At 33.3% G+C, this 72,089-nt stretch overlaps 1 protein-coding gene across 1 annotated transcript; it reads right to left on the bottom strand.

Moving 5' to 3' along the window:
• Positions 1-15,781: 15,781 nt before the first annotated feature.
• LOC107872470 (transcriptional regulator STERILE APETALA) lies at positions 15,782-28,593 on the bottom strand. Its single transcript, XM_016719159.2, has 3 exons — positions 27,900-28,593; positions 23,979-24,525; positions 15,782-16,672 (listed from the first exon to the last, which is right to left on the bottom strand). Exons 1-3 carry the CDS (start codon positions 28,080-28,082, stop codon positions 16,092-16,094), a joined length of 1,311 nt encoding a protein of 436 aa, XP_016574645.1. The 5' UTR covers positions 28,083-28,593; the 3' UTR covers positions 15,782-16,091.
• Positions 28,594-72,089: the final 43,496 nt, after the last annotated feature.

The raw sequence follows: 72,089 nt of genomic DNA, 5'->3' as shown, positions 1-72,089 counted from the left end.
AATCTTATCGTTTTTGATGTTTTACTTGTGATATTACAGTAAAAGGCTGAAGAAATAAAAATAAACAACAATGGAACAAAAGGAGTGAAAACTGAGCAAAAAGAGAAGAAAATATGGCTGACGACATTCGTGATACATCGTCAGCCTTGTGATAGGCTATCAAAAGTGGTATCATCCTTAACTAGGGATTTACAGTTTGAGGAGCAGTTTTGACGACGCTGGTGACATGGCATCAAAATGGTGATAAGTCATCAAGAATATTGGCAACCTTAACCAGAGAAGTAGAACTTGAAAAATAATTCTAACGACATTTGTGATACACCGTCAGAATCCTGATGCGGCGTCAGCTACATCATCAGTCTTAACCAGGGAGTTGCAGTGTGAAAAGCAGTTCTGACGATGTAAGTGATGTGGCATCAAAGTCATGATAAGGCATTAAGAATGGCGTCAGCCTTAAGCAGAAAGTTAACATGGGAAGAGGATATCTGACGACGTTGGTGATATGTCGTCATATCCCTGACGTGGCGTCAGCCACATCGTCAGCCTAAGACAGAACTTGAAGACAACTAGAGAAAATCTGATGCCATCCGTGATACACCGTTAGATCCTTGACACGGCGTCAGCTACATTGTCACCTGTCTGAGAAAAATAATTATTTTGTTATTTTATTTCCATAGTTAGGCTGAAGTAAATAATTAATTTTGAATTTGTCTTAAATCAGGGTTATAAATAGCAACTTTTAGGATTTCATTGAGAGGAGGCCTGGAGAGGTCAGGAATCACTTTTCTTTCTCTAGTTTTCGGCTCTCTTAACTTAGAATTCAATTTTTAATCCATTGATTTAGTTGTGGGAATTTCTTATTGTATTTGGAGGAGAATCAACTTTGGATTTTATCTTCTGTAAGTTTAATTACTTTAATTTATGAATTCAATCTTTGTCGTTTCTTTCTATCTTATAAGCAACTAAAACCCACAACTAGGGTTGTGGGATCTATGATTATTATTTCATTGATTTAATAGTTGGATTAAGGTTTGAGTCATTATGGAAATGTCTTGAAATTCTATTATTTTAACTTGAATCTATTGGGTGCAAACATTAGGTTATGCCTTAGGTTTTATTTGCTTCTAACAGAGAAATAGACTAGAGGACGTGAATTATCAACAGGGACTCGGAAGCTACAAACCTTCTGTTTAATGATTGATGCTGTAACTGGATTAATCTACCTGAGATAACATCCTTATGGAAATAGATATGTTATCTAAGTTTGAGAGAATTAGATAATAAATTATCTGGTAAGGTTAAAATATAAGTCAGATTGTATTGTCGTCAGGGAGATTCTGTTGTTCCTATCTTCCATGAGAATCTTGAACAATTATTATTCAATGGAGATTAATAGTCATAGTGATCACAACCCTAGTTTCTCTATATCATTGATTCAAAATATTGAACTCTAAGTTTTGAGTTCTAAAATAAGTTGAAATGTTAGTATTTGTTTGATTGATAACAATACCCATTTTGTCTTTTCTTATTATTTGTTTGAATTTAACTTGTAGCTATCATTTCGAACTAGTTTAATCGTCACTCACATTGTTCCCTATGGATTCGACCCCGACTTCGAAGATGGATAAATATATTGACAACGACCGTCTTACCCTAATCTGAGGAGTAAGTTGAGCATTATCAAAAATGTCACCGTTGCCGGGGAATAATTTGGCGTATTGAGTTAATTTGGAATTTTATCCTACTTGCTTGAATTCAAACTTGCAAATATTTGTTTTTAGTTTTATTTTATTTCTGGTGTTAGGTAGATTTTTATTCTAATTTACTTATTACTATGTCATCTTGGAATGAACATGAGTTTGGTGGTTGGAAATCGTATCTTGATGATCCATGTCCACATTGTGATGGACCTCACTTTTGGCAAGATTATAAATATGCTCCTCGAAGAGAGATATATGCACCATCTCTAGCCTACTGGAAGTATAATTGTTCTTTATGTGGTAGTCAAGATGGACATTGGAGTGATTGCCTAAACACCCCTTCCCCCTATTGTGCTAACCCAGGTTCTAGTTTTTCTTATGAGTATGACCGGTCTTATGGTCAAGAAAAGAAAGAACGAAGCACTGGAAAGAGTGGCATTGAAGATATGCTTCAACTAATGTTGGATCATACAGACACAATGAATAATACCATATGTGACATACGTCAAGACATTAGGGAATTTAACGAGGAAAGAGAAAGGATAGAAGAGATGGATATCGAGGTTAATCATCCAAAACACTTTTCTACATTGTGGATAGATGATATCTTGTCTGTGGAATCATTTAACATAATGGATGAGTGTGAAGGTGAGGAGCAAGAACCCTATATCGATGTTGTGCTTGATGTTGAGCAGACCTTAGAGATTTCCCAACCAACCGAACCAACCATGAGGGATGATGCCAAGATTGAGGAAATGGTGCTAGAGGCAAAAGAAGAAAACAAGCGAATCTCTTATGAAGACTCTATCCTAATTCAAAGTGAAAATGTTGAGAAGATAAATAAAAGTGAGTGTGTAGATGATAGTGTAAATTTTGACGTAGGATTTGTTGGGCCACACTCGAAGCATTTTTTCATATTATGTTTAGATGATATCTTATCTGTGGAATCATCTAAACTAGTGGAAGACTGTGATGATGAGGAACAAGAATCCTATATTCTTTATTTTACACTTGATAAACAACATAAAAATACACCTCACTTTAAGGTTGAGTTATTTACCATGCATCATTCATTACTCGGCTTCTTAATCTTTGTACCACCTCTCAATGAGCGAGGCAAGAAGATGGACTCTAAGTTGGGGGTGAAATTCATATCCTCAAGGTGGAGGAAAAAGCTGAGTTGGGTCATGCCGCAATATTAAACTAGGTGCTTCTTGGGAGGCAACCCAAGGTATTTTATTATTTGTATTCGTATTATGTGATTGAATCAGATCTTTGCACCCATGGGGCCACAGGTATGTTTTTAACTCTCTTATTTTGATTTGACGTGTTGGGAACAATGCATGATATTAAGTTGAGGGTGGGGCTACTTGTGGGTGTTAATGTCCTCCTGGGGTTTTTGTTGTCGTGCCTCTTTTCCCTGGAGTCGTGTTCCTAGTAGATCCGGCATGTTTAGGCGTAATGTGTTTTTTTATGTGTTATGGTTAATTGGGAGAAAAATAAGTATCTAGGATAGTTGACATATTGTTGTTGATTTTTGAGGCTGATAAACACCTCTTCGTTGGTCTATTTTATAACTGTGTGATATATATTTATGTGTGACCACTGTGCATCTTGTTATGGCATTAAATAATCGCATGAACCGGATAGGTAGTAGCTTGTGATGTACCTTTGTGCTATGTGTGTGTGAGATACTACTTAGTTTTCTTTGTGTGATAAATTCAGAACTTGCCCGGTTAGTCTTACTTTGGTTTAAAGATAGGGGTTAGGAAAGGATCATAGGCCGTTGTTGATGTTAGTCCACTTTTAGCCTAAATGACCTTCCCTGTTATGCATGATTTCTCTTGATCCCTATTTTGAGCCTGAATTGACCATTTTTTTCTGTGACACCTATCACCTTCCTATTTATATCATAATAAACCTTTTTTGGCCCTGGTCCTCCTTAGACACTGTGCACCTTGATTTAGGCAAACAGCCTAAGTTGAGGGTGGCTATCATAGGGGTGCATGATGTAAAATGAGTATAAAAAATGGTAGAATTAAATAAAAAAAAATAAAAAGTAGGGTGCTAGGAAAAAAGAAAAAGAAAAGAATAGTTGTAAAAAAATGAATAAGAAGAACTGCAACTATTCTCAATGTGTGTGATCAAGAGAAGAGAAGAATTAAGAAAAAGGTTAATAAGTGAGGCCCCAAACGTTAAGGTAGTTCCAAGGAGGCTTAGTCACTCTAAATGCCATTGGATATCATACCATCCCTTAGCATACATTACAAGCCGAAGAAAAGACCTATAGTGATCCTAACTTACTTATCTGGACACCTTGGTAATGAAAATAAGGGCAAGTTTATGGTATTTGGCATACATTGACCGGAATTTCTTTCTGAGAGTGAGTTCTCTTGACTGTCCCCGCATTAACATGCTTGAGTTCATATATGAGTGAGAAGGGACTTCTTTGTTGTGAGGGCACACTGGTTATGTTGCTAGTTGCTAACTTGTTTGGATAAGTGTAATATTGATATATGTATGGTTGTTGTTGGTGAATTGATGCCATATCTTGATTATTTTGGGTCACATTATTGATCTTCATTTATATACACAGTTGGATTTATAAATAATTGAACTTTGAGAGTGGCATGTGATTTGAGCTAAACTTAATAATCAACTGTCATAGGTATCTTATGTTTCTTTTGGTTAAGCATCGAAGTGTTATGTTATGTAGTTGCTTGAGGACAAGCAATTGTTTTAAGTTGAGGGTGCTGATGTGCTAGATTTCTGTAGCACATTTAATGCTTTTTAACTAGAAATTATTGTGAATTCTTAAGCAAATCTTGTCATTTTTAATGTTTTACTTATGATATTACAGTAAAAGGCTGAAGGAATAAAAATAAACAACAATGAAGAAAAATGAGTGAAAACTGAGCAAAAAGAGAAGAAAACATGGTTGACGACATTCGTGATACGTCGTAAGCCTTGTGATAAGCTATCAGAAGTGGCGTCATCCTTAACCAAGGAGTTGCAATTTGAGGAACAGTTCTGACGATGCCGGTGACATGGCGTCGAAATGGTGATAAGGCGTCAAGAATATCGTCAGCCTTAACCAGAAAAGCAGAACTTGAAGAAGAATTCTGACTACATCTGTGATACACCGTCAGAATCCTGACGCGGCATGAGCTACATCATCAACCTTAACCAGGGAGTTGGAGTTTGAGGAGCAGTTCTAACGACGTTGATGATGTGGCATTAAAGTCGTGATAAGGCATCATCCTTAAGTAGAAAGTTAGCATCAGAAGAAGATATCTGACGACGTTGGTGATACGCCGTCATATCCCTGACGCGGCGTCAGGCACATCGTTAGCCTAAGACAAAACTTGAAGACAACTAGATCAAATCTGACGCCATCCGTGATACGCCATCAGATCCTTGACACAGCGTCAGCTACATCGTCACTTGTCCGAGAAAAATAATTATTTTGTTATTTTATTTCCATAGTTAGGCTGAAGTATTTAAGGCATAGTTAAGGGTTTTTTTAATTAATTTCGAATTTTTCTTAAAGCAGGGTTATAAATAGCAACTTTTAGGGTTTCATTGAGGGGAGGCCTGGAGAGTCCAAGAATCACTTTTCTTTCTCTAGTTTTCGGCTCTCTTAACTTAGAATTTAATTTTCAATCCTTTGATTTAGTTGTGGGAATTTCTTATTGTATTTGGAGGAGAATCAACTTTGGATTTCATCTTTTGTAAGTTTAATTACTTTAATTTATGAATTCAATCTTTGTCTTCTCTTTCTATCTTATGAGCAACAAAAACCTAGAACTAGGGTTGTGGGATCTATGATTATTATTTCATTGATTTAATAGTTGGATTAGGGTTTGAGTGATTGTGGGAACGTCTTGAAATTCTGTTGTTTTAACTTGAATCTATTAGTTGCAAACATTAGGTTATGCCTTAGGTTTTATTTGCTTCTAACGGAGAAATAGACTAGAGGACATGAATTATCAACAGGGACTCGGAAGCTACCAACCTTCTGTTTAATGATTGATGTCGTAACTGGATTAATCTACCTAAGATAACATCTTTATGGAAATAGATATGTTAACTAGGTTTTAGAGAATTAGATAATAAATTGTCTGGTGAGGTCGAAAGATAACTCAAATAGTATCATCGTCGGGGATATTCTGTTGTTCCTATCTTCCACGAGAATCTTGAATAATTATTATTCAATGGAGATTAATAGTCAAAGTGATCACAACCCTAGTTTCTCTATATCATTGATTCAAAATATTGAACTCTAAGTTTTGATTTCTAAAATAAGTTGAAACGTTAGTATTTGTTTGATTGATAAAAACCCTCATTTTGTATTTTTTTATTATTTGTTTGAATTTAACTTGTAGCTATCGTTTCGAACTAGTTTAATCACCACTCACATTGTTCCCTGTGGATTAGACCTCGACTCCGAAGTTGGGTAAATATATTGACAACAACCACCTTACCCTAATTTGAGGAGTAAGTTAAGCGTTATCACGGGTCTAAATGAAAGTTTACGATGCGGGGAGGAATATATATATATACGGATCAAGTGACTAAAAGACCTCCTTTAATGCATTCGCTCAACCCCTTCTACCCAAAAATTTTCAAATTATCCACCTTATTTTCCTTCAAATCATTTCCCATATTTCCGTACCTTTTTTATTAGCATTAGCAAACAAATTAAAACCACCATTTTTCTTTCTTCATGTCTTTGACTTTTTCAAGAGACTTTCTAACTTTAAGCTTTTTTTAGCCCCCCTCCCATTTGTCTCATTTCTCTTCACATTCTGTGGATTAGGCTATACAACTATACCATCAATTATGTCTCTTGTCTCTTAAGCACATGATTTGACAATCTTACGTACACCTTTCTGGGTTCATTTGACATATCACATGTATCCCCATAAACTTGGAGTTTGAACTGCCCTTACATTATTTTCCAAACTACACAAACCTCCCAAACTTAGGCTTTCGCCTATATTTCACTGCTTAGGATCATGTGAACTATCAAAGTAGGTTAAGTGCTAAAATATAAATTTTCAAAAGGTTTAGGTGTCATACTATGGCTATCATCACAATAACAATGAAATATGGGCAATAAGGGTCAAATGGGTTAACTAGGAAACAATGCTAAGGTGGGAATTTGGCAATATGACGAGTTAAAAATGGCCTTAGGCCATCCTCCAAACCAAGCTTGACTAGAATTTCACTTTGAACACACTTGAGACAAATTCTAGACTACATATATGTACAAGAACTAATAAAAAATCTCACCACACATGGCATCGTACTCATAGAGCAAAAAGTTAGTCCTCCAACCAACTTAAGCTTCATAAGTTATCCCAAGTCAAAGGCTAATCCTTGTTAAGGGAGAGCCAAAAATTGGATTTAATGGTCTCACTCAAAAGAAAGTTTAAAAACATCCTTGGTCTTTTTCAAAACGAAAACTATACTTTTGGTTGTTCTCAAAATCATTTCATTTCTTTCCAATGACATTTTAAAAGTATTTTCAAACTTTTATTTCTTCCTAAACAATTAGATAAAAACTTAGGTGGAGGCAAGGCAACTTTATCATTACACCCCATGGGGTTTGTTCCTCATAACTTCATATATAGCCCATTTAGCTCATAAAATATCCATTGCACCAATAGAAACACAAAAGACCATATACCCTTAAGAATGGAATCACCTAATCTATCATAGGACAAGGCAAGAATTCATATCTCTTGGGTTACTTAGACTTCACTAGGGGATGCTATGATAAGCACATCAATCGATCAAACCTGGATGCAACATTCATCAACCACCGGTTATACAATATTTAAGACCAATTGGACTCAAAACTATGATCTAAAAATGATCACATAACATCCCAAGAAAGTTCATATTAACCTTTATAAGAAAGCTCATATTAACCTTTATAAGCACATAATGCATTCTTATTTTATCGACATTTTAACAAACACATGGTGCGCATGAAAGGTAAGAGTTTGAAAACTAGAATAACAACACATGTGAACAAGCTCAATGCACTAAATCATCACCAAACACATCATTTGTAATCATAGTAATCCAATTAAATCACCCACCACTCAATTAAGCAAACAAATCTCAAGTGGGTCTAGTGTATAGAAACAATAGTTTGCAATTGAGCATGTAAAACAAGGCACACATTCAAAATATTTCATCCCAATAACCACATTCTACCAAATTAGCTCAAACGAATTTAATTCAAACCAAAAGAAATCATGGAACGTGATATCATTTGTATTTTTTAAAGAGAATTTCACAAAAGATCATACCTTGTAAGCCTACTTAAGAGAGGAAAATGATAAAATGAAAGTCCAATAGAAGGATTTCATTCTTGAGATACCCTTTTTAACTTATGCTATCACTTGCAAACACCCAAAAACAAGCTAAAATTGAATAAAAAATATTAGAAAAAATTAAGAAAACTTCCTTGGTTACCTCTAAAGAAGTGCCTAAGTTAAAGTCATGGCACGATATCTTTTGACTATCATTTATGTCTCCATTGAGAAGATTTGAATCTTTTACCCAACTTTTGATCAACACATCTTTGAGGTACTTTGGGTAAAAGTAAGGGTACAATGATACATATTCTTTCTCGCCACTTTGAAGACTTGAACCTTTTACCCAACTTCACATCAATCTTCTGAATAGGTTCATTGGGTATTGGTGAGAACATTAAAAAATAACTTGTCAGACATTGGATTTTACACTTATCGGCCTTCAAGTGAGGGACGTCATTTCGCCCTTTTAGATTGAAAAACTCCAAAATACAAAAATCTTGCTCCTCATCTCCAACGTTCATTATTTTCTCGAGTGGTTTGACTTTCATCAAATCTACCAAGCATAATGTCGAAAAGTGATTAGAATAAGGTTGTTTTCCCAATTCAGGAGTCATATTCTTCTTGATATTCTCACCCCAAAATGAACTAGAGACTTTACAAAGGATTTTCTTGACTTTTTCTTTCAACTCTAGTATTGGTTCTTCAATTTTGGCCTCCTTCACTATTTTTAGTTCGGTTGGTTGGAAAATCACCAAGAATTCTTTCATATCAAGCCACCATCAACCACATGGCTTGATACATTTTCCTTATCAAACTCATTTTGAAGATTGGGAATATCTATGGCACTTGAAAGATTGACCTCCTTACCCACTTGTTCTTCTTTTTACCTCTCTGTTCCAAATGCCTCCATGAATTAATGCAAGTGATGGACGTCCTCCTCCATTTTAGTCACCCGATCTAAGAGAGTTAGAAGAATTACTTCAACACCATTGTATCTGGCATGTTGTTCTTCCTTTATCACATCATGAGACCTATCAAACTCGTAAGAAGAACTAGCTGTTTTATTAGCATAACTAGAGGAGGAGTCATTTGGACAATCACTCCAATGTCCATCTCGACCACCACATAAAGAACAATCATACTCCCAATAGGATCTAGATGGTGCACACACCTCTTTTCGAGAGCATATTTATAATTTTGCCAACTATGGGTTCCACCACAATATGGGTATGGATCATCAAGATAAGATTTGTAACCACCAAAATTATATTCATTCCAAGATCTTGGGGTTATGCCATTCTAGGTGTGACTTCATACATGTGTAATTGAGAATTTATCCAAATTTAGCTAGGATTCGTGGGTAGGCTAGATTTAAAGTATTAGCGTTAGTCTTTCAGCAAAACACTAAATTACACTTATGGATTCTTTCAATACCTCATGAGCATGCCAAACTTACCAATCCAAAACCTCAACTTAGCATCCCTATTACTAGGATGATGCCCATCAAGATAGCTAAATCACATAACATCCTGATTTCTAAGATAATACTAAGGAAACAACTAGTATCAAATAGTTGTTCACAATTACTCATCACTCACATCCCTCTTACAAGGATGATGTTGGATCCAAGTCCCTTTGGAGTTTTCACCCATAAACCTCATTCACTTTGGGGCTTTCACCCACAAATCTCAATTCAAACATAGAGTAATAACAAAACTCAAAACAAATAGCTAATTAGGTAGATAAATAAATAACACCCATACATAAATCACAACCTATCCAAGCATAACCCCAAGAGAAAGAATTAGCTACTCATAAAGATGGAAAGTAAAGATATACCAAAATTTTCACCAAATTAATCCATGAAAGATAAAGAGAATGCAACTCCAAACTTTAAATTTCAATAAATCTTCAATGAAAATTGATAATCCTTCACTTAGGAATTACTCTAATGTCTTCTTAGCTCAAGAGTAGTACAACAATGTTCCCTAAAGATGATAAATTGATTATGGGTAAAAAAAAGTGGTGAAAATAAGCTAAAAACCCCTATTTGAGTCTCAATTCCACATTTGTCAAATATTATAAAAATGCCCTTGAAACTTTTCTACTCTACTGTGGTCGCCATCTCCTGACCGCGTTTGCGACTCCCGCAATCGTGGTAGTCATATCGCGATTGCCATCTCTTGACCGCGTTCGTGATTCCCGCAATCGTGGTAGTCATATCGCAATCACCCTCCAATTGACTGATTGTGATCACGACCCTCAGGCCACGATCGCGGTACCTGAGGGTCGACTCCTGGGCTTGCATTTCAACTTTTGTTCTTTTTGCTCACATTTCGTCTCTTTCACCTTTTCCTCTGCTCATTTTTATCAAGTTTCCTTGCTCATCTTCTCATTGCAAATTTTACCTACACAAAGAGCATTGAGTAAAAAATTAACAACAAATCACATGATAATTTAGGCTTAAAAGGTGCTAGTAAGTTTTCAAATTTATGACTTATCAACCATAACATATTCTACACAAACTTAAGGAAAAGAAACGAAATTTTTTTTAAAGGGAGAATAAAACCCTAAAATTGTTAGTTCAGCAGTTACAACCGTATCTTCTAGATCCAGCTGTATCTCTATATTATAAGAGAGAGAGAGAGTAGTGTATTTATATCAGAATTCTAATTATGGTTATTTTTCTAAATATTAGAATTGCAATTAAACAATAATTAGTTGAAGGAAATAGTAAAAAGAAAATTTTTTCTGTTGTGTAGACTTTAATGAAGGACAAAAAGTTCATACAACATTTATAAAGACCTTCACACTTTTAATATAACAGAGATTAATATACTCAGTATTACTTTTATATGTATATGTCTGAAACTATTTTCCCCTATTAAATTTATAAAAATAATAGTCTTAATCTATAGATATTTTTCAAACAGTGCAAAAGTGAATAATGTTATTAGTATATTCTAAGTTGTAACAAACATCTTAAGAGTGTGAGTAAGAGTTGAGCTAAAATAATTCCTTGTTCTTAAGTTTATTTTGGTCCTTCAAAAATAACTTGAGCATATTTAATCTCTTAACTTTGCTAATGTAAAACACTTTTGGTCTCCCTAGTATAACAATGTTAAAAACTTACCGGGGGAGGGAGAGGGACAATTTTCCAAATGGTGCAAATTTGACAATGTCATATTTTTTTTAACACGATTAATAAAGTAGTAGTACTATTTATGTTAGAAGACAATACTTTAGAACACAACAATCTATGCACTCGAAAATAGTAATCATTTTTCCTTAAAGGCAATAACAATATGGCCTTAAGGTTATTAGCGGAGTAAGGAATTTGACAAAGGGTGTGTATATTTTCTTCTCAGTTGCATATCATTAACGTAGCTGAGAAGAAAAGTTGCACATCGTTCGTCAAATTTCTAGGTCTGTCAATTATTATTATTTTTAAGTGAACAGATTGTTGTGTTCTAAAATATTGTCTTCTTAAATAAATAGCAACTATTATATTAATTCAAAAAAATGACAAAAACAAGAAAAAATAAACTATGCATCAATCAAGAAAGACATAGCACTATCAAATTTGTATGATTAGAAAAAGTGTCCCTTTCATTAGTTTTTAATATTGTTATGCTAGAGAGACCAAAATGCTCGACTTCAACCAAGTTAAGAGATTAAGAGCCCGTTTGGTCATGAATTTTTTTTAATTTTTCCTAAAAAAAAATTTCAGAGTTGGAAATTGTGGTGTTTGACCATGAAAATTCAGAAAATAATTTCGAAAAATTTTTCTGAAAAGGAAAAATAGGTTTTTGGTGTTTTCAGAATTTTTCAACTCCAATTCCAACTTTTATTATTATTACATATAACCTCAATCTTTTAAATTTTTACATAAAACTCTCCTTATAACTGTAACTAACTACCAACAAACAAATAAAAATAAATGGTAAGTGTAGCACTTGTAGCACTTGTATTCTATTCTCATTCATTTGCAGTGTACATACAAGCTTATTTCCAAGTCTGTACCAGCTTTTGTCTTAGGTTTGTACAGCACACGATGGTTTCTCCCAGTTGAAGCTGTCTTTTTGATACCCCAAACAGCTTATCCTTCTGTTTTGGTTTGCTTAATGAGATTGTATTATACAATTGTAATATGGGAAAATACATCATTTCCACCCCAAACTATATCCGAAAAGTCGAAGTCACACCTAAACTATACTAGTGACATATTACACACCTAAACTATAAAAAAGTGAAACTATTTACACCCTCTCAGGCTACCACCACTTGCATGTGGTGTAGTGTTTTACACGCGCTGTCACGCCAGCACCACGTCAGTAAAAAGTATCATTTTTTTATAATTAAGGTGTGTAATAGGTCACTTATATAGTTTAGATATGGATTCGACTTTTCGACTATAGTTTGGGGTGGAAACGATGTCTTTTTTCTTAATATTTTTAGCCATTTACTTTTATTATTTAATAGGCTGGACGCGCCTAAAATAAGTGTAACACACGCGCCTTAGAATGGGGGTCGCGGGGAGGTAATAATATCACTTTTATATAGTTAATGTGTGTAATAGGTCACTTATATAATTTAGATGTGGCTTACACTTTTCTTATATAGTATGGGGTAGAAATGATGCATTTTCCCATTGAATGGACATGCTTAGTGGCAAGAGTATGTGTATAGTGGCAAGACTATCTCAACTCTTTGTTCAGCATAATGGACTGTTATGATGCTACACACTTTTAAGCAATGGGACAAATTAGCTTGTTTCATGACATTTTTGACAATCATTTTTATATTTGTTTTCGAGTGTTATTTTCTTCGTTAATGCAAACTTGGTTCGAGAAATGAAAGTGTCTCTATATATAAGAATCACTTGTATGTTAGTAGGTAAATTTTAGTTGGGTGATTTTGATAGTTTGTAAAAGTTGGAGCATAAAATCATATTTAAAAAAGTTTTTTCAAAAGTAAAAAAAAAAAATTCAAAAAAGACATGGCCAAACAAAACTTCAACTCCAACTTCAACTCCAACTCCGAAAAATTTTAATTTTCATGGTGAAACGACTACTAAATATGCTTAAGTTTTTAGCCCAAAAATTGCCAGAGTAACAACATTCCTATATTTAGAGGTGTCATTTGTGTTTTGTATCCTGCTTCTTTGTATCCTTCTATATGCAATATATACAATCAGAAGGCTCCGTTTGCCAAATTAAGCATTAGATTCTTTAAAAAAAAAAAAAACAACTTTGGAAAGCAATAGTTCAATTCAAAAGTTTAGATTGCTTTCTGTCTGTCATGAAAAAATATTTGCATATTCTTTTAGAGATTTTGAGAAAGTCCCTACGTCTTCTCTAACCGAAAATCAATTCAGTGGCTGAAGGGTGCATATATTTATTTTGGCTTAAATAGGGAAAAAGGTGAAGGATCAAATGATATCATAATTCCTCATGAGGGGATGAATCGAGAGAAACCAATAATTTTGAATTGAACTATTCCTGATTTCTCAAAACCAACAAGATTGAAGAGGCCCAGAAACTCCAAGACTTGTCAGCAGCCAAGAAATCAACATAGTTATACAAAAGATTGTTGTTTTTAATTTTTGGCAAAGGATATGAGATTTTTGTTTAATGGGGCATGGCTCAATCTTTATTTGGCTAGTTTATTTGTATAGAAGGCGTTTACACAGAAAAACCCTTGACCCTATTTCCTGAATGCGATGAAATTATCACTAGTAAAAATGGTCATGACTCATGTCGATAATCATGTTCATATTGAAATCTCAAGAAAAATTCCCAATTATTATTTCTACTAGAATTTGTGCTGCTTTTTCCTTTTCGAAGTGCTTGTGTATGCCTAATGCCAAGTCAGATCCAAAATATATAATAATTACATAGGCACTCAGCACTCTGCTGTTTTTCCCTTTCGAATTGCTTGTGTATGCCTAATGCCAAGTATTATATACTGTATTAATTACATAGGCATTGTACGTCCAGAAAAGGTAAACTAAAACTATATATTATTATCAGTTTTAATTAGTTACTACTTTCTCGAGAAAATTTAAATTTCATTCATAATCACTTAACTTTGTGTTTATTATATAAAATTTAATTCTTTTTTTCATTACATCAGAGTCATTTTAGTTTGCTCCGATTGCCGCAAAAGTCACTTTGACTGAATTTTATAATAATCCCACCTAGAAAATGATGTAGTAACCTAAATTAATACATTTGCTTAATTAAATAAAGTTAATATACAAAACTAATACTGTACATAATTAAATAACTATTTAATTTTTTTCAATACATTAATTTTTATAAATGTCACAAATATGTGTATAAGTTTTCATGAAAATTTTAATTATGTTTAGTGGGCTAATTAACTTTACACCTTAAACTCATTTTTACAAGAAAGTTATGAATCCAAACTTATTATTCAGAAAAAATAACTATGAGATTTACCTATATATCCTTTTTTACCTTTTTATTAACTTTATTCACTTAATTAAATTAAGCCTATAAACAATTTTAAGGCATTTTTTTCACAATTCAAGAAAATTATAGCCACTCTACTAATATGTTGATAACAAACTACAAGTTAATAATGTTGAAATATATTTTTTACTTGTAACAAAAAAATAAGATAGGAAAATACTATTATTTTCTTAAAATTAAAAAAACTTCAATCCAAATTATTATTAGCCTATGATGGATATGAATTATATTTGATTTTAACAATTATTTTAACTAAGGGAGGATCTAACCGAACTATGAACACCTCTAATAAAAACAAATATTGCATGTGAGTTTTAATATTAATTAATTTAAATAATTATATAGTTAAAATACATTGCTAAATTACCAAACTTAATTATTGTTGCTAAATATTTTACTTGTTTTTTATAATTTCTTTTCGTATATTGAACTAAGTAATACTTGACAATTATCCTTTATAACATTATTTTTCTTGAAAAGAGTAACTTTGTTCTATTTTATTAGATACATATAATATGTATGTCTTTATAATTCCTTTTTTATAGCAGATTTTTAATCATAATTGCTACTTCATTTATTTATACTTATATTATTTATAAACAAAAGGTTAAAAGGAAAAAGATATGGAGGGTTATAAAACAAAAAAAAAAGGATGCAACAAGGTCAAGTTATTGGGTTGGGCAAGTATAAAATAGGTTAAGATGTGATAATATATAACATTTTCTTAAACTAAAATTAAGATGATTGTCACATTATTTTTTAGATGAAATTATAATTTCGATTAAAGTGGCTTTTAGATGATTAAAGTAAAGTAACTATTCAGGGACATGGGATGATATTAGAAAAGTGGTAGCACGAGAAAGTTACTTTGCACTGATAATTAAAGTTAGAAATTAAGTAGAAGAGTACTAGTACCCTTCTCCGGAAATCGAAACAAATACTAAATTTAGTACTCCCTCGTCTCAAATTACATGTTTCAAATTTTCTAATTTGATTTTCTGTTTTGTCTTTTTTCATTAATCAAGAAGAGACAAAAAAAAAAATTTCATGTTTACTCTTGCATTAATTATTTTTTCTTCAAATTAAAATGTAAAATATCATTTAATAAGCTATTATAGTAAACTAGGTATGTTATTAATTATTTTTTTTAATCAATGAGTCATCTCAATTTAGGACGGGGAGTAATTTCTTCTCATAACTACATCACCCACTTGAACTTGTCATATCTAAAAATTGGAAGGAAGGGAAAGATAAACCCAAAGGTAGTTAATTTATTTACAACAAAATCCAGATTCTGAAGAAAAAAAAAAAAAAAAACTTGGATCTAATTGAAGGGAAGGCAAAGGCACAGTGAAACTAGCTAAGATACTTTGCATTGCATAGAAAAGCATATGATTGGTAGATTCTTGGTACAACAGAATATATTCCTCAGAATGTTGTTTGTTTTCTGCTCTTTTTCTATTTATCCATGCTAGCTCTACTGTACCTAAAAACCTTAGTCCTTCTGGTTACCCCCCTAAATTCCCACCAAGAATACCACAGAAAAAGCAAGCTACATGCTATTATTGTGCACCAAAGTCCCACAAATGGATAGTAGCATCACTGGAACAAGCTGCCACATACCTTTCATCTGCAATTATGGCATTGTTATTTCCTATTCTCTCCCTAAGACTGTACAGACAGGCTCCATGTTCAATATCCCATACCCTAATGACACTCCCTATCCACATTAATGCATATCCTCCATTCATGCACCCAACAACTCCCCTTTGATTGTCACCTCTAACATTAAATCTGCATATCTCCTCCAAATCATCCGCCCTACGCACGCTGGCCATGCCCCGGCTATCAACAGCCACCAGTGTCTCATTCCGGGCATCGAATGATGCCACGATGAGCCCCCTTCGGGATGGTTGAGCTCTTATTATTATGCCTTGGTTTCGCAAGTCGATTGCCATGAGCTGCAGACTGGTGCACGCCACGGCAGTCTCTCGGGTTGTCACTCTGATTCGACCAACCATCTCCGTCAACTCGGTCAGTATGTGCCAACCCATTAACGCTTCTGGATCTGTTAATTCACCACCAACGAAGACTAGTTCTTCTGTCTCCCTATTCCAAATTTGAAATGCCCGCCCTGGAACACCTGAAAAACTGCAAGTTCAGCTTCAACGAATCTTACAGTAACTAATTCGTGCACTAGTGCCGCCAAGTGAAATTCTATCAATGGACACATAAAACACACTTCACATTTCTAGAAGCAGCGGAAAATGTTCTAGTATTTAATACTATTACCAACAATAACCTTTGAAAATATTTAACACTTAGGGGCCGTTTGGTGTGATGTATTAAAACAAACAATATAGGGAATGAAGTTTCTGTTGCCTTATTTGGTTGTCTTGTTCAGGATAACTTATCACGGGATTATCACGGGATTAACAAATAGTATCGGAATAAGTTATCACACCCTTTGGGCGGTATAAAAAATCCCAACATTATCCCTAATTTAAATTTTAATTACTCTATAAATTTTCATCTATTTTGGTAAATTTAAACAATTATATGAGTTTATTAAATGTTATAAAAGTGATGAGTCATGAAAAAATGATAGTGACACCATAAAAACTATTTATACAATCAAATTCAAAATTAATCGAAAAATTTATTGCATTTCTATTTTGTAGAAATGTTTATTAATCTTACTTTAAATTTTCATTTTTCCTAACAAATTTATTATGGACAAGTAATTAAAGTAGCTTGACATTCCCTTTCTAACTTAGTACATACTTAATTATAAAATAATTTATTTTTTTTATATATAGCTAAAAATGTTTGAAATATTTTTTTTTAAATACAATTTAAATTTTCAAATATTAATGATAATAAATAATGAAAAATGAGAGTAATTTTTTTCACATTTTTTGATAATGAATTTTTTAACAAAAAATGAAATTATAAACATTTTATAGAATTTAAGACAAAATAAAGAATTTAACATGAAATATTAAAGTTTCATACACATACATGTTTAAAAAATATCAACACATATTTCTTAACATGTATTTTTAGAAAAAATAAATTTCTTTTATATTTAATATGAAGGAAAATAATTAAGCTAAATAAGGTGAAGAGTATTTTTTTAAACAAACTATCTATTTTTAAAAAGAATGTAAAACATATTATTTTTAATATCATAAATCAAACAATTACTAAAAAATAATATAAAGATTACTAATTTTAAAATAACTAATCTCAGTATAACTTGTTTCTCAACCAGACGACCCCTTAACTTTCTTGAATGCCTATCGCCACATTATGTAATTTAAAAAGGAATCATGCTTGTGCAGTTAAATTATGCAGTTAAATTGTTCACTTGGATTGGTCAAGTATGGCCGTTTGATAGAATATATAAGATAATACTGAATATGATGTATTAATAATATTAAAATTGATAGAATTTATGTGATAATACTGAATAGGGTGTATTAATAATATTAAAATTAATAGTATTAAAATTAATAATGTTGAGATTATTTTTTGTGTAGTGATTAGTTTGATGTATTTAAAATGATATATATTATTGTATTTTAAAAATAATATAATTTATTTATAAAAATATCGTCGACTTACTATAACTCAACATATTTTCTTTGCAAGGATTTATTATTTTTTATAAAAATAAAAAACTAACAATAAAATTAATAACTTACTTGGAATTTTAAAATTTAATCATTCATTTGCAAGATTTTTTTTTATTATCTTTTCTTTATTTGTTCATCATTTGTTTGTTATTTCCACTTTGTGGTGTTCTTAAGTTGGAAAGAGGTACGTGTAACTTTTGAATGAAACAATAGAATCGTTGTTAACATAAAATTGTGTTCTGTAGAGTGTTAAAACTAAGAAAAAATTATTTTTATTTGTGATATATCACATTTATAAAATTAAAGCTTCATGCAATTTGTTTTCAAGTTTTGACCAATAAACATTTTTAAGTTAATGAAGTTTTTTTTTTTTAATGACTAATATTATTTGGAGATATATTATCATCTTGATAAATTGAAAAGAAATAGACATTGAATAAATTGAAAAAGATTTAGAAAAGATTTAAAAAAATTTAAGAATATTTTTATCTTTACTCATATTTATCTATGAATTGTAATTCATGTATTACCAATCCATCAAATTGGGTGTATTAGTTATACACCCTATAATATTATGTAGGGTGTATTACTAATTCATGTAATAATTATACATTGCTCTAAATTTGATATTAAATAATGTATTAAATAGTATCACACTTTAATACATAAATTATCAAAATAATATATCCCATCAAACGGCTCCTAAAAGGATTGGGCTAATCTTTTCCAATATCAAAATGAAAAAAAAAAAAAAAAAAAAAAAGAAGAAGAAGAAAAATGACCGCACACAAATTAAGAGATTACGATCCTTAGTTATCCTTTGTATAATTACATGAAAAAACAAATCAAGAACTCATCCCTAGAATATTCAATAATCAAAACCTTAAGCCCCTCTTTTAACACTATCCACAAGTAAAAACAACTCTTCCCTAGAATATTCAATGAGGGAAAATCTTTTTGATCATAAAAATTTGTTAAAAATCTTATTTACACTATAAAGTAGTTAGTTTTTAGATATTTTTACCCATTTTATTTTAAATTTAAATTTCTAACATTACTTTATTCAATAACTATTTTTTAATAAATTAAAAACTATCCCAATACATGAGAATGGACAATTTATGTATTCTATTTCAATTATTTAATTTTTTTAATTGCCATTTACATAACTAAATAATTATCAAATATAGTAGTATGTAGTTAAGAAAATAAAAAATAATTAGTACAAATTTATTTATTAATTGTTAGTTATTTTTTTTCTTTTTACGTTTGAAGTTTTTTAATTTTAATTCAACTTTTAATTATGTATGATTTATATTTTTACATATTTTGAAAATTTTAATTGAGTTGTTTTATTTATTTTTTTATCTAGTTCAATTTTATGATTTTTTTTTTTAATGAATATGAAAATTAATGTATGAAAATAGAGTTTTAAAAGTGACCCAAATTTTAAATATCACCTTAAATAGTCACTCAAGTTTTAAAAATTTCCTTCAAATATCACTTATTTTCATTTAAGATCACAATATAACTCAACTGTCACTTTTTTTCCTCAAAAAATAATAAACACCTCAAAAGTCTTCTTCTCTCTTAGTTGTCATGTCATGTTATTAAAAAAAAAATTTTAAAAAAAATACTAAACCTATTTAACTCATTTAATCAAACTATAATTCTATTTTTTTAAAAAAAAATACATTAGTTTATTAAAAAAAAAATTTATACTTATAAAACTTTATTATTACTAAAACTTGACATAGGTTATTTTTCTGAATGGTCACTCATATATTTTAGAATTCAAAATTATTTTATCTTTTTAGAGATAATAATATGACTCAACTATCATTATTATCCTAAAAAAAAATCTCATATGTCTCTTTCTCTTCTAATTGGCAGGTTATGTTATTAAATTATTTTTTTAATAATGAACCTATTTAAATAATCAAACTTATTTAGTCAATATTATATTCTTATTCTTTTCTTTAAAGAAAAATATTAATTCATTAAGAAGAAATTTTCATGCTTAGAAATCGCTTATCATTACTTACACTTTCAGGTTTTTCTAAAGTTATTTCTTGAATTTTTATGAATGTTTCTGGAGTCTCTTATAAAAATCACTTTTTGTTTTTGCTAAGACAATAATGTCACTCAGTTATTAATATTTTTCTCAAAAAATCACTAAATACCTCAAAAGTTTCCTCCTCTTCTAATTAGCATGTCATCCCAGTAAACCATCATTTTTAAAAAAATAATAAACATATTAACTCAGCAAACTCATTCAATCAAAATAATAATTTTATTTACAAAAAAAATATTAATTGCCTAGATGATCATTCAAATTTTATATATAATTGCCTACAAAAATCAGTTGTTTTTTAAAGAAAATAATATCACTAAAGTAAATAAGTTATTTAGAGATTTTAATTTGCATGTAAAATAATATGGTAAAGATTAAATTTTGGTAAAGAATTTCTAAACAGGGAAATTAAACTAATGCATTTTTTTTTAAATTTTTTTTATATAATTTTGACTAAATGAGTTTGATGAATTAAATGATTCATTATTTAAAAAATGTGATTTTAAAGGTATGGCACGCCAACTAAGAAAAATAATACTTTTGTGGTGTTTAGTATTTTTTTTTTTTTAGGAAAGGAGTGATAACTGAGTAATATTGTGGTCCTAAATAAAATATAAATGATATTTGAAAGAAATTCTCAAAATTTAAGAGACTATTTAGGGAATCAACTCAAAGTTTTAATAATAACATGTTTTGACATACTTAAAATTTTGTTATTTTACATTTTTCTATAGATAAATATACTAACAAAATACGTCGTAGTTAAATATAGAAAATATTTTGCTAAATAATCTAAACACAATATTTTTTTCATAACATTGTAGAAATAAGTGTGGGTAAAATTTATTTACACATTTTATATGATTCATGACTAATAATTTGTAATTATTGCTACAAAATTTTATTATGGTGCAAACTGTAGTTATAAAGAAAATTTTATTTTACAAGATATATATATATATATATATATATATATATATATATATATATATATATATATATATATAGTAAGTGATTTTATCCACGACAAATAATTTGTATCTATCTTCATATAATTAGCGAGAATTTGTACAATTTTATTTAGATTAAGTATATTAATTAATAAAATATTTAGATATAATATCTTATTTATTCAAATCATATTTAAAAAAACTTATAAATAAAGCCAAATAATAAACACCTCCAATCCAATGATAATTCTTAAAACACTTGATCATGACGAAGCTTGAGTGAAACATATTAAATTTTTTTTTTTAAATTCTTTATAATTAGTTAATTGAAGTTAAGATAATTATTTATTTTTTAAAAAATTATATTTGAAACTTACAAGTTATAAAATTGAATCACATCATTAACAACGCTAATTACACTAGACCGATAAAGATATTATTTTGATGAAACAAGTCTAAAGTAAAATTTAGTAAAGTTAATTTGTTTAAATTTGTTATAATTAGTTAATAAAAATTAACTAAATTTAATCACTTATTTATTTAGATATAAATTACTAAAAAAATACACTTTTGTGATAATTATGTCCAATTATTAATCATTTGTTCAATTAATTATAACTACATTTATAATAATTATTAATTAATAATTTAGTAGTAGACCATAAAAACATTGTTCAGAAAGATGAAGTTCGAGACTTGAAATAAAATAACAACTGTCATAACATTTGATCAAGGTAAAACTTGAGTGAGACATGATAATTTTTTTTTATATTGTTATAAATAGCAAATTGAAAGTAATACATTATAATTACTTATTTATTTAATTATATCTCAAATTTACTAGTAAGACTTGTTAAGCCAGAATAAAATCAAATTATATTTAATCACTTATTTATCTAAACTATATTTCAAATATACTAGTAAAATTTGATTTTATAATAAACATTATCCAGTCACTATTTAGTCAAGATATAATATCTCTCTTTCAAATGTAACCTTTTCTAGTTTAGTGTTTGCTACAAAAAATTTTCATTCATGCTAAAAAATGATTGCTAGCTATAAAATTCTGTCAAAATTCATTTCTCCATAACAAATAGTTATGGAACTTGAAGCAAAAACTTAATAATTACCATAATTTTTTAGAATTTAAAACAAAATGTACTCATTTAGTTACAATATTTTGCTTGAGGTAATATATTGTACCTAAAATTTTAGTATTGTTGCAGTAATTTTATTATGTCAGAGACATGTCAAGTTATACTTATGCGAGAACATTCTTTTACTGACAAAAAGATAAGAGCTGATTTCACTTCTCAAGTAGTTAAAGATTCACATATATAATTTTTCTCTACCACTTTTCTTCCTCCTATGTCTTTTTTTAAAAATTATTATGAAATTAAATCAATATTTTTGACGAGCAGTGAATTCTTTTTTTTTTTCATAATTTTTAAAAAAATAATTAAGGTATGTGAAAATTATGGAACTACACTGGACATGTTGTAGGTGAAAATTAGAATAATTGAAAAATTAAATAACTAAAATCAAAGATAGGTCAAATTTATTAGTGATCACCTAACATTTAGTCTATCATACAAAAATATTGATTTCAATTTTTTAAACATGAAAGTCATTTAACTTTAAAAATTGATGTGCAAAAAATACTTTTCTATTTTGTGACATAAAAGTATCCTAGCTTTAAAATTTAGTACAAATTATTTTATTTATTTTTTTAAAAGGTGTTTAAAAAATTTACTATACAAATACATATATTAGTGCGAAGAATAGTCAAATTACATTTTCTTCAATATTACTAAAATTATATTAAAATTATTATAAAGAAATAAAAATAAGGAAAGCAAGTATAATATTGTATACCCCCAACAAGTTATGCGTTAAAAAGTAAAATATAAGAGATGTTTCTAATATTATCCTAAATGTAATTAATTTATTTTGGACCCCGGTCATATTTCTATATGATAAATCTAAATTCAGATGAGATTTACTTCTTAATTAACTTGATCAAAGTTGAATGACTTTTAAGTGATAAGAAATTAAGGAAAAAATACTTTTATGTTAAAAATTTTTAAATTTGAATGACTTCTATAAAACAAATTAAAAGAATAATAATAAAAAATATAAATTTTATAATTGACAGAAGTGTACATAATAATTAAAAAAATTATATTATAAATTTAAAATTAGATAACTAAATTAAAAACATCTTAATGAATTATTATTTTTTTATATAATAAAGTTAGCCTTACAATTTGATAAAAACAAATGAAAACGAACGAGCTAAAAATAAAAAATAAATAAAAATAGTTAGTTGAGGAGAAAGAGAAGAATGTGAAGTGGAATGATATGGTGAAATTCACTTTATAAAATCAATTAAATACTTTCTTGCATAGTAATAACTATGATTCATAAATATAAATTTTTGACTTTTAAGTTTAGAAAATAACAAAACTTTAACTCCCTTTGATTATTATTTTTTAAAACAAATTATTTTATTTTGAAAAAGAAAGGCTATGAAAATTTTTTCACAATTGTAACCAAATTTAAACAAAAAAATTATGGTCATATAACACTTCCCTTTTCAATAATCAAAACTTTAAGCATAAGAACTCTTCCGAAGAATATTTAATAATCAAAACTTTAAGCCCCTCTTTTAACACATCCACAAGTAAATTACTGTGTTGTCATCAAAAGGATCAAAATCCACTTGCAGCACCCTAACACGCTTAAACACATTTTTTAAAATTAGACAATTTAGAAAAAGAATAATACCTGCATAGAGGCCAACCCACCACTGGTCAGAGCCAGTGAAATCCACCAAAGCACCATCATTCACCACATCACCGAAGTGAGCCCTTCTAGGTAGTGCAGCATCACCAATGGCCACCACATGAATATCACCGTCTAGAGAAGCAAACACAAGTTGAACATCAGATAAAATAATCCCAGAAACAGCTCTAGAAAATCGGCCTAGGCGATCACGGTGATGAGGGTGGAACGTAGACAAATGTAGTCTCCTTGGTAGGAAAAATAACTGAACTGAGCCATCTGAAAAACCAACAGCTAGATGGTAGTCAGACAATTGTAAACGGCGACAAGAGAGACTATTGTTGTTCTCGTCGTCTTCGTTGTTTTCTGGCATGAAATGGAGGGTGTTATATATGTATCTATGGTGAAGGAAGTTATTGGCCGTTTGGTGCCAATATATGTACTCCTCCCTCCATGTTTGCCGGAGAAGCTCGTGGCGATTCCATATCTGCCTGGTTAGATTCTGCCAGAGCAGATCCGAGTGTGACACTGCTTGCCATGTTGAACAAACCTGAATATTGTAGCCATGACAAAGTCATTGAACAACATTATCTTAAAAGCTTCGCATAAATTAATGAAATGTATAATTATCCTTTTCTCATTTAGGAGTATGCAACCACAAAAGTCAAATCATTCCTAAAAATCACATTATTGGGATCCCTGATTATTGACGGTCTTGATTAATTAGTCTCTAAGACAAGATCTGTGTCAATTCCAAAATCCAAGAGTTCTGAAGAAGAGGCAAAGACATATACATACATTTTGGAGCCATGTCATTGAAATCGCCCTTATTTCCAATTAAGAAGCAAATTAATAACAGCTCGGTGCACTAAAAATATGCATGAAATTCCAAAAAAAATCGGTCCATAAAGATCTATTTGTCCACAGCCTTATCTTGCATTTATATCAAAAGTTACTTGCATAACTTGAATTCATAATCTTCTAATCGCATGACAATAACTTTAATAGTTATTCCGCTTCACTTCTATCACGAAGAAAATAAATCCGCTTCACTTCTATCATGAAGAAAATAAATTAAAACCTAATGAAAGAAGATGTAAGCAGAAGAGAAGTGGGATTTGGGAAGATGGAGGGAGCCAGAAAGAAGTCAGGAAGTAGGGTAGGGAGGCAGAGAAAGGTAAACATGGTAGTCAGTCTTAGGGTACAAGCTAGATTTCATCAGGCGAAGAAGAAAAACTGACATTTCCTTCCTTTTAACGACACCCCAACAGGCTTACAAACACAAGGTACTGTTAACACACAGTAACACCCTTCAATGCCAAATTTATTCGCCATTCTGTTGTACCAATCTCTTCATAATTCTTGATGATCAATTAGTTTATTCCACTGACACGAAATTTATATATTTGACATATATCAATTTTTGTTATTTAAAAAAACATGTTACGAAAAGAATAAAATATTTTAAGTTAAAAACTTAAACAATATCATTTCTTTACTATATACTTCCTTCCTTCGTTTCAAAATAAGTGAATTGTTGAAGTAATTTTAGTGTTTTAAAATAAGTGAATGGTTCACAATTCAAGATAAATGTTAAAAAAAAAAATTTCAAATTTATCCTCCATTAAATGTGCATTGAGAGTGATGTATTATGTGTCTTTACTTTTTGAAAAGGATAAAAATGAAAAAACATGATAAATTTATATCTTTGCTTTTTTTCTTTACATGTGTGTCAAAATTCAACAATTAACTTATGGAGTAATATACTAGGAGAGAGGAGAATATGATTGAAATAATATAAAATCGAACTGAGAAAGTGTAAAGGTGGAGAAAACATCTTTATTAAATAAATATTTCACTTCTGGTCTATCTTAAAAGCTTATAAAGAATTGAAATTTTATTATTACTTGGAAAGATGTGATTTCCCAACCCAAAGTATTTTAGAGCAATGAATAAAGAGAATAGAAAAGTGACAAAAGCAGTCTTAAAGGGTCAAAACTGACATAAGAAAAGAGATTGACTTCCAGCTTGAGAGAGAGAGCAAAATCCAAACAGATACAAAAACTTGAACAGGACAGAAAACTAGTTTCTTGTGCAGTTTTGTGGTCCACAACATACCCGAATACCATAAGGCACGACCCATATCAATCTCCTGAGAAATCTTTTACATATATTAACCTCGGATTGACGTTATAAGTGTTGCTTTTCAATATAGAGAAGAGACACCACATGACCCCTATCCTCTCTTTCATTTCCAAGAAAGGTAGCCTAATGGCCTTTCTCGTTTGAAGCAAAGAATCTTTGTACTCTTTTTGCAATTTGCACTTGCAACTTCTTCATGTTTCTTTGACCATGACATCTAATTAAACATAGCTCATCTTTTATACACTTAAAATCAACAAGAAGGTAAATTAAAGGCACACTATGCCTTCACTAGTTTTACTCTTAGGTGTCGTTTGGTTTGAAAATGATTATCCCAAAACAATTAATATCGAGATTAATTATCTCGAATAACTTATTCCATCATGTATATGAGATAAGTTATCCTGGAACTAAGAAAAAAATGGTGAGATAAGTTATCCCGGGTTGGATTAATCCCCCCAACCAAACAAAGAAAAATATGTTCTTTTATTTTATCCCGAGATAAATAGTTAACCCGGGATAACTATTTTCAAACCAAACTACCCCTTAGGCCTTAGCCTAATGGTACTATGGTTTATAGAAGCTTAACCTTCCAAATTGCAATATTCTAACTTAATACTAATAGTCAATATAGTCTCTAGCTGCGCCCCTTGCATTTTAAAATCTGTAATTGGAGAATTGAATAAATAGAGATTGATTGAACAACTTTTATGATACCGAAAAATAGGGAATTATTCACTCCATATAACAAAAAAAAAAAATGGAATATACATGAGGCTTAAATCCAGATTGGTGCATGTTCAGATACTGTGTGACATTTTTTCATTGTCCTTTAGCTGCAACTTTTACCCGAGATGAGAATGTGCGGAACAGGAAAACATAAATTAATTACCCAAAGGATTAAGAGGAAAGGGAGCGATCATCAATTTTATTTTATTTTTTGTCCCTATGAATGAAAATAAGCCATAAAGAAAAGATCCTTTTATTTTTTACTCCCGTCTCCATATATGGTTTACCTGAATCATATTAACCAGGCATGTTGGAAAATTAAAGAACAAAAGTAAAACCTAAAAAAAAAAAGACAGGAGAGAGAGAGAGAGGAGTGTGTGTACCTCATGCATAGTGAAAACGATTTGAGGAAACCAAATAGTGAAAAAGGGTTTCAGTTTCCCACATCTCTAACTAAATATAAACATTCTGTTGGCAGTGCTTACTAGAGCTTGAAAAGGATCATGCAATGAAAAGGAAAGGAATTTCAAGAGAAACCAAAAGAACCCTTTTTCCTTTATATACTAAAAATGGTTAACCTAAAGGGTGAAAATGACGGCTGCCTTACTCTATATTCCCTTCAACAAGCACAAAAAGAGAATTAAATTGATCCAAGAGCAAGGAAAAAAATTCAATATGACGTTAACAAGTCTGATTCACCAGTACAACCTTCATAGTTTTGATCCTGCAGACTCATACAGCTACTTGTCTAGCTATTTTGACACATATACATCATCCAGTACTTGCAAATTTTCCTTTATGCATCGATGATTTCTTTACTTTTTCAGAAAATCTTAAATGCAAATCTGCATCTTGATATATAATGCAACTACACAGCCTATAATCAATTCGCAGGGTGTTTGGTCAAAGATACGCAACTATATCCTACAAACCCCCATTAGTTTAAAACAAAAAATAATTATGGGAAAATGACTACAAGATTTACATCTCCATCTAAAAATACCCATATTTAATTATAATATTATTTGATATCAAATTAATTAACAAGGATACCTGAAAAATAAGGGTTAGGGCTTGGGCAGCAGCCAAGCGACCAACGGAACGTGAAGCATCAATGGCAACTAGCATAGCCAAATCCTCCACGAATGGCTCTGGCCAAACATCATTTCCAGCACGTCTTCGGCTCCTAGAGGAAGAAGGTCCTTCTCCTCTTCCTAAAGATGACGACGAAGACATATCTTATATATGACTGATGATTAAGAACGACAATTTTTTTTTTTGCCACTTTGTAACAAGGGTACCGACATCTAGCTAGTAAACCAATTAGAAGGTCCAAGAATATGAGTGTTGTGAGAAATAAAGTTCCTCCTAACTGCTATTTATATACTGATGAGAAGAGAAGGAAGAGAAGAAGAAGTACAAAGAGACATAGGGTTCTTGAAGTTTAGTAATGATGCCAATGAATGAACAAATATTGTGTGTGTATGGTTTGTATATAAAACAAAAAGAAAGGTAGACGTTTTCTTGATTAGTCACCACTTGGCGTCGTTCTGCTAAGACGGCGGAGAAGAGCATGCTTTGGACCTCTATGAAAAATTACAGCTATAACGGAAGGAAGAAGAAGAAAAGAAACTGACGGTTTTCCATTTATTATACTCCCGTCCACTCGTTGTTCCTTCTTCCTCATAAAAGATTTAACTTTTTTACTCCTTTCATCAATCGATTCTCTTTACTTTCTTTTTCACTTAATTGTTTTTTGTACTTTCAGTCGATATATGTGGGCGTTAGAAAGTAGGGGGTGAGTGATCAGGGGTCAGATGGGGGAGTTGAGTATTTTTTTTCCTATGTTAGTTTCTCCGCTGTTTCAGAATAAGTGAATTATTGAAATTATTTAATGATGTTTTAAAATATGTAAATTTTTTTTTTCTTAAATTTAATCTTATAATTGACAATAATTAACTTTTGAAAAGTTATTACAAAATTAATTTTTTCTTTTTTTTGATAAAAATAAAAAATTATGTTAAATTTATGTATTTAATGTTTATTCCTTAATCAGTGTGTCAAAATCTAACAATTCATGGAGGGAGTATTGTCTAGTCCTGGAAAATCCAATTTTTTTCTCTTTTCGGTTGTTTTTTCTCCAAGTTTATTGTTTGCTTATGGTGTTCATGTAACCATTAATTCATAAAAAGAAACTCCTATCCCTCTTCCAATTACATGAATTGTGAAGCATGCTACTTTCTACTGCCGTAAGTAAATACTTTTCTCTTTATAAACTGAAATAAAGTTTACAATACATTTCAAGTAAATAAAAATTAAAATTAAGGTAAAACTAAATATTTGTTCATTCCAATAATAAGCACATCCTATTTTTTCAAATTTAACAAATACAAATTTTATACTTATAAAAGAAAGCGTTATGGCAGTGTATTCTATGTAACACGCGTTAGTGACCACCGGTGAAGTTACTAAAACACAAGTATTAATTTTTCAGCATCTTCTCAATATAAATGCCCAAATTAGTGATAAAATTACTTATTCTTATTTATCTGTTTTATTTGATTCTGGGTCTACTTATTTTTATTTATCTATTTAGTTTGTGATGGGTCTGAATTTGGTTTGTGATGTACTTGATTATCCTATTTATGTGTCTTGAGTCTGTGGTAATAATCCATGTTTATCATTCCTGTTTTGTGTTGTTTCTGAATTTTCAGACTTGGACAGACTTAATTATTCTAGATATGTTGGACTTTGATGTAATTCTAGGTATGACTAGTTATCTCCATATCATGTTATTTTAAACTGTAATGCTAAGACAGTGACTCTTGCTATGCCGAGAATGGATAAACTAGAGTGAGTAGGGGTAGATGTTCGATTTTTCGGTTCGGGTTCGGTTCTTTTATTTCTGATTTTTCGGGTGTTGGTTATGAAATTAGGCGCACCGAAAATCGAATCGAATTAATTCAGTTCGATTTATGTGAATTTCGATTTGGTTTTATTTCGGTTTAATAATTTCAATTTTTCGATTTTGGGCTTGTTTAAGAGGCTAAATTATATTTGTCAATTGGACTATTTTTAATGTTAACCATTTCTTTTAACAATCACTTGTACAAAAAAGAAGCACACTATAAGCTTTTGAAACTGTAAAGTGTAAACATTATATTTCAAGAAAAATAAACACCAACAGAAATACAACAATAACAAACCATTATAATAATAAGTTATATTATATTACTGGTGCTTTCTTCATGTACGATACTATTACTGGTGCCTTTTCGACATAAGAATTCTTTGACAGATGAGCCTGCTTCTAAAAAAAGTAGCCATAGACATAACATCCCCATCCTAGTGAAAGTCCAATGATACAACATGCAATACTGTACACAAATTACACCAACGAAACTACACTAATATCATTGTAAAGTCTGCAACCAGACAAAACCTTGACAATCACCTGAGAAGCCATTTGACATATCTGGCAAGGCAAAACGAGAAGGAGGGAAGGGGAGAATATGGCTTCCCCAGTATGTTAGTAAGTGAAAGGAAACATATCCTGGAAATTCAAAAAATACCAAAACTGACTCTATAGAAGGGAACCCCGCACTCAGATCCTGGAGATGAGCTAAAAACATTGAACACCCCTTCCTCCACTAATCTTACGATCGAAAAAATGATATAATTTTCATTGATTGGGATTATACACTCACTCTCACTCTTAGGGATGGGCATAAATATTGAAAAATCAAAATACTGAACCGAACCAAATTATTTTAGTTTTTTTATTTCAATTTCTTGGTTAGGTTTTGATTTTTTTTTTATAAATTTGGTATTTCGATTTGGGTTTTGGTATTTTGGTTTGGGTTTCGACTTTTAGGTTGACATAATTTATTTTTTTGGTTTACATAAAAAATTTTAATATACTTTTCTTTAATTAATATGTATATTAATTTTTTTCTCTAGGCATCGTGTTTACTGATGATATTCTAGTCTACTCCAAGAGTAAGGAGTAGCATACATGTCATATTCACATAGTTTTAGAGATTCTAAAGGTGAATCGGCTATTTCCCAAGTTTTTAAAATGTGAATTTTAGTTATCTTGAATTGCCTTCGTGGCGGGAAATATATGTTAATTAGTAATTTTTTGCACAACATTCTTATCTACTTAGTCTTTGTTATTGTCCCCCTCCCCAAGTGTGTAGTCCATGACTTGCATAGAGTGTTTGAAAGGTTCTTATGGATTTTTAAGAATGAAGGGATGAATAAATATTGGGTAGCTTGGTCTTATGTCTATTTCCCTAAAATAGAAGGTGGTCTAGGCTTTTGGTCTTTGTTTGATGTTCCTAAGGCCATATTTGCTGAGTTATGATGGAATTTCATGATAAAAAGAACCTCTTTGGAAAAATTTTATGTAGATTAAATATTGTATTTGAACGAAAAGGGAAGACATAAACATGAAAATACATGTTTGAAGCAAGAGATTTCTTTGATCAAGAAATCTATTGGGAACCAAAGTGTGGCAATGCTAGCACATGGTATGATAATTGGACACAATTAGGTATTTTGAATGATGTTCTATCTATTACTCATGAAATGTAGGTTGTAATTGAAGATTAATGAGTTGGCAAATTGCGATTTATTTGCCCCAAAAATAGGGAGAAAAATATGTCCTCAATGCTAAATTAAAGCATTTTAATGTTGATTTGGTTTCATTTCAGGGTGAAGACCTTGAAGTAATCAAAATAGCAAAAAAGGATTAAAAAGAAGAAAAAATATGAAAGATTGAAGCAAAAATTGCACAAAGACATAAAAGAGACACTTTGACATATCCCGAAAGTGATCGATCGATCTCCGAACATGTGTCTCCACGCCAATTCTAATGGAAAAGGGCCAAGTAAAAGAGAAGCACAACGACGACAGAATGAACAATTTGGTAAATCATCGAACAAATCGGTGAACCAAGCCTTGCACCACCAAAAGAAATAGAATCCAACCTATGGAGCCTAATATTATGACAAATCATTGATCCATGTATAATTTGATGCATTATCGACTTGTTCGGCAATGGGCTTTGCTCAGCAGAATTGTTAAGAGGTGGCATTTCTAAAACTATGTGGACCATTTTTTTATGCTATTTAAGCCTTTTTGGTCATTAAAAATTCTATACTTTATCAATTTTCCTTATGCTTAAGCTTGTAATCAAGACTTAATAATGGAATTTACTACTTTTACTTGTGAAACATTTGAATTTTGTGGGGAATATAGATGAAGAATTTGGTATAATTTCTTCTTTTATTATGAATAGCTAAATTTCTATATTTGGAGTTATGCATTATTGAGTATTGATTGTGTGTGAGTAGTGCTTATTTATCTTTGCATTAGATTGTGTGTTATGATTTTAGCTAAATCTCTATGTTTTAATTTATGCCCCAAGGTTACAAACTTAGTCTAAGCTAGGATCTTTTTTATTGCCTTAAAAGGGGTACAACAGTGATGAGATTTAGCTAATGAAACTTGAGTTGCACTTATTTAAGTGGTAATGCTAGTGATAAATTATTCATCTCGAGGATAATGGTTATTTGGTAGTGTAGACATTTGGGTGTTCGAGAGAAACCCATATGAAATTTGGTTATGGATTGAAAGATTATGATCAATATTTAAAACCATGCAAATCCTAGCTAGCAATCGAATCTTAGGTGTAGTTTCACTTACCCATGCATGAAATCATTATCAAGAAGGCATAACCCCAACTGTTTTAACTTATTTGATAAAAACTTTGTTGTATTTTGCTTTGGCATACCAATTGTTGATACCATTAAAATGACACTAAGAATTATTTAAACACCTCTTTCCCAATTTACTTTCATGTTTAATTTTAACATTGCATGCAAATAGAGAGTTGGTTGTGACACTTGAGAGTGAAGTTATAGCTCTCACTCCTTGTGGATACAACTCTGGCTCTTTTTGGGTAAAAATATATTGACAATGATCACTTACATTTTTATGGTATAATTTCAGCGTATCAAAAATAGCATCGTTGACGGAAAATAAAATGTAGCGTTTATTCTTTTAGAGCTTTTCTTTTGAAGCGTCTTAGTTCGTAGCTGCCGAAGTGTAGCATTGAGGTAAGGAGCGCGCTGCAGAACACGAACCTATTTCCGCTATTTTGGGTTCTTATTGAGAAGTTACTTTGAGTTAACCGTAGTATTTACTTTACATTATTTTTTATTTTTGTGTCATACAAGGGAAAACATGAGTCAAAATGGTAGTGAGTCCACTACTTTTGATGGGCATCTCGAGGATTAGGACCACCTAGGAGGTGTCGAATGAGCTAGTGTAATTTGGATACCGTCGATGGAGGGGAATGGTGTATTTTACGTTATTAGCGTAATGCTTCATTTACTTTAGATGAAGGGATTGGGGGTCAAGCCCATGAAGATGCCAACCTTCATTTGAAGAATTTTATTGACATATGTATTCCATTTGATATCGATCACATATCTCTCTAGTCAATCTGATTGTAACTTTTTGCATTTTTATTGATGGGAGAAGTGATATTATGGTTGTGAGAGTTGCCAATGGATTGAATTGATGGAAGCTTTTTTGGATCAATTCTTTCAACCATCACAGTTGTTACAATTAAGAGATAAAATCAATGAATTTTACCAATTAAATGGTGAGCCATTACATGAGGTTTGACAAAGGTTTAACAAAAAGTTGTTGCATTGCCTTAATCATGAGGCCCGAACAAAATGCTCCTTCAAATATTTTATCGATCCTTGGATTACTTGAACAAAATAGTAGCGGATAATGTGGCCGATGGATCTATAGTGAAACAAACTTATAGTGTTGTAGCGGCATTATTAAATGAAGTAACCAAGCAAAGTCGAGGATGGCATATAAGAGATACTGAGGTGGCCGTGGGGTCTCTCTCAGCATCTCTTATGATCCAAGAACAAAGGAAAAAGGACGAGGAGAAAGATGAGAATATGGCTAAGGTTATGACATAATTGGATTTCCTTACCAATATGTTATGGGCTCGGCCCCAAAAGCAATCAATGTCGTGGCTTCTAAGGGTACTAAAGTATATGATAATGATAAAGAAGAGGCTCTTGATGAAGAAATTTGATTCATGTCAAATCAAATGGGGGTTTCTAGACCTACCTATTAAATGCAAGGTGGGAATCAAGGTTGATAAAAAAGGGACCATGATTTAAAATATTATGATCGAGATAGAGATTGGAGGGATAAGGAAAAAGATTCAGACTATTATTAGAGAGATAAAAATCATTACCATGATAGGTAAGTTCCTTCATACGATAAGGTGAAAGGTAAAGACTCAACCTCTATTGATCTGAAAAAGTATAAAAGTAAAGATTTGCTTGCACACATCCTTATAGGGGTTGACGAAAGTGATAAAATGCTAAGAGAGATAAAAGGCAACTTTTAGTAACTCAATCAAACCTTCACATTGCACTCAACTTTGATCAAACAACTCGAGACCCAATTGGGTCAAATTTCTTTTTATTTGAATACAAGGCAAAAGGGAGGACCTCCGAGTGATATGGTAGCAAATATGAAGAAAAATTCTCATGTCATGACAATTGTCACTAGGAGTGGAAAGACTCTACGTAATGATCTTGGGAATATCGGTCAAGATCCTAATGAAAATAGAGTCGATGAACAAGTAAGTAGAAATATAAAGTGGCTTGATACATCGAATGAAAAGGTCACTATGCCAAAAGAGCCCAGAGTTAAGAAGCCTAGAATGTAGGGGTGTTCATGGGTCGGTTATTAGTCAAAACCATAACCAAATCAACTTAGTCAATTTTTAAATTTCTAAAACCAAACCAAACCAAATAAAAAATTAACCGTCAGTTTGATTCTTGTCAGTTTTTGGTTCGGTTTATAGCTTTAGCTAATGATAAATGTTGAAAATTTTAAAAAACAAATCCAATCTAACATATGAGATATCAACCGAGTGTTGTATCTCAACCTTGAAACTAAGATGTCAACTGAGTGTTATACTTTGGCAAAGCCATGAACAACACCATATGACTGCTTTTAAAAAATATTTTAAAACTACATTTAACAAAATGATATGATAAGCCCCCAAAACATGAACACATAAACTTCTTTCTAAACAAGGTTCAAAGAGAAAGTTAAAATTAGTGATTGTCTATAGTATAATGAATCTTAGCTGTAAATTTCAGTATACAACAAGATATTATTTTCACAATTAGTATCATTTGTCATTCAAAGTGCAAAATTCATTTAGAATCTCATAAGGCACTGTCAATTGAATGAAGACCTATGAATGAATGTGTTACCACTAAAGTTAAATCATGATTAAAATATAAAATGTAACAAATATTTATATTGTATTTATGAATAATATATAAATAATTATAATATATATATATATATATATATATACCGATTCAATTTAGTTATTTTGTCAATTATTTTAGAGTAAAACCAAACCAAACCAAATTAGTATCGATTTTTTAAAATTTAAAACCAAATGAAACCAAACCTAACCAAATATCGTATTTTTTAATCGGTTTGGTTTGGATCGCGGTTCAGTTTGGTTAAAAACCAAACCATCAACACCTCTACTAGAATGGTAGAAAAGAAGAGTGAAAATAAAGAAACACCACAATTGACTGATGATAATGTTCCAAAATCGGATGAAATACTAATTATCTCAAAGCCAGAAATAAAAACTCTCCTCTATTTCTTCAAAGGATCAAGAAGAAAGAAGATGATTCAAAATTCAATAAGTTCCTTGCTTAATTTAGTAACCTTTTTGTTAACACAATATTATTGGAAACCTTGCAAGAAATGCTCGAGTAAGAAAAATTTATAAAGGACTTGGTGACAAAAAAGAGGGTTATGGATTTCAAAACAATTGAGGTGACACACAATTTTAGTGTGATAATGACTAGCACCATGATTGTGAATAAAGAGGATTTTGGTTCATTCACTATTTCATGAACCATTGAAGAGTACAAATTCAAAAAATTGTTATGTGATCTTGCAGCGAGTATTGATTTGGTGTTGTTGGTCGTGTTTAGAAAGCTAGACTTGGATAATCCCAAGCCCACTACTATGAGGCTTCTCATGGTCGATCGTTCTACAAATAAGCATGCGAGTGTGTTGTCATGCCCTGTCTTTATCAAGGTTAAACAAAACATGACTTATGGATTTTTAAAAGAATGCAAATTTGTACAGAGTTGCCACCTAATTTTTAAGGAAAATAAGGAAACCTATTTATTTACTAACATGTGTGACTTATGTTTTAGTCTGCAAAAAATAAATTTAAGATTCTAGGTAAGGATTCAAGTTATTTCGAAGGAAAGGGGTTAGGCATCCTTTAGAATCCACAAATATGGTACCTGACTAGACTAAATTTATCAAAGAGAGAGGAGGTGAAAAATATTTTTTTTTTGAAAAATATAAATATATAAAATAGTGCAAAAAATGTATGTATATTAAGTATATGAGTAAAGCTTATTGTTATGAAAATATGTAAAGAACATGTATAAAAATGTGCAAATTTCATGTGCAAAAAAGTATTTTGTGACTTGTGGAAAGAAAGGATCGTTTATATACTATAAGAAGAAAAGTAGTTTTTTTTACAAATAATACTATCTACTTGACCGAAATTACAGAGAGACAATTAAAGATTTTACTTAAAAAGAAAGACTATACAATGTTTATGATGTAAATGTGTGAATTAATTGGTTGATTTTATTTGTTTGTTTAAAATTAACAGCCTAAGTTTTGCCTAAATACGTGATGAATACTATATAAGTAAAAAAGTTTTCGCCCAACACCCCAAAAGTAAATTTTTTACTATATTGTTATCTTCTTGTACAATTATATAGATGAGAAATAAAATACAAACACAAAACTCGAAACTCCCTTTCAAAAACACTTCGGGATGTATTACCGAGAACATGTATAAATGTTTGATAGAAGTATTAAAAATGAACAAATAATCACTAAAATAAATAAAATTATATGTACACGTATGCATCTGTTGATGTATAAAGAATAGAATTTTATTACAAAGTGGACTCGGATTAAGTTTTAGATTCACCATGGCTACGAAGTGGTTGCTTGATTTATCGGTCATCCTAAATCGTCTTATCAAGATTCGAATCATAAAACCCTTTGTGTTGTCATGATATCGTAAATATTTCGTCATCAACCGTTATTAATTTATTTTTCTTACATATTTGTATATGTAATGTTCGTCTTTAATTTGAAGAGGCCTCGAAAATCAATGGGAATTTCTTCATCTTCTATATATTGGTACTTGATAGAAAATAAGTAAATTTGAGAAAATAAAATCCATCTTTTGTTATGAGGTGGCCTCAAAAATACGACGAAGAGATATTATCATTGGCCAAGTGTGGCATTTGTTCTTTATCAGTTTAAATAAAATATAAAATATAGTAAAAAATCAAAAATATGAAGAAAGAAAAAAAGTCAGTCCACAAGCAGCAATAGCCAAATGATAACAAAACGACCAAAAATTAGTAGTTTGGTAGCAGCAGTAATTGACAAGATCCAAACCAAGTCTTTGTCATAATGGGCATCCTAAGTCCAACAAGGACCGGAGACCACCCCCGATTCCCAATCCAACCTTCAACCACATACCCCGAGTTGGATGAATTCCGAACATATAACAAGATAAAGTAATTATAAACTCAAAGACTTTGGGATAGGTGCATGACCAAGGCCAACCCGAACAAGTCTAGCCATCTAATGCCAACCAACAACCATAACCAAACAAAAATAGTAACCAAGTCCATATTTATACCATAATAAAATGAAACAATCACAAATCAAATAAAGTCATATGGTATCTTCTCCAATACCAATACCAATACCAAGGATGACACTACTACCGGTACCGCCAATACCAACCCATAGTAGTCTCACAAAGCCTCTATCTGAAATTAAAACAACATCCGATCAGTACATGCCCCCAACCATAGCCAAAACCAATGTCCAAGGCTAACCAATGAAACATAAGAAACTATAACCAAAAATGAAGCCTTCCGAAGTATGGAAGTTCACCACTTCAAGTCCACACAAACTGTTCCTAAAGTTTGATCACTGAGTAGGAGGTGTAGTATAACTAACATCTGCATCGCGTGGGGATACAACATCGAAGATGGTTAGTAGTTGGAGCACTAGAATGTAACTCAAGAATAAGGATAAAATAGTGCCAATAGTTTAAAACAAATCAATCAATGAATATACTAATGCTATATATATATATATATAAATATATATACAGACACACACACATACATACAATACTGGGATAGGGAACAAGTTTAACATAAACTTTGAAATCATTAACCTGAGTTAAGTAACATGACCGTCATAGAACAAGGCACCCACGGGCTATATGGGCCCAACTCTCCCCTAGTTGGAAGGGCCCCAGTACGTGTAGCCATGCGAAATAGAGAATTTTCATATCCGTATATGCCTTTATGGGGGACTCGAACCTCCCGGTATAATCAAGGTGACTTAAGCACCAATACATGTAGTAAGGGGGACTCAAACCTCCCTTTCATATGTTAATTTGGTGGACTCGATCCACCCACCCTGGCTAGTGTGGTTTCCAGTGTTAGTCCTTTGAACTCCATATTCATGGCCCATCTACACACCTCGCTTTAAAGTCTAATCTAAAACCATCATTCCTTATACACAACTATTAAGTCATTTACTTACCAAAGATATTTCTTTGGTATCGTCATACCAACACTACTTGCAAGTATACCATATGCCATTACCATTATCAATCAACCATTCATTCAATTGACTTTGCGACTCGAACCCATCGTCTATTAAAGACACTTGTTCAATTTAAAGTTTAGGGACTCGAACCCATCGTCTAACAAAGACATTCATCAAGTTAGTGTTTAGGGACTCAAACCTATTTAACCAATAAACCACCAAGGTTACCATTTAAATCATTACATGGACAATAATAGAAGAGATTGATGAAAATAGAAGAGATGGGTGGCTAATTTAAATAAGAGAGAAAAGAAACCGAAGAGTCTTTATAGTCCTCAGAGAAATGAATTTAATTTGAAGAGAATGAATGTCCAGGAGTTTTAAATGTTTTGGGAGTTAAAGAGACAAGATCATGCATGTAACTGGTTCACTTTATCCATTTAAAACAACTTTAAGTCGGTTCAAATACCTATTTGGGCTCAACTTGCACCGACCTATTTATTTTTATGCCCAAAGTTTATGTGACGACCTAAGTGATGGTCCGTCAGGTGACTGATGGTTTGTCAGTAAAGCCATCACAACTTACCAGAACCATGTTCTAATCGACTCACTTTGATGGTTCAAATGATGGCCCGTCGCTGATATGACGGTCTATCACACTTACCGTCATACTTTATCTAGAATGCTTGATTTTGGAACATTTTTGACAATCCAAATGACGGTCCATCATTAGTGTGAAGATCCATATTTTTTGCCATCAAGCCTTATCCAGAATGACTGTTCTTTGCCATGGATTTGACGGCTTTTGTGACGGCACGTCGGGTGACTGATGGTCCGTCAGTCTTTTCGCCACAACTTGTGATTTTGTTTACTTCTTCTTCCTGAAGCACAATTTCTACACACTTAAAAACCTAATTAATTGTACAAGAAAAATAAATAATCTTAACTAAATGCTAATACAACACATTATGGGTTGCCTCCCACTAGCACGTAATTTAATATCACAGCATGACGTAGTTTTCTTGATTATTCAGACTTCATCAGGATAAAATGTATTAAACCATTTCACCGATTCCATCGGACCAATGTACTGCTTGACTTATTTCCCATTCACTTTAAAAACACTTCCATATTTATTATCCAACTCACCTACTCTAGATGAGTAGACTTGAGTAATTTTGAAAGGCCCAGACAATTTCAATTCCAGCTTACTAGGGAAGAGCTTAATCCTCGAGTTGAAGAGCAACACCCAATCACCAACCTGAAAGTACCTCTTCTCGATTCTTTGGTCATGGTATTTCTTCATTCTTTCCTTGTATAAATCAACTCTTTCATATGTACCGAGACGAAACTCATCCATCTCATTCAGCTGCTCTAATCTCAAGTCCACTACCTTCTTCCAATCCATGTTCAACCTTTTAAGCACCCACAAAGCTTTGTGTTCAAGCTCAATTGGTAGATGACAAGGGTTTCCAAAAATAAGCTGATATGGTGACATTCCTATAGGTATTTTGAAAGTCGTTCGGTATACCTAAAAAATGATCAAGTTCTGTGACCAGTCACTTCTATTTGCATTCACAGTCTTGGCCAAGATCTCCTTTATTTCTCTGGTTGAAACCTCCACTTGCCCACTAGTTTGTGGGTGATATAGAGTGGCTATTTTGTGTTGTTTCACACCGTACTTCAATATGGTAGATGGAAAAACCTTGTTGTAGAAATGTGATCCTCCATCACTTATGATTGTTTGTGGGACTCCAAATTGTGAGAAAATGTTCTTCTTTAAGAATTCACCACCTTTTTCCTTCATTATCTGCTAAGGCAATAGATTCAACCTATTTGGACACGTAGTCTACAATAACCAAGATATATTTGTGGCCATAGAAGCTTACAAATGGCCCTATGAAATCTATGTCCCATACATCGAATAATTCCACCTCTAACATCTTCATCATTGGTATTTCATGATGCTTGGAGATTGAACCTTACCTTTAACATTGATCACATTTCTTAACAAAGTCATAAGAATACTTATGTAGTGACGTCCAAGAATAACTACTTTGTAGAAATTTCCTAGCAGTGCAATCTCCTGCATGGTGTACCCTAACTGGGGAAGCATGGCAAGCTTCCAAAATATTCTGTATGTCAACCTCTGGTATGCATCTTCTAATAATGTTGTTTGTACACTATCTAAACAGGTAGGGATTATCCCAAAAATACCTAATAGCATCATTGAGAAACTTTTTCTTCTGATGGAATGACATGTTATCTGGAATAATGTCGCTAATGAAAAAATTAGCAAAATCAGCATACCAAGGTATCAAATCAAGAGCTACAACTAGAATATGCTCATCTGAAAAAGAATCATCAATCTCTGGCTTCTCCATAGTAGACTGGTCATTCTCTAACCTGGACAAGTGGTTCGCTACCTAATTTTCACAACCCTTTCGGTTTTTGACTTCGAAGTTAAACTCTTTCAGCAACAACACCCATCTGATAAGTCTCGATTTGGCATTTTTCTTCGACATTAAGTATCTTAGTATTGCATGGTCAGTGTGGACCATTACTTTGGTTTTTAACTAATATGCACAAAACTTCTCGAATGCTTAAACTACAGCTAAGAGTCCTTGTTCTGTGAAATTGCAGTTTTTCTGTGCCCTATTTAATGCCTTACTAGTATAATGGATGGGATGAAATAACTTCTTCTTCTTCTTCCCCAGAACAGTCCCAAGTGTTACTCCACTTGCATCACATATTATTTCAAATGACTTAGATCAATCTTTAGCAATAATGACAGGTGCAACAACCAGCTTCTCTTTAAGGCATTGAAATGTCTTCATACAGCTATCATCAAACTCAAACTTTCTCTCCTTTTCTAACAACTTGCAAAGTAGGTTTGCAATATTGGAAAAATCTATAATGAACCTTCGGTAGAACCCAACACAACCAAGAAAACTATGAACTCATTTAAATGAGATAGGATAAGGTATCTTTTCAATAACTTCTATCTTAGCTCTATCAAACTTAAATCCTTTTGCTGAGATTTTGTGTCCTAACACTATGCCTTCCTTCACCATGAAGTGAAACTTCTCCCAATTAAGGACTAGGTTAAATTCTTCACATCACTACAAATCCTTCCTCAAATTCACCAAACACAAATTAAAGGAATCACCTACCACAAAAAAGTCATCCATGAGTACTTTCAAAGTGTTCTCCACCATATCTAAAATGATCGACATTATACACCTTTGGAACGTAGCAGGTGCATTACAAAATCCTAACGGCATTCATTTGAATGTGAAAGTTCCATAGGGGCATGTAAAAGTTATTTTCTCTTGATCCTCGAGAGCAATCAATATTTGATTGTATCCTGAGTAACCATCGAGGAATTATACCAACCCCTTACTGCCAACCGATCAAGCATTTAGTCCATGAAGGGCATTTGGGAAATGATCTTTCTACATCCAGGAATTTAGCTTCCTGTAATCCATACAGACTCACCAACTAGTCACCGGTCTGAGTGGAATTAGTTCATTCCTCTCATTTTCTACAACCATCATGCCTCCTTTCTTAGGCACGCACTGCACAAGGCTCACCCATTTACTGTCAGAGATTGGGTACACCACCTTAGTGTTCAGCCACTTTATTATCTCCTTCTTTATCACTTCTTGCATTGGTGGGTTCAACCTTTACTGATGTTCAATCGTAAGAGTGAATTTTTCTTCCTACTGGATCTTATGTGTGCAAATACCCGGTGGATTGCCTATGATGTCGGCAATAGTATACCCAATAGCTCGCTTATAACACCTCAGTACAGAAATAAGAGACTCAACATAATGCTTTACCAAATTTACTACAATAATAGTTGGTAAATCATCTACATCACCCAAAAACACATACCGCAAATGGCCTGACAACTCCTTCAGTTCCAACACTAGTGGTTCTTCAATCGAAGTCTTAGCAGGTGGTGTTGGGCAATTTTTAAGTCCAAATCCAGCTTCTTGGGATCATAAGAGTACGACCCTATTCTGGCCAATGCACATATAGTCTCATCATACTCATCAATTCCTTCGCTGTCAAAGTTCATCAACACTGCAGCTAAAGTCTCTACTGTAAATCTTTTCTCAATTAAAACATCTTGATCATCTTCATTGAACATATCAATTACTGAAACAACACTCATCTACTTTTGTTGCTTCATAGATTCACACACATCAAAGCTAGCCACTCCGTCATTAAGCCTAAATTTAAGCTCATTGAACTCCAAATCAATTAGTATTATCTCAGTTGCAAAGAATGGGATACCCAAGATTATGGGTACTTTGAAATCCATATTACAATCCAGAATCACAAATTTTGCTGGGAATATAAAGCTGGCAACCTTAACAAGAACATCATAAAGAATTCCCACCGATTTTTTCACGAACCTATCAGCCATCAGAAGTCGCATCTTAGTAGCTGTAGGATCTCCTAAGCCCAACTATTTAAAAACTGCCAACAACGTGAGGTTAATTCTTTCTCCAATATTGTAAAGGGCTTTCATGAAGTTAAATAATCCGATAGTACATAGAATAGTAAATGCTAGCGGGTCAGCTTTTTTTTTACACTAGTGATATCATAACAACAGTTCTACAATAATAAAGATTATCCACCAGTTCATAGCTCACTATCCTTTTATTTATCATAAGGTCTTTCATGAACTTGGCATAACCTGGAATCTGCTCTAGTGCATCAATTAAGGGCACATTCATTGTTAATTGCTTCAACATATCCATGAATTTGGTGAACTTCGTCTTATCTGACTTCTTCTGCAATCTAAGTGTAATAGAAAAGGAAACTTTGGTATTATTGTCGTAGTGGCCTCTACCTCTTTTTCTTTGTCTTTCTCAACAATATCAGCTTACTTCTATTTAGATGGATCTTACATATTTTTAGCTTTTCGGACTCCACTGGATGTTCATTATCTACTTTCTGTTCTAACTCCACCACATCACCTATAATGGTGTTCTTAAGAAAGGGCCAACTAACATTTTACCACTTCTAGTGGTAATACCCATACACAAACTATCATTTCTTGGGTTTTACACTGTATAACTTGGCATTGTCCCGCTTTTCCATTGATTGAATGCTGCCGACAATTGGTTCATCTGTTGCTCTAATTTCAGAATGGATGTAGAGTGTGAATCAACTAATTAAATCATGGATGACAAATCACTCTTCATCTCCCTTACTCCACACCTTTCAATAACTTAGCAATCATATTCTCCATTGACATCTTCCTAGAATTGTTTGAGGCATTGCCACAACTCCTAGGTGGTATATACAACCCACTCTTATCGGTCTTGTTCTTATACCACCTTGGTAACGATCTCTATAACTAGCTTTGTTGTAATAATTCCGACCTTAATTTTCTTGTCCATTACCTCAGAAACCCCCTGATTATTCAAGTAGTTTGCCTCCTCCTCAGAATGTAATTCAGCTTCCTTACTATGTGACCCCACAACTTTTACCTTTTCTACCTTTCCTGATATCAAATATTTTGTAAGCAAATCTATCTGGGTCTTCATGTGAGACATATCCTGATCATACTCCTCTTCTCTCCTAAGTTGTTCTACCGATATCCTACTAGAATAAGTATTGCTTGATAACTCAGAATCCTTGGTGTGCCAAGCTCTGCTTGTTTTAGTCATCTTCTCTTGCATCTCTGAAGCTTTAGCAAAAGTAAGATCCATAAAATCTCCCCCCGTTGCATTATCCACAGTTGGCTTTGTAATTGAATTCAAAGCTCTATAGAATGTTTCCATCAAGTGTTCTTTAGTCAACTTATGATTAGGACACTATGTCAACTCTTTTTTGAACCTTACCCATGTTTCATGAAGGGCTTCATTCTGTAGCTGCCTAAAGTTACTAATCTCATCCCTCAACTGTAACATTTTGGAAGGCGGCAAGAACCTTTCTAGGAAAACTCCTTTTAGTCGCCTCCAGTTTGTTATAGAATCGGGTGCTAGCTCATTCAACCACTTAGTTGCCTCCCAAGACAGAGACAACAGGAATAACCTTAGATAAATTGCATTTTCCCCACTCCAGGGTTATCAAAGGACATGCAGATATTGATAAAGTTCACCAAGTGAATATTAAGATCATTCCTTGGCAGTCTACCAAATAGATCTTTGAGATTTATCAATTAAATCATTATGCTCATGATGTTAACTTCACTTCTGGCACTAATGGTGGTGGAATAATTTCTCCTGTAGCACCAGTTTCATCCAAATCAGCATTATCATCATCATCCAAATTAAATTGCATAGTAGGCTAATGATTTGCTCTTCTTCTAACTGGCCGATTTTGATTTGCTGGAACAGCTACATTCTCTGCACATCTTCTGTTCATAGGATCAATCAAGTAATCATCTCCCAGGTCATCATCCTCTACATTATCCACACGACCAGGGTTATTTGCATTTTGTCGATTGACTTGTGCATTAGCCAAAACGGCTAATATTTTATCTTCTTTTTGTTCAGCCATGCTCCTAATTTGTTGCGATTTTGGGTTGAAATGTAATAATGGCCTTCCTGACCTTATGGTTTATGGCATACACAACAAAGATCCTGTAATGGTCAAAAATAACAAATAAAGTAAAATTAGGAAACTTGACCAAAAGCTAATTAATGCTTGTATACTTAATTGACAACCGTATTCCCCGACAGCGACGCCAAAATTTGATACGCCTAAATTACAACTCTCCTAAAAGAGTGTAAGCAGTCGTTGTCAAATATATAACCCAACTAGGTTGGGGTCGAATCCACAGTGAATATGGTGTTAACTAAGTCTTATGATTATTAATTAACTATTAGTCAAAGTTTCCAAAAATAAAAGGGGTATCTATTGTTAACAAAGATTGTTTAGAGTTTACTCAGTGATGAGCTAGTGATTAGTTTACAAAGTTAGAATCATTGAGAGACAGTAAACTAGGATTACGGTCACCAAGGTGTTTAAACATTAAGGGTTGTGGTTCATCTAAAATCCATATTTAACAAATCCAATTACAAGGCTAATTGTGTGATAATGTCCATCTAATTATTTCTCAACCCTTAAAATGGTTACAGTTTGATTCTTTGAACTTAAAGAGCAGATTGGATTAATCATTTAAATCCTCAAGGAGTTGATCCTTTTAAGGCATAAACCATAAAACCAAAGGTTAATTTATTTGATTTTCTTGTAACTCTTCTATTTTCCTAACACTAACTCTTCTACTCAAATAAGTGGTGTCTATAGGCACATCCTTTAAGTTTTCAACCAAGAAGAATCATTAAGCTGAAGATAAGGTTATGCAAGTGGATTAATCTAAAGGATTTGATCATTCCCACAACCCTAACAATGAATCACACCAAGGCTCCCATAACCCTAGTTATGGGAGTTTTTGCCACACATAATTAAAGAAAAGGATTCCATTGTAAATTTCATAAACAATTCAAAAATACTTACAAAAGATACTAGATATTGTTCCAAATCTTAGATAGATGGTGAAATAAACTAAAATCCAAAGATATCAACTTGTTTCTCAGTGAATTCTACGTTACAATTGTGTTTCAATTTCCAAAGATACTAATCTAACCCAAAACTGGTTATTATTGGCTCCCAAAAAAGTGGTAGTATAAAATTCAACTAAAAGCTTCCGTGTTGTAAGTTGATGGCTAAGCTGACGGTCCGTCGGTCAGGCTATCACTTTATCTTGAGTTTGAGCAGATTCTATTTACGCAACCTGACAGCTAGGGTGGCGGTCCGTCGCAAGCTTGAAAGTCCATCATCCAATTTATCAATGGGATCCCTAATGACTTCTATTCTACTTTAGACTAATAGACGCAGCGATGGTTCATCGCGAGTCTGACGGACCATTAGTTGGCCCGTCGTTGCCTTTCAATATATACATCATTTTGCTTGAGGTTAACAGCTAGAATGATGGTCCGTTGATAGACTCACGGTCCGTCAATGAAACTTTCACATGCTATTAGTGCCCATTTTCCTAAGTTGTTCTTCCTTCTGAGTCAATATCCTTAGAACAAGTAAAACCCAACATCAAATACTTCAATAGTTGCTTAAAACATACAATTATTCCTTCTAAAAGGTGTAAAATGTTATGTCAAATGCTGGAATATCAGACCTCCATACTGACCAACATACGACCATACAAGGACCAACTGGTATCTTAACATACGACAAGTACCCTCTAACCTGTACCTTACATAGAATGCACTAGGCTTAGTTTAGGGCATCATATGACCTCACCCTGTACACCTCATACCCTAACAAGCGAGAGGTAAGATGTCCATTCATACCTTGGAGAGAAACCAACAAAACCACACTAATTTACATATAAGAGGAGGGACCTAAAGCGTATCTTAACATACGACAAATATGCTCTAATCACATGATGTCTAGAGAACAATAACTCAGGAATTTTCTATGGGTTAAAAGCCAAGGTGTTTCAATTCTCCCCCACTTAGATCATTCGTTCTCAAATGATGGGTAAGGCAGGCACAAGCATAAGTTAGTAAACCATTACATATCCAAATAACCTTTAACTAAGTTAAAAAACCAGGATGCACGAAAATCAACCTTTTATGTAAAGAAGTTTGAAAACAAGAGTATGATGAAAAACACATACCTTCCACATGAATTCTGGATGCAAAAAAGAGGAATAGATACTTGGACTTCATGTCCTCTTCCGCTTCCCAGGTAGCCTCTCAAACCTTATAATTCCTCCAAAGGACCTTTACCAAAGCTACATCCTTTGTTCACAACAGATGAACTTGATGATCCAAGATCTCAACCGGGACCACCTCAAAAGATAAGGAATTTGAAATACACAACCCTTCTAAAGGAACAACCAATGAATGATCACCCGTATACTTTCTCAACATAGAGTCGTAGACAACCAAATGAATGAAACTCAAACTAGAAGGCAACTCTAATTCATAGGCAATATTGCCAACCCTCTTCAAAATCAAAGAAGGACCAATATACCGAGGACTTAACTTTCCCTTCTTAGTAAACCGCATCACTCCCTTCATGGGAGATATTTTCAAAAATACCCAATCGCTGACATTAAACTCCAAATCCTTATGTCTTACCTCCACATAGGACTTTTGGCAACTTTAAGAGGCTATCAATCTATCAAAAATCACCTTCACCTTTTCCAAGGCTTGGTGAACTAAATCAGGGCCAAATAACTTACCCTCACCAACTTCATACCACCCAATAGGAGAATGACATCTCCTACCATACAATGCCTTAAAAGGAGCCATACCAATGCTAGAGTGATAACAATTATTATAAACATATTCAATCAATGAAAAATAGTCAAACCAACTATCGCCATAGTTGATCACGCAAGAACAGAGCATATCTTCCAATATTTGAATGGACCTCTTCGCTTGTCCATCTGACTGCGGGTGGAAAGCTGTACTAAGGCATACCTTAGTTCCCAAACCTTTCTGAAATGACTTTAAAAAATTAGATGAGAATGGAGTACCATGATCCAAAATGATAGAAATTGGAGCACCATGTAAATTCACAATCTCCGTAAGGTATAACTTAGCATAATCCTCTACCGAATAACTAGTCCTCACTGGTAAAAAGTGAGCAAACTTAGTCATCCTATCCACAATGACCCAAATTGAATCACATTGATTTCGAGACCGAGGCAGACCAATAACAAAATCCATGTTAATCACTTCCCACTTCTATTCAGGCAACTCAATCTCCTAGAATAAACCACTGGATCTCATGTTCTTAACTTTCACTTGTTGATATACCATACACTTAGCTACGTAGCTAGTCATGTCTCGCTTCATGTTTTTTCACCAATAGAACTCCTTAAGATCATGATACATCTTTCTAAAACTAGGATGAATAGTATAACAAGATCCATGGGCCTTATCCAAAATCCTTTGCCTCAACCCATTGACATCGGGAACACATAACCTACCTTGGTACCTCTGGATACTATCACCACCATCACAAAGTCAACAACCTTTTGCTTACCCATATTACTCTTAATCTTCATCAAATATGGATCTAAAATTTTATTTTCCCCTTATCTTAACAATAAGAGATGACTGCGATACCAGATGTACAAATACATCACCATCCTCAAAGTCCGTGAGAAGAACTTCAAGACTAGCTAAATGGTGGATGTCCTTCACCAACTCCCGCTTATCTTCATCTACATGAGCCAGACTACCCTTAAATAACCTGCTAAGAGCATCAACAACTATGTTAGCCTTACTTGGATGGTAGTGAAGACTAATATCATAGTGTTTCAGTAACTCAAGTCATCTCTTTTGCTTGAGATTTAATTCTTTTTGGGTAAACACATACTGCAGGTTCTTATGATCAAAAAAGATGTCAGCATAAACCCCATAGTGATAGTAATGCCAAATCTTCAGCACAAATATTACTGCTAACAACTATAAGTCATGAGTAGGGTAGTTATTCTCAAGAACTTTCAGCTGCCTAGAAGCATAAGCCACCACCCTACCATGCTACATCAACACATAACCCAATCTAACATGAGAAGCATTACAATATACTATGACACCATCATTACCCTCGGGCAAGGTAAAAACAGAAGCTGAAGTCAGCTTATTCTTTAACTTATCAAAACTACCCTCACACACATCCGACTATAAGAACTTGACCTTCTTATGGGTCAACTAAGTAAATGGGGCAGCTATAGTAAAAAAGTTTCCACAAATCTCCCATAGTAACTGGCTAAACCCAAGAATCTCTGAATATAGATTGGAGTCGCAGGTCTAGGCCACCTCTTAACTACCAAAACCTTGTATTGATCCACTATGATCCCTTCTCTAGAGATAACATGACCAAGAAAAGTCACTGCCTTTAACCAAAACTCATACTTGGATAACTTGGCATACAAACGCTGATCCTTCAAGGTCTGCAACACCGCACGAAGGTGGTCGACATGATCCACCTCACTCTTAGAATAGACCAAGATGTAATCAATGAAGACAATGAAAAATTAATCCAAAAACTGATTAAATACCCTATTCTCAGACCCATAAATTCTATCAGAGCATTGGTCAACCCAAAAAAAATAACTAAGAACTCATCGTGACCATACTGGGTCCTTAAGGAAGTGTTAGATATATCCATTTCCCTAATCTTAAGCTGATGATAACCCGTCCTTAGATCAATCTTATAAAAACACTTCGCATCTTAAAGATGATCAAACAAATCATCAATCCTAGGAAGAGGATACTTATTCTTTATGGTCACCTTATTCAACTGACGATAGTCAATGCATATCGAAAGTGAACCATCTTTATTATGCACAAATAACACAGGGTTACCCTAAGGAGACAGACTAGGATTGTTCCTTAAGATCCTTCAACTCAACCAGAGCCATTATATAAGGGGGGATAGAAATTGGACTAGTGTTCGAAACAAGATCAATCCCAAAATCAATTTCCCTATCGGGAGGTACACCAGGAAGATCATCAGGAAAAACCTTGGTAATCTTATTATTCACAAGAACAGATTCTATATAAGGACCTTCCGAGTTATAATCTTTAACCCGGACCAAATGATACAAACACCCTTTAGAAATCAACTTTTGGGCTCTAAGATATAATATGAACCTCCCCTTGGGCACTAAAGAACCCCCTTCCCATACAATGACCGGCTCATTAGGGAATTTGAACATAACCCTACGGGTCCGACAATCTAGGAAAGCATAACACGATATCAACCAATCCATCCCTAATATGACATTAAAGTCAACCATTTCTTACTCTATCAAATCCATAAGTGTTTCTCTACCACTAACAGATACCACATACCCTAATAGACACTTTTAGTAATCAAAGAGTCACCAAATGGGGTGTAACGCCCCAAGATCCCATCCCGAGATGTCACACGATTCTTATGACTCGAAGGACCACAACTAACCCTTTACTGATATCTGTACGTGTATACTATATAATATTGGAAATAAATATGGAAACTAGCCATAAGGTTCAATACATCTATGAATACTCAAAATACAGAAAATTGAATACTAATACGTTTATCTTAAAAACCTCTAAACTATCTGAACTGTGAGTTGATAGGACATGTCCCCAACTAACTTCGTCAACTGAAAATAAACAAAGTCTGAAACAATAATAGTAAGCTAAGACTCGTCCTTAAAAGAAGAGGACTCACTGCTACTGCTACTGACTGGGACTGAATTGCTAAGGATACGTTGGATCCTCTGCCTCTGAACCTATGGTGTCAAATAAAACACCATAGCGCAAATGCATCAGTACAGAAATGTACTAAGTATGTAGACGGGGTAGGTAATGCAAGGGTTCATGCATGCACAATATCTAAACTGAATAATCATGAAAATGCCGCATAAGAACACATACATGAATGCACAGAACATGAGCACAATCATCGTAACTCTAGATACTAAAACCCGAATACCACTTTACTGTAGATTGAACTTACTACTAATACTGAGACACTGAATCACTGACTCATCTGATATTGGTAACTGAGGATCTGGAAGTGCTTATATCAAGGCCTGAACTCTGAGCGTACTGCTTTTGACTGACAGAATTAGAGATCAACTTTGCTAACAGATTATTCCAGAAGCGATTATCAATGATAAGAAGTATGATCATGTCCGAATCTGACAACAAGAATACTTAATAGAATAAAGGATCTGAGATGGATATCAAGCCTATCTGATGGGAGATCTCTAGATATGATAATACGAATACTCAACATGGTCTGAGACTGAGATCAAGCCTATATGATGGGAGATCTCTAGATATGATAATAAGCATCTATATATGAGACCAAGCCTATCTAACAAAATGGTCCATGAATTAATAGAACTATCTGAGTTCTTTATAGCGATGGATGACCGTGTCTGACAGTCCTGATTTCTGAAGATAGATACTAAAACTACAACTATGGGAAGTAGTTACTTAACTGACATGCCCTAACCTACCACAGGTAGGGTCCAACCTGTGACCCCATCTAGAAGGGTGTCAATACTGTGCCACGGGTAAAAACCTCTCTGGTCAAGCCTCTCTAACGGGATGACCCTCGCAAGAAGTCGGCTTGAGATAGTATAATAGTCAAGCCTCTCTGACGTGACAGCCTCTACTGATAGGAGACTCCTGCATCCTGCGCTGCTATACAGTTCTGGAGATTAGGGATTGATCCTAATGACTCAGCCTCTCTAATGGGAGAGCTGCCATCTCTTCCCTCGCTCGGTGCTCGCTTCTACTCCCAACTGAAAGACTCTGAGCTAAAATCTTGACTGAACATAACTGAACTAAATATAATACTGATCATATTTCTCAAAAGATCTGACTGACAATGCAAAGCTTGAATAGATTACTTGAATTGCTTCTAAGATTATAATTGAATCACTTGAATACTATTAGATCTGAGCTGATTATAGGACTGAGGCTAGATTACTAGCGATACAAAGATTATTGAGATAATTGAGATTACTGAGCTTTCTTAAGTTCTGCACTTATCTGAAGATACAGAGTTATATAGTTCACTGAGTTCTAAGAATCATGGCTCGACTGGAGTTATCAAGAAACTGACACGAGCTCTCGACAACAGCTCTATTGTCAGGTAAAAATACCCCCAGGACTCAATATCGTAAAATTAAAGCATAATCATTCATTCATCATCACAATCATTCATGTATTATCATAATCATTCATGCATTATCACAAGCGTTCATTAAGACATCACCTCAAGCATTTAAGGATCCCAAACCTTTGTTCGTCACCACAATTACTATAGAGTCACTTCAAGCATTTAGAAATCATCAACATATACTAGCGCAGAGAAAATATGCTATTAGATTATTCCCCCCAATCAAGAAGGTCTTACATCAAGTACTTCATACCTATATCAGTCTTGACACCTATTTAGGTATCACATGGCTTGGAGAAACTTCAAACTATCATGTCACAACTTACTTACTAACCACTTAACTGTATTAAAACTTAGCATATATCAAAGAGCACATAATCGGGGAATTTACTACCATCATATCTCTACTTGTTCACTAGGGTCTTTCAAAAACTACTAGACATGACCGATTTTTACACCTACTTGGGGATTTCATGCTATCTTGACACATTTCACTCACTAAGGCATTTTATCAAACACTAGGCATGCATGGACTAGCTCATAATTTGGAGTTTCACATTCAACATACTATAATGGCTCTTATGTTTCACCTAAGATCTTTATCAAACCTATAGGGAACATTCATCACTTATTCAACCATTTCTATACCCAAAAGTCATAAACACATCACATGAAAAAATAACTTCAAGAGGGTCTATCACAAACATCACATGAATTCCATATACTAGAGTCAAAGCTCATAAATTTTGTAGGCACACATAAATCAAAACTCAACAACACATTAAACACCAATTTCAACTCATACAAATCATTAACAACTCATAAACATAAAAATCTTTTAGTTTTAAAAAGGGTTCTTGAGCTTCTTGGATGAAAAGGACCCAAGAATCAACGTCTACATACCTTAACCTTGGAAATTGGATGAATCCTAATATTTGAGACTCTATCCGCACTTGTAATAAATAATCCTTGAATCCCACACTATGAGGAACTTGATTCTTGAAGAAACCTTGAAGAATTTATGGATGATTTTTTAAAGGATTAAGGTTCTTGATAAAACCCTAGATAGATATTCTTGAGAGAATTGGAAGAGAAAAATGATGAATTTAGGGTTTGAATGAGGGTTCTAATATTTATAGAGGCTCACAAAAGGTGGGAAATGACCAAAATATCCTTTTAAAAATGTCTCTAAATTGCTGAAAAAAATAGCTGACGACATCCGTGACAGGCCGTCAGACCCGTGATAGGCCATTACAAAATATCATAAAAAAAGGTTGAATTTTTTATTTTATACCTAAGGATGACGACGTCATCAAAAATGTCATCAGAAATGTGACAGGCCATCAGAAACGTCGTCACGCTTTCCTAGATTGACATGCTAGAGTAAAATGGGCATAACTCTTTGCCCCAATAACGATTTTTGATGAAATTGGTAACGTTGGAAAGATAATTCAAAAAGATTTCATTTGATATATAGTAGGTCCTCTAATTCGATATATACAGAGAGTAATGGTTGATTGAAGTTGACCCTAATTTTGACGGTCACGAAAACTTGAATGATAGGAAACTTTTCTAATTGACCATGAGTTAGGGGACTTCTATAATCTTAATTCATTGTCAAATAGATTACCATACGATTCAAAGTATTTTATACTTGGTAAGATATTTCTGAAACATTTTGACTCAAATTTTTGCTTTACCAAAATGCTCTAAGACTCAGAATGGAAGAGGATTTTGCGGGGCATTACATGGGGTAGATATAGAAAAAGGATTAGAATTAAAGTCAGGACCAAAACCAAAATGCATAGAAACAAATGGGGTTACATAAGAAAGACTGGACCTTGGATCAAGTAAACAATACACATCACGGGAGAAAAGTTTCAACATACCGGTGACAACATCGGGGGATGCCTAAGAATCTTGGTGAGATACAAGAGCATATAAACAATTCTGCTCAGTGCTGGTACCAGAAGTAGAAGCAGATGCAGAAGAAACACCCTTTGGTACAGGAGAAGAAGAAGATCTAACAGGAACCTTGTTAGCCCCAGAAGCCATCCTAACACGGCAGCCATGCTGCATATGACCAATCTGACCATAAATAAAAATACTTATTCTTCCCTTCCTCACAAAGCCCATGGTGTGACCGCCTACAAAATCTACAAGGAGGGTGGGATGGAGCTGACTGAGCCCCAGTAGTCTGAGATTAGGCACCTTATGCCTGGGACCCATCATCATGCTGAGATCCACAATAACCCGATGACTTCGTTTAAGGAGAACTAGTTATAGAGAAAGAAATAGAACTCCCTCACTTCATCTTTGGCCACTTACCACCATCTGTATCACTTTGCTCAGAAGGCCTAAATTTCTTTCTTTGCCTCTCACTTAACTCAACCTATTTCTTCTTCTACTGTTCTACTTGTTGCATATAAATAATAAACCTAGAGATATCCATATCCTTGATTATCAAGGCAACCTTACTTTTAAGGATCAACTCACAAGATAGTCCTGAAGCAAACTTCCTCATTCGTTCCCTCATATCAGAAACCATCCCTGGAGCATACGAAGACAAATGGTGAAATTTTAAGGCATATTCCTTGACCGACATCTTCCCTTGTTTCAGATTAACAAACTCTTCTACTTTTTCTTCCCTCAACTCCTAAGGAAAGAAGCGGTCCAGAAATGCATTAGAGAAATTCTCCCATGGAGATGACTTATCATCATCACCCCTTTTCTGGTCCCACTCTTCGTACCATTGGTACACCATATCATTTAGTTGGTGGGTAGAAAACTCTACCCCTTCCCTATTTATGGCATGCATAACCTTGAAAATCTTTTCCATCTCATCTATAAAACCCTGAGGATCCCCCCCACCTTAACACCTATAAAAGTTGAAGGATTCAATCTCATAAAATAGCCAACATTTGTAGCCTCAAAAGATAGAGCAACAAATGCACCATGATTGACCTGAGAAACCACCAACTAAGTAATCATATGAATCAATTAATGAAACTCAACATTCATCACAATAGCCTGAGGAGGACTAAAGGAAATCGATGAAACTCCTGATAAATTATAAACTGGACACCTAGATCGAGTATAAATCCTATGAGTAGAGCGTGTTTCGTCAACATTATTCTCAGTTGGGATAGAGGGGTTTTGTTGAACTTTAGATCATTGAGCCATGATCTGAAAGACAAATAAATAAAAATTAGAAGAATCCAAGTCCTTAGACTATATAGCTCAAAATAAGACAACAAGAAAGTTAAATATTTCTAAATGCCTTTATGCCTCTCTCTTATGAGTGTGGCACGCTACACACCCTTAAAAGAGACTCTACTTAACACAAATTTGTGGACTCCTAATCGATCATGACCCTAAACTTTGATACGAACTTGACACAACCCAAATCAGGAATTCATCGTAATAGGCATCCTCAGTCCAACAAGAATCAGCGACCACCCTTGATATCCAATCCAACCTCTAATCATATACCCTGAGTTAGATGAATTTTGAACATATAACAAGATAAAGTAATTATCAACTCAAAGACTTTGGGATAGATCCATGACCATGCCAACCCGAACAAGTCTAACCATCTAATGCCAACCAACAATCATAACCAAATTAAAATAGTAACTAAGTCCATATTCCTACTATAATAAAATGGAACAACCATAAATCAAATAAAGTCATGATATCATCCCCAATACCAATGCAAAGGCTAACACCACTACCAACACTGCCCATACCAACCCATAGTAGTCTTACAAAAACTCTATTCGAAATCAACCATATTCAGTCAAGACATGCTCCAGACCATAGCCAAAACCAATGTGTAAGGCTAACTAATAAATTATCAGAAAATAAAACTAAAAACAGAGCCTTCTAAAGTATGAAAGCTCCCCACTTCAAGTCAGCATAAGTTGTTCCCGAAGTTTAATCACTAAGTAAAAGGTGTAGTATAACCAATACCTGTATCACATGGGGATATAATGTCAAAGATGATTAGCGGTTGGAGCGCAAGTATGTAACTCAAGGATAAGGATAAAATAGTGCCAATAGTTCAAAATCAATAAATTAATGCATATGACAATGCAATATATATATATATATATATATAATTACCATGCCGGGATAGGGAATAAGATTAACATGAACTTAAAATCATTAACCAGGGTTGTGTAGCATGACTGTCATAGACCCAATGCATTTAGCTGCAAGAACTAGAGAATTTCTATATTCGTATATTCCTTTATAGGGAACTTAAACCTCCCAACATAATTAAGGTGACTTAATCACAAATACATGTAGTAAGGGGGACTCAAACCTCTTTTTTATATGTTCATTTGGGGGACTCTAACCATTCTTTCATGAGACACCCGCATCGGCTAGTGCGGTTTCCAGTGTTAGTCCTTGAATTCCACTTTCATGGCTCAACTACATATCCTGCTTTAAATCCCAATTTAAAATCATCACTCCACATACATAACCATTATGTTAATTACTTACCAAAGACACTTCGTTGGTATCATTATAACAATAATACTTGAAAGTATACCACATGCCATTACCATAATCAATCAACTATTCAATCAATTGACTTTGGGACTCGAATGCATCATCTAACAAATACACTGGTTCAATTTAAAGTTTAGGGACTCGAACCCATTTAACCAATTAAACAACCAAGGTTACCATTCAAATTATTACATGGACAAATCTACCAGATCTGTGATAAATAGGGAAATGGAATGTTTCTTATATAGTGAATACCAAAAATATAACTACCAACTAGATTTGCAAAATAGTAATAAAAAATAAAACATAGAAAAAGAGAGTGAAGGGGAATAATGCAGTGGCGGAAATGGTGCATTCGAGCTCGCTCGTCGATGACCAAATCCTGTAAGGTGTGGTATAAATGTAAAAAAAGAAAAATGGAAGAGGTGGCAGCACAGGTTGGATATTGAACCTCACCGATCACTACCTCCAGCGACGTTGTAGTGGGAAAGAGAAGGACAGAGGGATGATGATGGTTAGTTTGTATACATTAGTACGTGTATTTATTTTGAGTGGATGTGTGTGTGGTTTGGAGAGAAAATAGAGAAAAGGAATAAAAATATGTGGGTTATTGTTGTGTGTATGTATTTATGTTAAAGTGTGTATTTTTTATTTTTTGTGTGTATGTGTGAGAAAAGGAAAGAGGAGAAACTATGTGTATGCATTTATTATATAAAAAAATCACCCTTCCAACCCTATTTTTACTTAAATTGCGCACCTCTTATTATCCAAAAGAGAAAAGAGTGTGCTCCTTTTTTACTATAGGACATCTTTTGGTCCTTAAGGTATTGACCAAAGGAATTTTATCCTTTTGACCAACAGACAAAGTTATTTTCAAAAGGATTATGTCATTGAGTTTTCATTGTCATATGCGACAAGTTATTATTGTGTGGTCATTTTTGGATGTGACAAGAGATTATTGTGTGGTTATTATCAGATGTAACAAGACACCAAATTATTATACTGTATATTGATATAACTGATTCGACTTAGCTTTTATGGGTTTTAATAAATATGCAAAATATAGGTATTGATATGCAATTACAAAAAAGTTGTAAAGAATAAAAAATGTAATTAATTTAAAAATATTATAAAATTATGATGTCGTATTTTGTACATGTGTAGATGATTGTAAAAATATTAAAAACGATGATGAATTGATAAAAATCCTACTATAAGTAGAATTATTAATAAATTATGAAAAGTAAAAATATGACAATAAATTGATAAAATCTTAAAGTAAGGATGATTATCATCTATTTGTTAAGAATCATAAAAATATGTAAGAATTGTGTTTGATGCCCTTTAACAATTAGGAAGTTTGAAGATCTTAATTTTAAGCATGAGAGCAAAAATTGGATATCAACAACTGCCCCTTTGCATTTGAGTATGATGTAGAAGTTTTCAAATGAAAATATTGAAGTGTAGTCAAATTTGCTTGACAAAAATAGATTTTTGATAAAAATTCGATCGAATTCTAATTTAGAGATGCCTACATACCTCGAATTGCATGAGGATTAGGTAGGGTGTAGTTACAAAGAATAGGCAAATTACCTCTTGTCCCATTATTAAGGGTGAATGATCATGTAGAATGATTATTGAGAGAAAGACTATTCGAGAATAAAAGTTTTCACATATTCTTGATGCTCCCTTTAAAATTGCCCCAGTATCTGGCTATGAAATGTTGGGGATGCAAGCTTGTGTACTTGCTATGGACAAAAAGTTATTATGGGGTTGTAATGATCGAACTCTGTATAGAGCTTCCTATATATTTTGAGTGTCACGAGAATCAAGTCAATGTAGTTCGAGATGAGAAAGTAGGAAATTTTTTTGATGTGGTTCTCAAAATTTGCCCTAGTGCATAGAATTTGAAAAAATGTCTTATTGTTTTGGTATTGTATTTTGACTGAAAAATGCATGATGTCTTCGATTGCCTATAGAGACTTGAAGATGAATGACGTCTCTCATTGTTTATGGGGATTTGGGGATGAATGTCATCTTTGATTTCCGATGGAGACTAATGTAATGAATTAAATATGTCTACAAAAACTATGTGATAAATAAAAGATGTCTCTGATTATTTATGAAGATTGATGTTGATTTTCATCTCCGATTGTCTGTGGAGACTGTGTGATGAATGATGATGTCTTAGATTGTCTATGAAGACTTAATGCATGACACTCTAATTGTCTTTGGAGACTAATGTCGAATGATGATGTCTTCGATCATTTACAAAGACTTGATGCATGACACCTACAATTGTATATGAAGGCTTGTGTTGATTGTCGTCTTCAATTATTTACGAAGACTGTGTGACGTCTTTGATTATTTATGAAGAAAGATGTTTATTAACATCTATGCTTCTCCACAGAGACTATGTGATGAGTGATGTCCTCGATTATCTACGAAGACTTGATGATATCACAAATTTTCTATGGAGATGGATGTTGATTGTGGTAGAGTCTTTTTTTGTCTTTGGGAAACTTAGTGCATGATATATTTAATTGTCTATGGAGACTGATATTAATGATCGTCCTCAATTTTCTATGAAGACTAAGGTCATCAACTAGTGAAATGATTAAATTCTAATGGTCTCTCTATTGGTGGAACAACTCGAAGGTAATAGCCTCTCGACTGGAGGTGCTATTGAAATAAAAGAGCTCTTGACTGCTGGAGCAATTGAAAAGTAATAGCCTCTCGATTGGTAGGGCTATCAAAAAAAGCACTCTTGAATGGCGGAGCAACTGAAAGGTGGTAGCCTCTCGACTGGTGATGTTATGGAAATGTAATAGCCTCTCGATTGAAGGGGCTACTGAAATGTAATAACCTCTCAATTGGCGGGGCTATGAAAATGTAAGAAGCTCTCGACTGACGGATCTATTTGAAAGGTAATATCCTCTCAACTGGAGGGGATTTTGAAATAAAAAAGCTCTCAACTAGAGGATCAATTAAAAGGTGGTATCCTCTCGATTAGAAAGGCTATTAAAATAAAGGAGCTCTCATTTGGTGGAGCAACTGGAAGATAATAGCCTTCCGACTAGCAGGGTTATTAAAATATTAGAGCTCTTAACTGGCAGAGCTATTAGAAGATAATAGCCTTTCGACTGTCGAACCTATGGAAATGTAGTAGCATCTCTATTGGTGAGGCTATGGAATATAATAGCCTCTCTACTGGTGGGGATATTAAAATAAAAGATCTCTCAACTGGCAGAGAAATTAAAAGGTAACAATCTCTTGACTGGTGGGACTATTGAAATAAAGGAGCTCTCAACTGGCAGAGCTAATTAAAGGTAATAGACTCTCGGGGCTATGTAAATATAATAGCTCTCGACTGGTAAAGCTAAAGGTAATAGCCTCTCGACTGGAGGAGCTATGAAAATATAAGAGCTCTCGATCGGCAGAGCTATTTTATATGTAGTAGCCTCTCAACTGGAGGGGCAACTTAAAGGGTAATAGACTCTCGACTGGTGAGGCTAATTGAAAGATAATTGCCTTTCGACTGGCGAGGCTATTGAAATTAGGAGCTCTCGACTAGCAGAGCTATTTGAAAGATAATATCGTCTCAACTAGCGGAGCTATGAAAGTGTAAGATAGCAAAATTAGAAGTAGAACACCTAACAAGAAAGCAAAATATCTATATTTGAATGTGATACCTTGAAAAGAAATGTCAATTGCTTGTATTTAGAGGTGGGATCCTTGAATGAAAAGTGTAATACATGTACGCAAAGGTATGTTTTTGAAAGAAAAAATCAACTGCCCATATTTGGAGCTGGGCATCTTGAATGGAAAGCATAATTTATGTATTTGAAGGTGAATTTCATGAGAAAGAAAGAAAATTATTTTGTGTTTTCAAAAATGCAGAAAATTGCTTTGTATTTTCTTTATGAGAAATGTGAAAAGGTGAAAGTGTAGAAGATTATTTTGTATTTTCCTTGTAAGAAATGATGAAAGGTGAAAATGCAAAAAATTATTTTGTATCTTCTTTGTAAGAAACGTGGAAAGGTTAAAATGCAGAAGATTATTTTGTATCTTCTTTGTAAGAAATGCTGAAAAATGAAAATGTATAATATTATCTTGTATTTTCTCTGTAGGAAACTTTGAAAGGTGAAAAGATATAATCATTTCTTGACTGCCGTTGGTACCAATAGTTAGTAGTGAGTCTAATAATTTTCCTATCTCTTTTCTAGCTAATCGAGATCTACTTCAGGGTAACTCTTATAGCTTCAAGTGGTACCTCAAACATACCTAAGTATCGACAAGATTTGTTCGTCTTGCTTTAAACAAAGATTTTGAACTGTGCCTGTTCTCAAGTTTCAAGTGTCCTCTCCAAGATGAGACTCCCATTTTCACATGTTTGAATAATTTTCTTTCGACTTTAGGGATGTCTAAAGAAAGACACTCACACTCAGAAAGAAATTCAATTCATGCAATTGTGATACCATATGCTTGACCTATATGTATGAATCCACTAATTTAAAAAACACTTAGAGTAGGCTCTTGTAGGACTTGTTATCAACTTGTATGTAGGCTTGGGTATGGTAGGATGATATTTGGTTTGAAAGTGGCTAATTTCTCAATGAGAATTATATGTATCCATGCTTTTGACATTTGTTGCGTTTTGACTCTTGATCTTTGTTGTGCTTCGTTGCTCCTTGTTTTATATTTGCTTCGACTTCGTTTGAATCCTATACTGGACTTTTTCTCCTTTTTCTTAAATATATATACATATATATATATTTTTGAGGATGATTTTCCACCTTTGTCGGAGTTATTTTTTTTTATTTATTTTGGGGAGGGGGAGAGGGTTTACTCCTTCTTCTTTGAAGTCGTCTTTTTGTTTTCACTCTTTTTGGGATACATATTCTTTGTCTTCGATAGTTTTGATCTTGAACCTTCATTCGCAACTCACTGGCATGTAGTGCGCTTAAGGAGGTGGGCCAAAAGAGAGATAGCGCATGTAAGCACTCAAAAGGTAAAGGCTCAGATGTGGTTATCCAAAGAAAAGGCTTAATGCTCAAAAGGAGAAAATGCTAGTGATTAATTTCATTTGGTGGGCTGTGGAAGGCACAATCGGGTCAAAGAAGGCCTATAATTCTTTCCCAAACCAAGTATAACTTAGAATTTTGCCTCAATATCAACAGACATTCAATCCAAGTTCAAGATCAACAACAAAATGTAACAAACTAATCTAAAGCTCACCGCACAATGCACTTGAAAGGATGAGGTTGACTTCATTCTTGTATTTGATGTATGCAAGATATTTTTTCAAAATGTTACTCAGGTGTGATTAAAAGAGACTAGAAGAATCTATGGTCTACCATGAAGTTGGTCCTCTCTATTATACCACTTTGTTTTTCTCATGCACACTCCTAACTATGTTGGTACCACCCAAGTCAAAATTTTAATTTTTATTTATTTAGAAAAAGAATAGGATCAAACCCGAATGAGGGCTGCCTACATATCTTGTGAAAACAAGAATTAGATCTGCGCAGTTTCGGCAAATTTGTAAATTTGTATTTAGCATGTATGAATGTTCAAGAGTGGTGATCATCCTTGAAAATAATGTAGAAGCCGATCAAGAATAATTTCTTGTAACATCAAAATTATTTTGATTAAACAATTGAGAGGATGGACGTCAAGCATGAGAAGTATTTTGGAACTTCTTCAATATGTCGACAAGATTGGGAAGCTCAGACATTGAAGAAGTTATGATTTTATTTTATTGCAATTGGTAATATTGTTATGACTGAAAGTGTATTGAAATCTTTGTTTTGAAATTGAGGATCGATAAACACAAATTTAATGGTTTACGAAGTTTGAAAGAATAATCTAGGTGTTCTCGAACCCAAAATTGGGTGATGATTTGGAGGTAGGCTAGCTAGGCACTAATGTTATTATGATTTGGATTTGAAGAGTTATTTATTTACTCTCTTTGAAGACCTTTGGAGAGCATCTTTAAACTGTTTCAAAAAATTACCACAGTTTGAATACCAAAGAAATTATTATGAAACAGTGAAGAGACTGAACCCTATTATAGGGCTGCCTACGTATCTTGTCGCGATAAGAATCAGGTCAAAACATAGTTTAAACTGATTTATGAGTTTGTACATGATGTTATTTATTTCTAGAATAGGAATTTTCCTAGATGGTTGAGAATAAGACTGAAAAATTGCGAAAATACACACTAACCTAATGCACTAATTCTGAAACTATGAAATTCAAAAAAGGTTTGGAGGAGTGTAAGACACCCCTACGTGAACCACAATATTTAAAGTGTACGGCCAAAAACTTGATGGAACTGTGATTTATGATTAAATGAAGTAAAATATGATGTGTACCAATTTTTACAATGCACAGATATAGTGTATTAAACAAATAATGAATGACAGAATTCGTTAAAACAACAAATTAATTTGTGTAAATAATGTAAAGTATTTATGAGCATAACAGATAAAGAAGCAAAGAATTAAATAATTAACTAATTAGCATATGTAAAAATGTAAAATACCTCCCTCAATTGAAAAATTGAGTCTATCATGGTCAGAACCTGTTTTGCATCCCCAGCAGAGTCGCTATTCTATCATGCCCTGTCTTTATCAAGGTTAAAACAAAACATGACTTACATAATTTTTAAAAAATTAAAATTTTTACAGAGTCGCCACGTAATTTTTAAGGAAATTAAGGAAACCTATTTATTTACTTATTAACACGTGTATCTTATGCTTTAGTCTGCGAAAAAATCAATTTAAGATCCTAGGTAAGGGTTTAAGTTATTTCAAAGGGATGGGGTTAGGCACCCTTCAAAATCTACAAAATGTGGTACCCAACTACACTAAATTTATCAAAGAGGAAAGAGGTAACAAAAATAATTCTTTTTAAAAAATATAAATATTTAAAATAATGCAAAAAAATGTATGTCTGTTAAGTGTATGAGTAAAGCTTATTATTATGAAAATATGTAAAGAGTATGTATAAAAATGTACAAATTTCATGTGGAAAGAAAAGTATTTTGTGACGTGTGGAAAGAAAGGATCTTTTATGTACTATAAGAAGAAAAATATTCTTTTACAAATAATACTACCTACATGACCGAGGTTACAGAGGGAGAAATAAAGATTCTACTTGAAAAGAAAGACTATACAATGTTTATGATGTAAATATGTGAATTAATTGATTAATTTTATTTGTTTGTTTAAATATCAACAATCTAAGTTTTGCCTAAATATGTGATGAATATTGTATAAGTAAAATGGTTCCCGCCCAACACTCCAAAAGTAAAGTTTCCACTATATTGTTATCTTTTTGTACAATTATACAAATGAAAAATAAAATACAAACCTAAAGGTCGAAACTCCCTTTCAAATAGCACTTCGGGATGTGTTGCCTGGAACATGTATAAATATTTGATAGAAGTATTAAAAATAAAAAAATAATCACTAAAATAATGAAATTATGTGTACACGTACGTATATGTTGATGTATAAAGAATAGAATTTTATTACAAAGTAGGTTCAGATTAAGTTTTAGATGCGTCATTGCTACGAAGTGGTTGCTCTATTTATCAGTCATCCTAAATTGTCTCTGCTAGGATACGAATCATAAAACCCTTTGTGTTGTCATGATATTGTAAAAATTTTGTCATCCCCCGTTATTTTTTTTGTTATGTATTTGTATATGTAATGTCCATCTTTAATTTGGTGAGGCCTCGAAAACCGATGAAAATTTCTTCATCGTCTGTGTATTGGTACGTGATATAAAATAAGTAAATTTGAGAAAATAAAATCCGTCTTTTGTTACGAGATGGCCTCGAAAATTCGTCGGAGAGATATTCTCATCGTCCAAGTATAGCATTTATTCTTTGTCAGTTTAAATAAAATAAAAAATGTAGTAAAAGATCAAATATGAGAAGAAAGAAGAAAATAGTCCACAAGCAGCAGTAGCTAAACAATAACAAACCAACCAAAAATTAGTAGTTTGGTAGCAGTAGTAATATTCAAGAAAAATTGCAGCAACGGTACACAATAACAATGAGAGATTTAACAAAAAAAATTAAAATGTAAATAAATTAGCCATGAGCAATATTTTTGACACAACTAGCTAAGGAAAAACAAAATTCGCCAAGAGGATCAACGAAATGGTCAATTAAAAGTGCCACTAGAGAATAAATTTTCCTCTTTTTCCAATAACAACAACCAAAAATCCACCAGATCCGTGATAAATGGGGAAAGGTAATGTTGTTTCTACGGTGAGTACGAAAAATACTTTTTCTAATCAGATTTACAAAGGAGTTATTAAAACAAGGAAACAGAGCAAAAGAGAGTGAAGGGGAATGATGCAGTGTCGACAATGGTGTGTTGGAGCTTGCCCGCAGATGACCAAATCCGACGAGGTGCGGTAAAAATGAAAAAAAAGGACAAATGGAAGAGGAGGCAGCGCTGGTTGGAGATCGAACCTCGCCGGTCACTACCTCCGACGAGGTCACGACAAAAAAGAGAGGGAGAGAGGGGCGCTGCTGGTTGGTGTGTGTATACGTTAGTGTGTGTATTTATTTTGAGTGTATGTGTGTGTTTTGGAAAGAAAATAGAGAAAAAGGAATAAAAATGTTTGGGTGTATTTTTCGTGTCTATTCTGTGTGTGTATTTGTGTTAAAATGTGATAACGCTCAATCTACAGCTCTCGTGGGAGTGTAAAGCGGTCGTTAGCAAATATAGAACCCAACCTGGGTTGGGTATCGATCCCACAGAGAATAGCTTGGCCAACAAGCAAGAGAAATTACTAGACTTTTAGTGCAAGTCTCGTAGGAAAGGGGGGATTGTAGTATGTAACCAAAACAAGAATGTAAGAACTGAAAATAGCAAAATAAAGAGAGATTGTCACGTGTGTTGTAAACAATGAGAATTGAGGCGTTGGGGTTATGTCCACCTTCTGAGGTATACGTCTCTATTGGCTATGAGTGTGTAGAGTCTTGACATGTAATTGCTTATAGAGAATTGTAGTCGATGGTAAATCCAAGCGTCTCTCGACCTAAACAAGGACTATTTCACTTTAACTCTCTCGAGCTTAAAGCGTGACTAACGGTACGAATTCTCCAAGAAGTTAGTCCAGGTACGGCACTAGCTTTTTAATAGGAAAGGGTGTCCTACTACCTTGACATTATCTCTTTTCCAGACAAATAACTTTTCTCTCGAACAAGTCAGATGTTAGACTGGCGTTGGTCTATGCGTCTTCTTTTCTAGACAAATAACCTTTCTCTCGAACAGGTTAGATGTTAGAATGGCGTGTTCTTGTGTTTGAACCGCAAAGAATGTAGATTTAAGATGAAGAGAATAATGATATAAGCAATATACTTGTCTTGAACTCACAAACTCATAGCTATAGATAGTAACTCATTCGGCTTCCATAACCCCAACTAAGAGATTTAGTTACCCATGAATGCGAAGGATATCACGTTTTGCATGGTGGATGGCGTGAATAGTAGGTGTTTGGCGTGTGGTTTTAGTGATTCCGTAGCAAGTAACGATTCTCTTGTTGTGGAATTTAAGAGTAGAAGAATGAAGAATTGAGAATGGGTTGTAGGAAGATGTCTTAATTGTAAGGAGATGAATGAATTGTCAGAATGTCTCCTCCCCCTTTTAAAATCTCTAACATGATAGGGTATTTATAATACTCCTATCCTACTCCTCCTAAACTAATAAAATAAATAACCAAATCCTAATATACTAATGAAATCCTTGACCCAATTGTACTAGGGTAAGGTTACAAAATTATAATCCAAATAGAATGATGAAACACATAACCTAATTGCACTAGGTTAATGTATTATGGCAAAAATCCAGCTTTGTGTCTGTAAGTCCCAAAGTCTTCAGAAATGCTGTTTTAGCCCGGGACAGATTTTCCATGCAGCAGATTTAGTCCTTTATGCGTCCAGCTCCTTTCCATCTCGTTTGTGAGCTTTCTTTTGCGTCAAGTAAGCCATAAATTGCTGTATTTTGCATCATTTATACCTGAAACTTTCCTAATCACATTTGTTAGCTCATTTACAGGAAAAAGGACTAAAAGTGTACGAAATAGATAATTAGTTCTCGAAACTAGGCTAAAATATGGGCAAAATATATTGATATAGGCGCGTAATTTCGCCTATCATCAAAATGTATTTTGTATTTTTTGTGTTTTTGTGTGTGAAAAGGAAAGAGGATAAAATATGTGTACGCATTTTTATATATAAAAAAATTCACCCTTCCACCCCTATTTATACTAAAATTGGGCATTCCTAATATCCAAAGGATAAAAGGGTGTGCCCCGTTTTTATTATAGGACACCCTTTGTTGCTTAAGGTATTTATCAAAGCATTTTTATTCTTTTGATCAACAGGCAAAGTTATTTTCCAAAGGATAGTGTCATTGAGTTATCATTATCATATGTGACAAGACATTATTGTGTGGTCGTTATCGGAAGTGACAAGACATTATTGTATGGTCATTGTCAGATGTGACAAGACATTATTGTATGGTCATTGTCAGATGTGAAATAACTGATCCGACTTTGCTTTTGCGGGATGTAATAAATGTACAAGATGTAGGTATTGATATGTAATTATAGAAAAAGTATAAAGAATAAAAAATGTAATTAATTTGAAAACATTATAAAAATGTGATGTCGTGTCGCGTACGTGCGCAAATGATTGTAAAAATATTTAAAATGACAATGAATTGATAAAAATCCTAATGTAAAGAGAATTATTATTAAACTATGTAAAGCAAAAATATGACAACAAATTTATAAAATCCTAAAGTAAGGATGATTATCAATAATTTCTTAAGAATTGTAAAAAATATGTGAGAATTGTGTTTCGTGCCCTTTAACAATCAGAAAGCCTGATGACGTTAATTTTAAGCACGAGGAGCAAATATTGGATGTCAACATATGTTATATTATGTATCTATGATGGTCGGCCATTTTATTTTTCCACCCAATTTTATGATCTTGGATTGCAAAATTGACCGCGAGGTCTCTATTATTTTTGATAGGCCATTCTTATCTACCTATAGAGTGTTTATTAATGTAAGTGTGGAGAAATAAAATTTCGAGTGAACAATAAAGAAGTGTCCTTAATTGTGTGCAAGCCTTTGAAACAACTTATGAATTTGCAAGCGTCTCCATTATCGATGTGATTGATGATTAAGTGGTTACTACTATGAAAGTTGATTTCGTAAGTGATTTATTGGAAGGTGTTTGTGGAACCTTGGGAAGAATAAAGTTGAGAAATATGATACGGTGGTGGCATCATTGATGGGTCTTAGTTCTTATACTAAGAATCCATGTAAGTTGAACCTTGATTTGAAATATCGAGAAACTCCTCTCGCCAAACCCTAAATAGTTCAACTCCCTTAACTCGAGCTAAAGCCATTTCCTCCATATATTTGGTTTATCTTTTTAGGCTAAGATAATAATTTTTCTATTATCAATTGTGAGGAAGTATATTTCAGCCAAAAATAGTAGATATCACTGGGATTACTCCGGATATTCAAAATTAAGTTGGAAGTTGATCATGTACCTGGTGTGGAACACCAAAAAAGGATAAATCCACTAAAAAAAGAAGCGTTGAAGAAATATATCATCAAGTGGCTAGATGTGGGTGTTGTATACCTAATCTTAAATAGTAAATGGGAATGTACTATCCAATATATTACAAAAAGGGTGTTATTATGGTGGCCCCAAATAAGAAAAATAATTTTTTACCCATTCGTCCGATCACGGGTTGGAGGGTGTGTATGGATTATCGAATATTAAATTCTTAGATCGAAAGTAACCATTTCCCTATGTCGTTCATGGAAAAAATGCTAGATCGATCAGCTAGGTATGGATGGTATTATTTTTTAGATGGGTAATCCATACATACTCAAATTAGCATTGCACTTGAAGATCAAAAGAAAACTACTTTTATATGGCCATATAAGACCTTTGCCTTTAAGTCCATGCCCTTTGGCCTATGCAATGCACCCGTTACCTTTTAAAGGTGTATATTTTATATATTTACAAAAATTATATAGAAAACTATGAAAGTGTTCATGGATGACTTCTCCAACATTGTTGACTCATTTAAATCTGGCCTTGAGCACTTGGCTAATAGCCTTGAGCATTGTGTCAAAATGAACCTTGTATTGAATTGGGATAAGTGTCATTTTATAGTCAAAGAGGTTATTGTACTCGACTACAAAATCTTGGGTCGGGGAATTCAAGTTGATCAATAAAAGTTATAGGTTATTGCTAAGTTACCCCCCCCCCATCTCCATAAAAGGTGTTAAAAGCTTCCTTGGGTACATCGAGATTTGTGGAGGCTTTATAAAAGATTTTTCCAAGATCATGCATCCTATGTGTAAGATTTTTGAAAATAAAGTGAAGTTTGAATTTGATGGTGACTTTCTAAGAGAGCTCAATTGTCTCAAGGAAAGGATCATGTCGGCTCCGATCATTGTGTCTCGGGATTGGACATCGCCCTTTTAATTGATCTGTGATGCAAGTGGGTTTTCATTGGTGTGGTGTTAGGTCAATGAAAATAAAAACTTTTTCACCCAATCTATTATTCTTACAAGTCTGTAAATGATGCCCAACATAATAATACAGTTATTGAACAAGAGTTTCTTGTCGTGGTCTATACTTTTAAAAAGTTTCATGCCTATTTGTTAGGTAAAAAGGTTGTTTTGCATACAGATCATGCAACTCTCCATTATTTAATAGATAATAAAAAAACCAAAGTCGAGATTGATTAGGTGGATCTTTCTCCAACAAGAGTTTGACTTTAAAGTTAAAAATCGAAAGGGATGTGAAAATTAAGTGGTGAACTACTTGTCTCACCTTGAATCAGATGAATTGAAAAGATTGAATTGGAGATCAATGAGGGTATTCTCGATGAACTTAAATTGGATATTTTGGAGACGATGGCATCTTGGTATACTGATTTTGTAAACTACACAGTGTGTGGGGAACTCTCTAATGACTTAAAGTTTTATCAAAAGAAGAAATTTCTCCATGACGTATAATAATTCTATTGGGATGAACCTTACCTCTTCAGAGAGTGTTTAGATGGAGTAATTTGGTCATGTGTTATGGAGGGAGAAGTGAGAGCTATTTTTTGTATATGTCATTCATCACCAATTATAAGCCATCATGGTATTATGCGTACAACTGCGAAATTTCTCCAAAGTTATTTTTATTGGAGAGCATTATATCATGATGCACATGATTTAGTGAGGGAATATGAGCAATGTTAAAAGAAAGGAGGGATATAAAGGTGATATGAAATGCCCTTACAACCAAGCATAGTTGTATAGTTATTTGATATGTGGGGGTCAGACATCATGGGTCCCTTTGTGAGTTCGTATAAAAATTGTTACATCTTGGTAGTGGTTGATTATCTTTCTAAGTGGGTTGAGTCCATTGCATGTCCAAGAAATAAAGCTAAAAGTGCTATTCTATTCTTAAAGAGAATGTATTTACATGGTTTGTAACACGACCCGACTGGGGGACTTATCGTAATGGGCTTCCTAAGTCCGACGGGATTGGAGACCATCCCCGTTACCTAATCCAACCTCCAGCCATCTGCCATGAGTTGGCTGAATTTCGAGCATATAACAAGATAGTGTAATAACTAACATGAAGAATCTGGCATAAGGTCACAACCGTGACTGACCCAAACGAGTCCAACCACCCTACACCAAACCAAACCATTCCAAAGGCAATAAACTAGGCCATAACAAAATAAGTTCAAAAATATAAAATTATTAATCCCAAAATAAAATATGATGGAACAGTGAGAAACTATGTCTAATGATGTCAGCCCACCAGCTTATTCCAATTCCAAGGCTAAGACCAATACTGATCCCGCACATTCCAACCCACATCAGTACCACAAAGCCTCAAACCAAAAGAGTAATAAAATCTTGTTGGGACATACCCCCAACCATTGCCAAAACCAATATCCAAAATAAAATCAACGTGTCTAGAAATATCCATAACATTAAATGGAGCCTTCCAAATGGATAGAATCTTACCACTTCAGTCCAAATGCTGATCCCCGAGTCAATTGCTATGTAAGAGGAGTAGAATGGCCGGTTCCTGCATTGCATGGGTATACAACGGCCAGTAGACGGGTTAGCGGGTGAACACTAGCATGATCTCAGGCTAAGGATAAAATAATGACATTTTTCAAGCCAAGTAAAACCATTCATATGCATAAAACCATACATACATATCTCTCTCTCTCTCTCTCCCTCTCTCTCACACACACACACACATATATATATATATATTACCATGCAGGGAAAGGGGATCGGGTTTAGCATGACATTAAAACCTTTACCTGGGCTGTGTAGCTTTGCCGTCCTAATCCTCTCATGGGTTATAAAGCTTTAGCTCCCTCTACGGAAAGGGCCCCAGTACGTGTAGCCGCACGATAAGGGAAGAAAACCTGGGATAACTATTACATCCCCCAAAATATAGTGTGACATCATGCACACGGTCAACAAGACCAACCTCACATCGATAAATATGAGTTTCCAGTTTTGGTCCCCCCGGGACCTCCACCTTCCATGGCTTTGCTGCACATATCGCCATTATTTCCCAATTAAAACCATACCAAACATCCAACCAATTCATTTTCCATTTATTAAACAAGGGCATTTAGTGGTGGTATCGTTATACTGACCATACTTTCAAGTAGTATCCATTGCCAACCATATGTCGGTTTAAGGGGACTTCTAAGTGCCCTTTCATTTACCATATTAAATGACTTGGGGAATTCCATGTATCCCACAAGCATAACCATTTATCCATTTACCTTTCCAAGCCATTTAAACCATGCATAATTCCTTTAATAAGTTCTAAAACAAGCAAGAGTTCTATTAAAAATACTCAATGCAATGAAAACATTATTATAGGCATTTTGTCAAACACATTGGGAGCATAATATAACCAAAATCAATTCCAATTACCATTAAACCATTCCCATGTAATACAATTATCCAAAACCACCGTTAATTCACATAAAGCATAATTAAAACCATGGAAAACCATAATTAACCATTTTATATCAAAACTCCTAATTCATAATTGAAAACCAAAATCATACCATTAATGAAGTCATTAAACCATTCATAAAACCATGCTTTTAGATAAAATTAACAATGAGGGAAGAGAGCATGCCTTGAAACAAGATGATGATGGAAAGAAATCACCAAGACAAGC

The sequence above is a fragment of the Capsicum annuum genome, chromosome 5 (genome assembly GCF_002878395.1).
Source record: "Capsicum annuum cultivar UCD-10X-F1 chromosome 5, UCD10Xv1.1, whole genome shotgun sequence".
Classification (NCBI taxonomy): Eukaryota; Viridiplantae; Streptophyta; class Magnoliopsida; order Solanales; family Solanaceae; genus Capsicum; species Capsicum annuum.
This window is presented reverse-complemented; position numbering and strand designations above follow the sequence as displayed.

What these genes read in the sequence shown, in the direction of transcription:
- LOC107872470 (XM_016719159.2), bottom strand. Translation starts at nt 28,082, where the DNA reads ATGTCTTCGTCGTCATCTTTAGGAAGAGGAGAAGGACCTTCTTCCTCT. An exon ending in CCCTAACCCTTATTTTTCAG is followed by an intron (nt 24,526 to 27,899) that starts GTATCCTTGTTA and finishes TACAATATTCAG; the next exon opens with GTTTGTTCAACATGGCAAGC. An exon ending in GTGGGTTGGCCTCTATGCAG is followed by an intron (nt 16,673 to 23,978) that starts GTATTATTCTTT and finishes GCAGTTTTTCAG; the next exon opens with GTGTTCCAGGGCGGGCATTT.